This window comes from Panthera pardus, unplaced genomic scaffold (genome assembly GCF_024362965.1).
Source record: "Panthera pardus isolate Hobbes unplaced genomic scaffold, ASM2436296v1 HiC_scaffold_26, whole genome shotgun sequence".
NCBI lineage: Eukaryota > Metazoa > Chordata > Mammalia > Carnivora > Felidae > Panthera > Panthera pardus.
In genome coordinates, this window is record NW_026526832.1 from 13,380,302 (window position 1) to 13,452,390 (window position 72,089).

Genomic DNA, 72,089 nt, shown 5'->3' on the forward strand with positions numbered 1-72,089 from the left:
AGTGACAAAGGGAAGGGCCATTGTCAGAGGCATCCAATAACTGACCTTTAATTTGGAAAGGAAATGAAAGGTGGTCAGGTGGGGAGGAAGCAATTTCTTTTATGGTTTGAGACTGACTTAGGATTTTTTGTTTGCCTTTTTAAAGACTTATTTATAAAAATCTTTGCAAAAAATATCCATTATGCCATTGACATAGCTTGAATTAATCACAGAACCGCAATTTATTATCGAGCATCATTTAGCAACTATGTTGAAATAACTGCCAGTCAGCTTCCCATAATATCATCCCAAAGAATTGATTATATCCTTTAGTTTTTGATCTAATAGTTGTATACGAATGGTGAAATAGTTACTAATCTAAACAATAGGCATTCATAAAGGTATTGTAAATCATAGTCGCAGGCTATAGTCGTATTCTGTATTTCACAGATATTTTCCAGCATGCCTTAAAGAATGGTGTGAAAATCTTTCTTTAGATAGCTACATTTTGTACAGCTTTCCTTGGACTTCAAGACCCAATTCAGGCAACTGGCTTGGGAATGTAAGTGTATGTAGTCTTATTTTCATTACATTATTCATTTATATAGCATCTCTCTTCCTCAAAGATCTCAAGGCGATTTACAAACATTAATTGCCAAATACTTGTAGTGTTCCTTTGAGATATGTAAACCTGAAGTTGAACTAATTAAAAATTATAATCAAATCCTCCTTTACACACACACACACACACACACACACACACACACACACTTTACTTACTTATAGAATAACCCTTTCTAGGCTGTGGAACTGTAATTGTTCAAAAGTGAGTACAGGGAACAACAGCAACAAGCTGATTAGGCCAGCATGGCCTCAGGACTCATGAGAATCTGGACCTTCACTTTGAAGTGATTTGTCTATGTGGAAAACCAAAACAATGAAAGGATATGAAGCTAAGTCCATGAAAAATTTGATTTTTACCAAGATAAATTACCAAAAAAAAAAAAAATGAGATAGTATAGAGCTAAGTCAATGAAAAGTTAGATTATACCAACAAAATTCGCACACCAAGCTTGCACTTCTGGGATGGAAGAGGAAAATTCCATCTCAGTCATTATTAAAGCTCTTTCTCCATTCTAGTATTGCATTAGATTCTTAAAGACCCATGTGATATTCAGAGAAAGGATTTCTAATATTCAGCCTCTCTGAATGACGCCTGACATCCTCACTGATGCTGGTTCCTTGTGGATAGTGACTCTCTCCTTCCATGTCACATGCCTAGCACAGGGTTTCTTTGACCACACTATGAAGCCAGTGCCTCTGAGTTCTGGCCACCTCACCAGGGTACTGCTGTAGAGAATAGCAACAAAACAAAAAATTGCTTTTTGAAAAAAAAAAATTGATGAACTCCCAATGACATTGGATCAAGATTTAAGAAAAAAAAAAGCAAACCAAATAATCAGTCTGAAGAACAAAAAGGGGACATCGCTATAAACTAGACATTAAAATGAGTATCATACAAGCCAACCTGTTGATAAATTAAATATTAGATGAAATAAACCAACTCCTAGAAAATACAATTCATAAAACTGAAAAAGTAAAATCTATATATTCCCGTGACTATTAAAGAAAATGTCACTAATTTCAGGTATATGAGGTAAGCGAAGCAGCCCGTGCTGTCCGTACTATGTCATTCTGCTCCTGGCTTTATTTTTCCCTGCTGTAAGTAAGGGGGTTGAACTGCATTCTCATTCCACGAAGGAAACTCTAGACAAATAAGGTTTAACCAGCAAACTCTACCAAATACATAAGGAAGGAATAACACTAATATTACATATACTTTCCAGATTGCAGAAAAAGTGGGTCACTCTCCAAGTTTTTATGGGGCCATCATAACCTTGATACCAAACCACAAAAAGAACAGCACAAGAAAAGAAAAACATAAGCCAACCTTATTTATGAACATAGATACAGAAAAATTTTAAACAAATAGTAGCAAAACTATTACAGTAAAACATGCAATATACCATGATGAAGTAGCATTTACTTCAGAAATACGTGTTAATTTAACATCAGAGAAGCACTGCACTGTGCCCTTTTAACACAGTAAAGAAGAGTCATATGACCACCCTAGAAAAGAATAATTAAATTTAATATTGATACACTATCAATACTTCTACTATTTGAATTCAGTACTTTTAAAAGCTAGACACCAACCACACACACACACACGCGCACACACACACACACACACACACACACACACACACACCAAAAGTGAGAACAATAGTTGCCTTCGGAAAGATAGAAAGATAACAAGTTAAAAAAAAGATGCTTGGTTATGTTTATTCAAAACTATGTCTACATGAATGTACCAGCAGTAAGAACAGCTTCATATAGATCAACACATAATAATGAGTTTAGAAGAAAAGAGGACAGCAACCCAGGAAACCTGAATTTCAGGCAAAAGGGATGGAAACAAGGAAAAGGTGCCACAAAAATCTTACCTGACAGAATTCTAATCAGATGTACATGAATTCTAGGTAGTGTGTGTGTATGGCTGGCCCTTACACTGATGGGCTGCTCTCATGAATTTTTCAGTTCCCTATGCCTGATGGGAAGCCCACTGTGAGAGAGGCCTTCTTAAGTGTTATCATAACTAATTACCTTCCTTGGTAACCCAGAAAAAACCCAACGTGCAACCCGGCTTCACAGACCGAGATGTAGTTCCTTCCCAAATTATAGCCTTCTCTCTCTGGAGCCATGAGAAAGTTATCTCTGTAAGCCTCAGTTTCCTTGTCTATAAAATGGAGATAAGTTCTTCCCAACTAGGAGTCTTGTTATTGGGGCAATAGTTGACATAGCTGAAGCATTTAGAAAAAAAGTTTTTTGGACGGGGCGCCTGGGTGGCTCAGTTGGTTAAGTGTCCAACTTCTGCTCAGCTCACGATCTTGCGGTCCGTGAGTTTGAGCCCCACGTCAGGCTCTGTGCTGACAGCTCAGAGCCCGGGGCCTGCTTCGGATTCTCTCTCTCTCTCTCTCTCTCTCTCTCTCTCTCTCTCTCTCTCTGCCCCTCCCCCACTCATGTCCTGTCTCTGTCTCTCAAAAATGAATAAATGTTTAAATAAAATAAAGAAATATTTTTCGTATAAAGTAAGTTCTCAGTAGGTATTAGCTATTACTATTTTGATAATTAATACCCACCAGAAGGTGGACTTACCATTTGGTCCCAAAACAATTATATCAGAATATAACCATTATATTGAATTACTTGTTCTTGTGTAGAAGGGTGAGTAGAATATCAGCTGACCAATCCACACTGAACTAATAAGCCAAGCAGAAGCTGGTCCTTTCTTACAGTCTTGCATACCCACAGATGAACATCAAGCCTGAAAGCCCTTCATGCTGATTTCCCATCTCATGCCCTCCTATTTCAAGCGAAGAGCTGTTCAAACAAAAGTTCTCCACCCACCTCTGTTTCTCTCTCACATTCTCACTTCCACAGACATATGCATCTACACAAGAATTGCGAGGCAACATTTACAGACATAAGCTGTTTGTATCAAGAAAAGGAAATCTCCCCCACACTCCAAAAAAAGTCTTTGAGCCACAGTTCTGCATCAGTCTTCCGTAAGATTCGCCTTACCCATTTTCATTCAGAATCTCAGGCTACAAAAGCTGCATTTAAAAACTAGTTTTTCTGGGGGCGCCTGGGTGGCTCAGTCGGTTGAGCGACTGACCTCAGCTCAGGTCATGATCTCAGGGTTTGTGAGTTCAAGCCCCACATTGGGCTCTGTGCTGACAGCTCAGTGCCTGGAACCTGCTTTGGATTCTGTGTCTCCCTCTCTTTCTGCCCCTCCCCGACTTATGCCCTGTCTCTCTCTGTCTCAGAAATAAATAAACATTAAAAAAATAAAATAAAAAATAAAAAAATAAAAACTAGTTTTTCTAAAGGAAAGTTGAGAGGTAACTCTGCATTCTAAAATGGGTTCTTAATGGATACATTCAAGTGGGGTTTTTTTCACCTAAAACAAAGGGACAGCTTGCTCCAAACGTGAATTCATGTGTCAACTGCTTGTAAAAAAGAAAATGCTTTCAGCTTATAAATGATAATTAAAAAAAAACAAAACAAAAACACTTTAGCACTAAGTTTCAGACAGGACTGTAAAAGGAGAAAGCTCAATAATATTCATCAGGACAGTTGTATGATTCCTTGTTTCAAATATTTCCACCAAAGTGTTAAACATGAAAAATAAACCTTAGACTTTGGAGGTTGGTCTTATTTTGAGCTTCTGTTCTTGGGATTCTTACTAATTGTAAATCTCTGAGGACACGGACAGGAGTGGTTACCTGGGAAGCCCAGTGTGACAGCCACTGGAAGCAGAATCTGGAAGCAAGTCCCTTCTGCTGCACCAATGGCCACGGCACTACTCACGTCAGTGACATCAAGCATTGTGCTGAGGCTTTGGGCAAGAAGTAACAATTAAAGATGCAAGGTTACACAAAACCAGCATCCTACAGTAAATGCCCAGGTTTGGTGCAAATGGAGAAAAACGGTGGATTTACGTTAGCAGTTTTCTCCAGGTGAATTAGATTTTTCACTGAGCACGCAGCTGTTACCTCTTGTTGCTCACTAACCACTTCAGTAAGTTCTAGAGAATTTGAGGCAAGTGGTCCTATTGGTTCCTTGGCCCTAACATACTTTGCAGAGGACATAAGTCAAACTGGCATATGATTATGTGGGTCCTAATTAGAATGCAGTGGTCATGTGCATATGCCTTTCATTGTTATTCCCTACATTTTTAAAAGGTGAATTTGTTAACCCCAGAAAAAAAAAATCAAGTTCATTCACCATAGATGGGAAAAAGAATTTGCAAAAACAAAAAAGGATTCTCTTTAATTTTCTTGCTTATATATTCTAGACTGACTCCCAGAGTATATTTACTTCCAAACTGTGTTCTCCACTACCCACCCCCATCTTTTTGTATCTTACTGTCACAGCATTCTGTATAGATAATTCATGGAACTATAAATACTCTTCCAGGTGCAAGACTTTTAAAAAGTAATTATTCTCATGCCACTGCAGTTTTGTAATGAAATTGCTGATAAAAATATCCATATGAATATAAATCATATAAATGCTATAAAAACATATAAATGTATACCACATCTATGTCTATATAATCCTCTCATGCAACACAGGATAGCTGATATGTATCTTGAAGGCTATATTTGGCTCAGGCTGGAGACAAAATCCAATCAGTAGGGAAGTGTCCCCAAGGTACTGCCAAGCCTCATTTGGCAACAATAGCAACGTGTGACAGCATTTAATGAAATATCATATCTTTTCAATTAAAATTTTATATACTAGAGGTTTACTTAAATTACACCAAACAATTTTCAAATCTAGAGCTTAGTGAGGCAACAGAGAATGAACTGTGTGCTATTTTGGGGCATTCATGTGAACACCATCATTATTTTTCATCATTAAAAAAACACTTCCCCCAAATAATAAATATTGAGAGAAATGAGCATCCTATAATACAACATCTATTTTTATTTTAAATGATTTATCCATTTCTGGAGAGCCAAAAAAAAATTAAACTTCATCAAAAGTCCTATTCAGGCTTTCCAAACCAGAATTAATAGCCTGTCATTTTACGTATGCAGTTCTTTCAATTCTGTGATTATGGAACAGTGGTTTTCTGATTTGTGTCTTCCAATGTGGGCAGCTGATTGTACACTGTGGTTAGCTGATATCTGTCTGGGAGGAAAGTTATCACCAGTGCATTGTGGGATGTTGTGGTCCAGAATGCTTGCCAGTTGCAAAGTCTGACAATCAGAAAAAGAGCATAATACATTCAGCACCTCCTTTGTTTAGTCCCAATTACAAAAGCTGCAGACATACATTTTATAAAAGATTGATTAAACATTTCAAACAATCACTGTAGATGGAACTGGTAGATGCCAGATTCTCAGCACCCAACTATCCAGATAAGGAAAGGCAATTTTAGATGAAAGGAGTGATTTTTTTTTCATTTATTATTATTATGTGTGTGCGTGTGTATATATGACAAGCTAATGGCCCTAGGAATTATCAAATTAGTGGATTTTGTGTCTGCTGATTTCTCAATTTCTCAATCTCATAGTTAATTTATTTAACTGCCTTCTAATTAGTAATTCTCAGCAAATAATATCACCATTTAATTGGGTAGGCTTTGCATGCTTGGCAAATCCTTCAACATCTATACCTTATTATTTGATATTCATAACACTTTTGGTTAAATTGGGCTGATGTAATATTACCAATAAAAAAAAAAACTTGAAACTCAGAGAAGGTATATGACTTACCTCAGGTTTACACTGCTTTTTTAAAGGCTGTAACTAAACAGAATATCCTCATTCCTAGTAGGATGATCTTTCTACTATCATTATAGCCACTCATAATGATGTTTTTTCATGCATTGTGCAACTGGTCCTGAAAACAAAAGTAAAGATAAGAGCAATCATATGATATAGATTGTTCTGTGTACCAACAGTTCCAGATAACAGAGTCCCCATAAAATACAAGGATTATTATAATTTTTGGAAGTGTCAAAAATAATTAGATGGTTGTTGCTAGACACTGGCCAGCTGATGGACTGGTTGAGATACCTTCACAAATAGGATTTCAGAGAAGTCAAAGCTGAAATTCTACTGATGACTCTTCCCTTTTGGTTGGTTCCCCATCTTCCTATCATCCTAAGACCCATAACTGTTCCAAACACTGAAGAGGGGCAGACAAGGTACCTTCCTACTCCACTACAAAATCTGTTTTGTCCCTACTAAGAAGTAACATGTATCAGTAACAACTTAAATCAGTACACATTTCCTCATGTCAATATATTGCAACATATCTTAACTCATTTGATCCTAAGATCTTTGTGCAATAAGCAAATATTAAAAACCACATTTGAAAGAGAGAGAGACACCACTGAGACTCAGCAAAGTGAAGTGATATCTGTGAGGTCCCGCAGCTCATAAGAGGTAGGTCAGGAATAATAATTCAAATCTTTTGACTCCAAATTCAGCACCTTTCAATCACATCTATGAGACCAGAGAACTCAGGAACTTTCCCTGGAAAGTTTATATATATATATTTTGCTTCTTCTGTTCTCTCACTAGGGGTAACTAGGTGCTCATTGCCCAGAGATTCTGCATAAAGTGTTTCTTGCCACTTCCAGGTAGATATAAGAGGAATGCTGAGACCTTTTTTCTATTTTCTTTTCCCATCAACTAAAATGGTGATATGTAGACTCCCTCTGTTAGTGAAACGCAAGCACAACTGGTATAGGAAACAAATGTGTGCTGCCGGAAGCTTATATAATTTTGGTGGCCCTTTTCAAGAAAAATAATACAAAATTATAACACAAAATTAGATATTAAAGCAAATTTTACTTAAAATGAATATAATCTCAAACCAATTACAAATTTTTAAAAACTGACAAACTGAGGGGCACCTGGTGGCTCAGTTGGTTAAGCACTGACTCCTGACTCTGGCTCAGGTCATGATCTCACAGTTCATGGGATGGAGCCTCATGTCAGGCTCTGCACTGACAGCACAGACCCTGCTTGGGATTCTCTCTCTCCCTCTCTCTCTCTCTCTCTCCCCCTCCCTGCTCATGCACACATGTGCTCTCTCTGAAAATAAATAAACAGAACTTAAAAAAAACACTGACAAATGGCAATATGCAAAAAACTAATATCATTATTTATTTATAAACTAATACATGTCTAAAATACTATTTTCATATATTTTCTTGCTGAATATAATTTGCTTCTTGAAATGATGAGGATTTTGTCATATAATTTTCTTTTAAGTTTATTTATTTATTTTGATAGAGAGAGAGAGAGATCTCAAGTCAGGGAGGGGCAGAGAGAGAGAGGAAAAGTCAGAATCCCAAGCAGGCTCTGCACTCAGCACAGAGCCCAATGAGGGGCTCAAACCCACAAACGGAGGGATCGTGATCTGAGCCAAAGTCAGATACTTAACCAACTGAGCCACCCAGATGCCCCTGTCATATAATTTTGAATTAAAAAAAAAAAGCAAAAAAGATGACTTTCATTCTCCTGGCATGTTTTTATTTTCTTTCCACTCACAATTTGGGAGCCAAACCTCATAGGGCCCATTCATATTGAAATATGACCTCAGGGATTCATCCTGTTTGAGTTGGCATAATGCATAAGAAAAGTATTATGGGAAGACATTTCTGCCCCAAGAGGGTTTAAATCTAGCTGAGAAAGAGCTCAGCAACACAAGCTTAGGAACCCTTCCAGCTAACCATCTAACCTGAACTGTTAGTGCAGAAGACACATGTAGAAACCTTGGAAAATACCCATGATGTTTAATCATAACAGAAGGACTAGACTATATGGTTCCTTCCTAGCTTGAGAAAAGTGTGGCAGAAAGAATGTCTTTCTTAGAGACACAGAACAAAAAGTAGTCTGCTCTTAGGAGCGATCCTAATGACACTGACTGACTCTTTTAATTCACCCATTCAAAACACACACACACACGACCTTCAGTGTACCAGGCACTGTGCTAAGCACTGGAGACTTGACACTGAACAAAGCAGCATTCCATGTATGTGCTACCTTAGAGCTCACCTTCCACTGCTGAACAGATTGGCAGATTTAGGCAATTTCTACTCCCAGGTAGATATAATCTACTTGGATGGAAAAAGTAAGTTCCCTAGGAAATCTTGAACAATTGTTTTCTCAGTAATTGCATGGAATTCTTGACTCTCCACTGTGTGTTGAAGTAACTGGAACACTGCTTACCTCTGGTGATGATCAGGAATTAGTATCATGGAGGCACATTTCACTTGCTGACGTTTGGCATCCCAGGTCCTTGGAATCCAAATGAAGTCTCTGTAGCAATAATGGTGATAGGCACATAAAATTACACAGGCAATTTAAGCCAGAAAAGAAATATCTCCTCACGTGAACTCTCTATGACAGGGCTGGGCTGAACTACCCTATTGTTTTTAAATCCATACCACAGCAGAAAAGTTTTAAAGATGCCAGAAAGCCCTTCAGCAGGATTTAGACACTTATCCACATGACATGTCACATTTTAGGGCACATTTTCATCATGACTCATTGTGTTTGTCACAAATGCTTGATATTATAAACAAGACCCTCATTTTAAGAACCTCATTTTCTAGCATCTAATTATCCTCCCAAAGCTATAATCCTTTGTTTGTGAAATCATAATTTATTCCCATAGAAATATGATTATGACTTCAGGTAAAGGAATAAACAGGAGAAACAGATGAAACTTTTAAAACGATATTCTTCTTTCATGCAAATCTCTCTAGCAATAAAGTGAGAATCAAGAAAATAGGAAATGCATGATGAGCTGGTAAGATTGTGGCTAAATATACTCTTTCTAAAATTTTCTCAGCACCAGGTGCTTGAAAGTACACAACTTATTTAGAACTGCAAGAGCTGTCTCTTCTTTTTTTCCATTCTGATTTAGGGGTACTTTCAATATTTTACAAAATTTTTACGTTACTTAATTCTTAAATTTCACTCTTCCTATAAATCTTTTTAACTTTCTGAAGTCCAATTTCATCCACATGGGTAAAATTTCTAAAGGTCATATTTATGTCCATAGCTTTCAGTACGAATTCTACAAATTGTTTTGTAGGTCCTTGACTTTCTAACATTGTATATTTAAAATAGCAAAAAATGCTAATATGTTCAATGTTAAAGTGAACCCCATGCACATACACTGTACATGTATTATAAATGTTATACATATACATATTATAAATGGTAATATGTTAAATGTTAAATGGACCTTACATACAATAACTTACTTACTGATATTGGTAGATAAAATGTGATTAACTTATTCAGTCTGAATTATTTCCCCCAAATTCCACTGGTTACATTATCATATCCAATGGTATATTTCTTCTAAATTCTTATTGTTGACTCTTTTTTTTACACTATCGACCTACTCGACTTCTTGACTCTTCTTCTCTAAGGCCATTGACATGCCTCTCTCCTGATTCTCTTTCTGCATCTCTAGTTATTACTTCTGGGTCTTTCTTCTATGCTTCCATGCATCTTCTAGCACCTTATTGAGACAATTCTACAAGCCTCGAACATTGAACCTCTGCATTTATTTCTCTCACTCATGCCTCTGTGTTAACTCAAAATCTGATGGCATGAAATGCTATGGCTTATCAATGTCTCTCAGACCAAACTCATTCTACCTTGCTTTCTCACTGGCCCATAAGATTTCTCCTCATAGATGTCCTCCCCAGGGATAATGTCATGTCATACTCAATGCACTAAGGGAAACCTTTTTCTAAAATACTCCCTTTTTGTTTTTAAGTAAGCTTTACGCCCAGTGTGGAGCCCAGCATAGGGCTTGAACTCATGACCTTGAGATCAAGACCTGAGCTGAGATTCAGAGTCAGATGCTTAACTGACTGAGCCACCCAGGCATCCTTGTACTTCCTTTCTTTAGCATTGTTTTGGTGTTAGCTGCAACATTCTTTTTACCTCCAAGACTAGGAACCTTGGAGTCATCTTTAAATATCCCTTTTGGCTCATCCTCTGCATCCAGTCTGTCACTATATCAATACACTTCCTTATTTAAAATGTTGCATTTCCCTCCATTTCTACACTAATCCCACAATTGGGGCCTTCATCAACATCAACTAAACACTTCCCAGCTGATCTCCTTGCGTCAACATTACTCACCTGCCAATAGGAATGGATCAATCACTCCCAAACAGTCCATTAACATGCTAGTCCCTATTTCAAGAACATGATACAGGTCCCACTTTTGTATCTCCTGCTTCCAATCTAATTATCTTCTCCCCATCTTATTTATCCAACCTGATTTCTGACTAATCCCCATCGTATGGTTTGTAATATATATATGGTTTGTAATATATCCCCTCCTTCCAAATATTTTCCTATGATATTTTTCCTACTATCTTGTGTGTGCAGCCCCTCTGTCTGGTAAAATATAAATTTTGTCTCCACCTATTCAAATTCTACTTCTCCTTCAAAGGCCACCAAAATTCCCTGCCTCTGACTAAATCTCTCCCATCTCTAAAGTGCTACCTCACTGAAGTTCTAACCCACTTGGCACAATTCTAATAAATGACTACAACAGCCTGCATGATGCTTTTTGGCCAGATCTCACAGGGCTGCTGCCCTAGTGAATTCACCATCATTCTATCTGTGATTGCCGTCTTTACACTTTTAAGAACTCAAATTCTTCTCATCACTCAGATATGATCAAGCCCTAATGAGTGGGGGAGGGGGGAGAAAAGTGGGGGAGAGAGAGAGACAGAGAGACAGAGAGAGAGAAAGACTGGATTAGTCCTAAACCCAGGTCAACAATCCATAGCTATATGAACTCAAGAAAGTGACTTAAACTTTCCTAAGTCCTTGATTCCTCATGGTGAAAATTGGGGTATTAATATCAACTTTCTCTAGCACACTACACTGCTATGAAAATTAAATAAGATAATTTATGTGGAAGAACATTGTAAAGCATTATATAAATGTACAGAATTATTATTAATTCATGATAACAAGATTCATGAGGTACTTAGTTCTAAGCCATAAAGTTAATTTAATAATTTATAAGGAGGAATAAATATTTCTGCTGACTGGAAGATGTGTGTGCTCTTGAGGTAAAACCATACTTGGATTAAAGGATTGAAGGAACTGAGTAAATAATTATCAGATTTGGGGAAAATAAATCCTAACAGATTTGAATGGTCTTGAGTGAGAGTTTGCAATAATTCTTGATATTTTAGGGGATGGTAGATAAGTAGTAAAAATAAGAATCATGGACTCTTTTCTGCAGATATCCAGCTCCACCTTGGCATGGAGATGTGTGTTAGCTTTGAAATCAGAAGATGGGTGTACTTTCTGAATTTATGTTTTCCTCATGCAGTTGGAGACTAGTTGTACCTTATCACTGATAATTAACTCCTATGATAATATGACTTATGTTTTCACATCCCTTAGCAGCCTATTATCTCTAAGAATAATTTGCTTTCCCCTGTGCATTCCATTATTGATTTTTTTTGACGAATGTGCAAATAACACAGTCTAAGATCATACCCTAGCTCTGTCCCTTACTAGTTATGTTATCTTGAGCAAGTGACTTCACACGCCTCTCTTCTCAGTTTTCCCATCTGTAAAATGGGAATAATGATGTACTTACATCATAGATTGTATTGAGGATCAAATGAGTTAGTACATGACATATAGTAAGATCCGAATACATTTTGTATGTTGCTTTAACACCTATTTCATTATGTTTGTATCATAACCATCTCTGCATATCTGTCCACTTTGCCAGACTGTAAGCATCTTCAGGAGCTCTCTGCTATATTTCTCTTTGTGAACTTCTCAGTACTCTCAGTACTTTGGTCACCAAAAATTGTTAAATATATTTGGGAAATAAATCCAGGACTCTTTCATGTAGGTGTCTTGCCTTCCCAACTAATATATAATATTGGAAGCTTTGTAAGCCCTCATTCAAGGTTAAAGTTATGTCAGATACTCCTCTTATTTCCCCCCGAACAACAGGCACTTAATAAATATTGATGATTTTTTGACTTTCTGTGACGTGTGTTCTACCTAAGATTCTCGTGAAACCTAAGTAATGAAGCATGTTGGTCCAGGACTTTTATCCCATATTCTCCTTTATCTTCCCTTTTCCTATATGCCTTCAGTTCCTACAGCATCAATCAGTGATGGCAATGACTACAACAGTGCCCAGTAGGTGCAAAGCCAGCTGTAGAGGAATCACCACTCTGATCACAGAAACAAGCATTTCAGAGATAATAAAATATTAATTGGTACTTTACTAAGACTTGGAAGAAGCTGAGAAGCACAGAAGAGAATTAATAACTAGCCAATGTTTTCAATAAGACAGAAAACAAATCTATGAGAACAAGGCCCTTTATGCATTGCAGAGAGAGACTAAGAATTTGATGCTATTTATGGATTCACTTTCTTCACAGACATAAAATAATTCCTTTCCTTCCCAAAAGCATGGGTAATTATTGGTGGTACCATCTTGCAATGAGTAGCACTGTCACAAGATTATTCTTTTCCTTATTTTACATAAATTTATTTTGATGCCACTTGATTTTTTAGAGAATAACTTCTATTCATATACTGTAAAATTCAATTAAATTACAATTTTTAATCACCAACAAGACAGTGTACCCTCTGGCTCCCCAAGAGAAATGCATTTCTCTAATTTCCTCCCTTGTAGTTTGGAGATACAAACTATATTGTTTTTTAAAAATTCATTTATGTGTCTATTCCACAAAATACAGCACATCTCTAATTAGGCTATGAGCTAATACAAGCAGATGTCCTACGTTAATTATTCTTGCAAGTACCTAACACAGTGGCTAGTACTTGACAGGTATCCAGTAAAAATCTGTGGAATAAATTAATGAATTAACAATGGGACAGATGTATGCCCACCAAATTCTAACAGTTTGGGAGTTTCAAATGAGAGAACTGAGGCTTGCCTGTAAGAGATTTACAACAAAGTTGTGGAAAAAATATATACTCAAAAGATAATAATATAGTATTAAACTTCAGCTTCCAGTTATAATAGTCTCTGAGCTGGAGTAGTCCTTGTACAGCAAACAATTATAAAACTGGACAAAACCATGGAGAGAAGGAAGTCCCATGTTTTCTCTAGCTCTATGGAGACAACTGCCCCAAACCAGTACAGATAAACAGAACCCACACAGGACACAATGGTTCTGCTGTGATAAAGAGATGGATATCAATATTTGAAGTGGCAGAAGCTACAGAAATCTTCAGGGACAAACACCAGAAACAACTGACTTGGGCTCAGGGTGGATTCTAGAAGTCTGTGTCAAGTCCTCACAAGTCCTCAGCCAGAGTGTGGGACATCCACATAAGGTTGACACTACATGGGATTGTACAGTAAGTGGCTGTTATGAGGACTAAGGTATGACAGACAGAATAGGGCTCCAACAGTTATGAGAGGCTTTGGAGTTCTGTCCCAGCCAGAGTAAACAGATCTGGTTCACACTATGGGCATTAAGGTGAAACACAAAAAGTGCAGGTATTTGAAATTAAAACTACACTAAAGAGTAAAATTTACTCTAGATCCACCATAACAATGCTTAAAAGTGAACAATGCCTCTCAAGATCCTGAAGACAGGACAATGTTTGGAGTTTAATGTGCAGCATATTTAGAAGAACTTTTTAAACACTTTGAGGGTTTCAGTGACCCACCCTAACAAAGAAAGATTTACATAACTTCAGGGTGATCATCTAGTAAAAGACTTCCTATTAGAAAAGGAATCAACAGGGGCGCCTGGGTGGCTTGGTCGGTTAAGCGTCCGACTTCAGCTCAGGTCATGATCTCACGGTCCGTGAGTTCGAGCCCCGCGTCGGGCTCTGTGCTGACCGCTCAGAGCCTGGAGCCTGTTTCGGATTCTGTGTCTCCCTCTCTCTCTGCCCCTCCCCTGTTCATGCTCTGTCTCTCTCTGTCTCAAAAATAAATAAACGTTAAAAAAAATTAAAAAAAAAAAAAAAGAAAAGAAAAGGAATCAACAGAGGCACCAGGGTGGATTAACTCTTGATTTTGGCTCAGGTCATGATCTCACAGCTCCTGAGATTGAGCCCCATATCCCACTCCACACAGACAGCTTGGAGTCTGCTTGGAACTCTCTCTCTCCCTCTCTCTCTGACTCTCCCCCACACATTCTCTCTCAATCTCTCTCTCTCTCTCTCTCTCTCAGTAAATAAAATAAACGTTAAAAAAAGGAAATCAACATTCTTCAGAGGAATATAATAGAGCACAGGGTCCCTTTAATGTGCCATTAAAAGTGTCCAGTAAGCAATAAAAATATTACCAGATGTACAAACAGGAAAATTAGAACCATAGTCACATAAAAAAGTAAACAAACAAAAAGCTGACCTGACATACTGCAGATGTCAGATTTAGCAGATACATTCTTCAAGATATGTATATAGGGGTGTATGGGTGGCTCAGTCAGCTAAGTGTCTGACTCTCGGTTTCAGGTCAGGTCAGGACCTCACAGTTTTGTGAGATCGAGCCCCATGTTGTGCTCTGTGCTGGCAGTACAGAGCCTGCTTGGAATTCTCTCTCTCTTCCTTTCTCTCTGCCCCTCCCCAACTCATGCTGTCTCTGTGTCTCTAAAATAAACTTTTAAAAATGTGTATACATATTTTAAAGATACATATTTATTTTTAAGATATATATGTACATGTAGGCCAGGAGATATGGACCTAATATCTTTATAGACTTGAATAAACAAAGAAAAACATCAAGCAGAATTCTATACTCAACCAAGTATTTTTTAAATAAATATGAAATAAAGACATTTTGGGTGGCTCAGTTAAGTGTCTGACTCTTGGTTTCTGCTCAGGTCATGATCTCACCGTTTCATGACTTCAAGCCCTGTGTCCTGCATCAGGCTTTGTGCTGACAGCACTGAGCCTGCTTGGGAGTCTCTCTGTTCCTCTCTCTCTGCCCCTCCCCTGCTCATGCTCTCTCTCTCTCCCAAAATAAATAAATTGTAAAAAAAAAAAAAAAAGAAAGAAAAATATTTGCAAATGAATAAAGAAATTGTTAGCAACAGATAAAACAGTATTAGAAATATTAAAGGATGATCTTCTATTTTTAATTTTTTTTATAATTTAATTTAATTTTATTTTTATTTTTTAAGATTTACATCCAAATTAGTTAGTATATAGTGAAGCAATGATTTCAGGAGTAAATTCCTTAATGCCCCTTACCCATTTATCCCATCCCCCTCCCATGACCCCTCCAGCAACCCTCAGTTTGTTCTCCATATTTATGAGTCTCTTTTGTTTTGTCCCCCTCCCTGTTTTTATATTATTTTTGTTTCCCTTCCCTTATGTTCATCTGTTTTGTCTCTTAAAGTCCTCATACGAATGAAGTAATATGATTTTTGTCTTTCTCTGACTAATTTCATTTAGCATAATACCCTCCAGTTCCATCCATGTAGTTGCAAATGGCAAGATTTCATTCTTTTTGATTGCTGAGCAATACTCCATTTTATATATATATATATATATATATATATATATATATATATATATACCACATCTTCTTTATCCATTCATCCATCGATGGACATTTGGGCTCTTTCCATACTTTGTCTATTGTTGATAGTGCTGCTATAAACATGGGGTGCATTTGTCCCTTCGAAACAGCACACCTATATCCCGTGGATAAATGCCTAGTAGTGCAATTGCTGGGTCATAGGGTAGTTCTATTTTTAGTTTTTTGAGGAACCTCCATACTGTTTTCCAGAGTGGCTGCACCAGCTTGCATTCTCACCAACAATGCAGAAGAGATCCTCTTTCTCTGCATCCTTGCCAACATCTGTTGTTGCCTGAGTTGTTAATGTTAGCCATTCTGAAAGGTGTAAGGTGGTATCTCATTGTGGTTTTGATTTGTATTTCCCTGATGATGAGTGATGTTCAGCATTTTTTCATGTGTCAGTTGGCCATCTGGATGTCTTCTTTGGAGAAGTGTCTATTCATGTCTTTTGCCCATTTCTTCACTGGATTGTTTTTTGGGTATTGAGTTTGATAAGTTCTTTATACATTTTAGATACTAACCCTTTATCTGATATGTCATTTACAAATATCTTCTCCCATTCTGTCAGTTGCCTTTTAGTTTTGCTGATTGTTTCCTTCGCTGTGCAGAAGCTTTTTATTTTGATGAGGTCCCAGTAGTTCATTTTTGCTTTTGTATCCCTTGCCTCTGGAGACACGTTGAGTAAGAAATTGCTGAGGGCAAGATTAAAGAGGTTTTTGCCTGCTTTCTCCTCAAGGATTTTGATGGCTTCCTGTCTTACATTGAGATCTTTCATCCACTTTGAGTTTATTTTTGTGTATGGTGTAAGAAAGTGGTCCAGGTTCATTCTTCTGCATGTCGCTGTCCAGTTTTCCCAGCACCACTTGCTGAAGAGACTGTCTTTATTCCATTGGATATTCTTTCCTGGTTTGTCAAAGATTAGTTGGCCATATGTTTGTGGGTCCATTTCTGGATTCTCTATTCTGTTCCATTGATCTGAGTGTCTGTTCTTGTGCCAGTACCATACTGTCTTGATGATTACAGCTTTGTAGTATAGCTTGAAGTCTGGGATTGTGATGCCTCCTGCTTTGATTTTCTTTTTCAAGATTGCTTTGGCTATTCGGGGTCTTTTCTGGTTCCATACAAATTTTAGGATCATTTGTTCTAGCTTGGTGAAGAATGCTGGTGTTACTTTGATAGGGATCATGTTGAATATGTAGATTGCTTTGGATAGTATCAACATTTTAACAATATTTGTTTTTCCTATCCAGGAGCATGGAATCTTTTTCCATTTCTTTGTGTCTTCTTCAATTTCTTTCATAAGCTTTCTATAGTTTCCAGCATACAGATCTTTTTTTACATACAGATTCTCTCTCTTCATCTCTCTCTGCCCCTCCCCTGCTCATGCTCTCTCTCTCCCAAAATAAATAAATTATAAAAAAAAGAAAAATCTTTGCAAATGAATAAAAAAATGAAATTGTTAGCAGCAGATAAAATAGTATTAGAAATATTAAAGGTGTTCTTCTAGATGAAGGAAAATTATAATAAATGGAAAATTAGATCTATTTCCCATGATGGGTGATGTTGAGCATCTTTTCATGTGTCTGTTAGTCGTCTGGATGTCTTCTTTGGAAAAATGTCTATTCATGTCATCTGCCCATTTCTTAACTAGATTATTTGTTTTTTTAGTGTTGAGTTTCATAAGTTCTTTATAGATACTGGATACTAACCCTTTATCTGATATGTCATTTGCAAATATCTTCTCCCATTCTGTAGGCTGCCTTTTGGTTTTGTTGATTGTTTCTTTTGTTTTGCAGAAGTCCCAATAGTTGATAAAGTCCCAATAGTTCATTTTTGCTTTTGTTTCCCTTGCATAAAAGCATGATGAGATACCACCTCACACCTGTCATAATGGTTAAAATTAACAACACAGAAAACACCAGAGGCTGGCGAGGCTATGGAGAAAGAGGAACCCTCTTACACTGTTGGTGGGAAAGTAAACTGGTGCAGTCACTCTGGAAAAGAGTATGGAGGTTCCTCAAAATATTTAAAATAGAACTATCCTATGACCCAGCAACTACACTACTAGGTATTTACTCAAAGGATGCAAAAGTACTGATTCAAAGGGCATATGCACCCAATGTTTATAGCAGCATTATCAACTATAGCCAAATTATAGAAAAGGCCCAAATATCCATCCACTGATGAATGGATAAAGAAGATATGGTATGTATATGTACACACACACACACACACACACACGAATATTAATTACTCAGCCATAAAAAAAATGAAATCTTACCATTTTCAATGATGTGGATGGAGCTCAAGTGTATTATGCTAGGTAAAATAAATCAGTCAGAGAAAGACAAACACATACGATTTCACTCATATGTGGAATTTAAGAAACAAAAGAGATGAACATAGGGGAAGGGGAAAAAAAAAGAGGGAGGCAAACCATAAGAGACTCTTAATTACAGAGAACAAACTGAAGGTTTCTGGAGAGGAGGTGAGTGGAGAATGGGTTAAATGAGTGATGGATACTAAGGGGGCAATGTTGTGATGAGCATTGGGTGTAATATATAAGTGATGAGTCACTAAATTCTACTCTTGAAACCAATATTACACTATATGCTAACTAAAATGTAAAGTAAAACTTAAGAAAAAAATTAGATCTAGAGGTAGAAACTTATTCCTAAGGCAAACCTAAAACATAACAAAACTTAAAATGAAATTTTAAAGTAACAATTTTTAAAAAATGAGAGACGCCTGAATGTCTCAGTCGGTTGGGCGTCTGACTTTGGCTCGGGTCATGATCTCGCAGTCTGTGAGTTTGAGCCCCATGTCAGGCTCTGTGCTGACAGCTCGGAATCTGGAGCCCGCTTTGAATTCTGTGTCTCCCTCTCTCTCTGCCCCTCCCCCACTCATACTCTGTCTCTGTCTCTCTCTCAAAAATAAATTATTACAAAAATACAAAAAAATGAATACAGGGCAGTACAAAGAATTCCCATATTTCCTCTACCTGAATCAAGCAGGTTCTCCTATTATTAACATCTTGCATTAGTGTGGTACAGTATTTATTATAGTTAACATTATTACTTTTGGACAATTCTCAGCCATTATTGCTTTAAATATTTCTTCTGCTCCTTTCTCTCTTCTCCTTCTAGTTTCCCAATTACTAGTATCTTACATATTTTGTATTTGTCTTAGATATCTTGGATATACTGGGATGTTTTGGCTTTTCATTTTTGTTTCTCTTTGCATTTCAGTTTGATAGGCTTCTATTGACCTATCTTCATTTTCACTGATTCTTTCCTTGGCTATATCCAATCTGCTAATAACCTGTCAAAGGCATTCTTCATTTCTGTTACAGTGTTATGATTTCTAGCATTTCCTTTTGAATTGTACCTGGAGTTTTCCTACCTCTGTTTATATTACGCATCTATTCTTGCATATTATCTACTGTTTCCATTAGAGCCTTTAACATATTAATCATGGTTATTTTAAATTCTCTGATAATTTTATTAAAATGTATCACATCTGAGTCTAATTTTGATGTTTATGTCTTCATTTTCTTCACCTTGAATTAAAAAAAATTAATGTTTATTTATTTTGAGAGTGAGAGAAAGCAAGTGGGACAAAGAGAGAGGGGAGTGAGAGGGGGGAGAGAAAGAATCCCAAGCAGGCTTTGTATTGTCAGCACAGAGCCCAAAATGGGGCTTGATCTCACTAACCTTGAGATCATGACCTAAGCCAGTATAAGAGTCAGGCATTTAACTGACTGAGCCACCTAGGTGCCCCTTTTACCTTGTAATTTTTTTGTGTTGTTGGTAAATGCATTAATAGGAACTTAGGCTTTTACTATGAGGGTTTTTCTTTTAAATCTGGTTAGGAGCTGAGCTGTGTTTAATGTTTGCTTTTGGTATAGGTGTCAGAGGTCTTAATTTCTTCTAATCTTCTAGTTGTTTTTTTGTTTTTTCTCCCTCAATTGTTTTTGGGTTTCCCTGAGAATTTCTTTTCAAGTAGAATCTGTATCTTAAAGTGTCTTGGTTGTAATCCATTATTATCCTGAAGTCCTGTTGATGTGGTTCTAGTGTTAAGGAAGGGAAGCATTCTGTAATCTTATGATTGACTCTCAACTTTTTAGCAAGCTTGAGTTCCTGGGCTGTGATCTTCAGAAGAATTCATTAGCCTTTTTCACCCTTCCCCTACCTGAGACAGGGAGGCTAGACAAGGCTGTGGGTGTCTAATTTCCCTTCCTCCATGTCAGATAAGAATCAAGATGAAGTAGCTTCCTTTGGAGAGCAAGGATTTGTTACAAAGAACTCTCTGAGCATATTTAGAAAGAAATTTTTGCAGATTGTTTGGACATATAACATTCCTTAAGATGTACAGTGTTATAATTTGATATACTTATATATTGCAAAAAGATTACCCAGCTGTATTTAAAACTATTTAATTTTCTTCTTTTCTTGCCTGAAGCAGGAGGAATTTTTTTTCCCTCTGATCTTTGCTATGAGAATGTGGTGGAGCTCTTGGAGATAATACCCATGCATGTGTGGGGACCTCCCTAAAACTGGGCCCCCAGAAGTTTTACTTCTCAAGTTAGTTCACATTCAGACTCTAGTAATTCTTCCGAGTTACCATATAAGCGTTCCTACCTGTTTCTGGCTTCAGGGGTTTCTGCTTCACCTTAGCTGATCTCAGCGGTGGCTCACCGTATTCAATTTACTGTCTTTCTAACGTTCAGAGTGGTGGTTTGCCCTGTAACCTCAATCCTCTGATAGAGCTAAGAAAAGTCATTAATTTTATTTTTTAGGCTTTTTCTTTTATTGTAAGGACAAGAGTGATCATTTCCAAGCTCTTTACACATCAAAGCTTAAACCAGAAGTCATTTATTTTTTTCTATTCTCTTAGCATATTTCCTGTGTTCGATATAGTATTAGTAAGTATAGTTATCATGCTCACATGTTAGGTCTCTAGACTTATTTATCCCATATAATGTAACTTTCTACCCTCTGACCATCATCTCCTGATTTCCTACACCTCCATTCCCCTGGTAATCACTATTCTACTTTCCACTCCTATGAGTTCAGCTTTATTTATTTATTTTTTTGAGATTCCACATATACATGAGATCATACAATATTTTGAAAATGGTGCCAAGTTAATTCAATAGGTATGCCTGTAATTTGAACAAATAACTAAATAACCACATAGAAAAAGTAATGAATGTGAAACAGTACCTTTTAAAATACAGAAAAATTAAATTATTCAAGTGGATCCAGACTAAAACATAAAAGCTAAAATGTGACAATATTTACAAGAAATACAAAATAAAATCTTCACCAAGTGGGGCAGGCAGTGATTTATTAACACACGGATGCCTGGGTGGCTCAGTCAGTCAAGCATCTGATTCTTATTTCAGCTCAGGTCATGATCTCATAGTTCATGGGATCCAGCCCTGAGTTGAGTTCTGCACTGACAGGGAGAAGCCCACTTGGGATTCTCTCTCTCCCTCTCTCTGTGCCCCTTCCCTGTGCTCTCTCTCTCTCAAAATAAATAAACTTTAAAAACAAAAAAGAAAGACATAAAAAGCTCAAGTTGTAAAAAATATATAAAATAATTGGACTTCCTTAAATTAAGAATGTCCTTCAGAAGATACCAATTAATATTTTTTTTAAATGACACAGATTATAAGACATACATTTGTATTTATGTTTGTATGTGAATGTATATACATACATAAAGAACTCCTGTAATTCAGTAATAAGAAAATCCAACAAAAGTAGGTGTGCAAAAGACTGGAACAAGCACTTGATAAAAGAAGATAGGGGAACCTGGGTGGCTTAGTCAGTTGAGTGTCTGACTTTGGCTCAGGTCATGATCTTACAGTTCGTGAGTTTGAGCCCCACATTGGGCTCTGTGCTGACAGCTCACAGCCTGAAGTCAGATTCAGATTCTGTTCTCCCTCTCTCTCTGCCCCTCCCCAGCACTCTCTCTCTCTCTCTCAAAAATAAACGTTAAAAACTTAACAATAAACTTAAAATAAATTAAAAATAAATAAATAAAACTAAAAGAAGATAAAGAAATGGCCAATAAACAAAAAACATTCTCAACATTATTTGCCACCAAAGCAATGCACCTTAAAACTAGAATGAGATGTAACTTCACACATGCTATAATAACAAAATTTTATAATTTTATACTTTTTTTAATTTAAAAAAATTTAAAGATTGACAATACCTAGTGTTAGTGAAGATTTTGAACAATTGGAACTATCACATGTTGCTACTAGGAGTGAAAAAAATGCTACAACTGGGCAGGGAAATTTCTTACATATTCAAATATACACCTTTCCTGAGATTTTGCAATTCCATTCATCAGTTTAATCAAGAGAAATGTAAACATCCTTCCAGAGAAATATCTGTACATAAATGTTTATAGCAGGCTTTATGCACAATAGCCAGAAACTAAACACAACCCAAATATCAATAAACCGGTGATTTTTAAAAGATGTATGGATATACATGCAATGGAACACTGCTTATCATTAAAAAATATACAATCTACTAAAAATGCAACCTATAATGCATTATATATAACCTATAGTGCAACCAAAAATGCATTATAGGTTCATCTCACAGACATAATGATTAGCAAAGGAACCTAAGTCAAAGGGATCATAATGTATAGCTTCCTTTATTTGAAGTTCTAAAATAGCCTGCTAAACTATGGTGATGGGAAAGAAGACATGTCAGGTAGGAGGGTAGACTGCTAACATGCACAAAGAGACTTTGGTACTTTGGAGATGATGGAAATGTTTCATATATTGAATAAACATTTGTCAAAACTAATGAATTCCTTACTTAAAAGCTATGTATTTTATTAAATGAAAACTAATTTCATTAAAATTGATTAAAATAAATTTGTCTACACAATTCCCTGTGTCTAGAGGAATGCCTAGAAAATAATGGGCTCATGATAAATATTTCTTAAATGAATGAGTGAATTAACTCAACAAAAAAATGTAAAAATGTATAAATAATTAAATAAATGAATATATACATCAATTCTGGGATGAATTGGGAAGGCAATAATTACTATAGAAGGTCAAAAAAGGGAGAGTTTGGTGAGAATTTGGAGAGGAAGAGAAGGTGATTCCAAATGGACCTGGAAATATACATCAATCATAAGTAAGAAATGGCTCTCACTTTGAGAAAAGGAAACCAGCATTTGAGAAAAAACACAAAGACAGGAATGATTATGAGTGTTCTTAAACTAATGAAGAAATGAATCTTCATCTGAAAACTCTCTTTAGAATTATAATGATTTTAATCAGTAAGTAATTATTATAATAAATAATTTGAACCAGGTATAGCAGATAGGTTGAATTTATGAAAGAAAAAATGAAATATGGCCTTTTGTAGCAACATGGATGGAACTGGAGAGTGTTATGCTAAGTGAAATAACTCATGCAGAGAAAGACAGATACCATATGTTTTCACGCTTATGTCAATCCTGAGAAACTTAACAGAAGACCATGGGGGGTGGGAAGGGGGAAAAAAAAGTCAGAGAGGGAGGGAGCCAAAACATAAGAGACTCTTAAAAACTGAGACTAAACTGAGGGTTGACGGGGGGTGGGAGGGAGGGGAAAGTGGGTGATGGGCATTGAGGAGGGCACCTGTTGGGATGAGCACTGGGTGTTGTATGGAAACCAGTTTGACAATAAATTTCATATTAAAAAAAAAGAAAGAAAGAAATCAGGAAAACCTACTGCAATCATCTATCACAATGTAATAATGATTGGTGATATAATAATCTAAGAACCAAGAGGTAACAGCTTAGATTTACGGTACAAGCATGCAACGTAATAAGAAATATATATCTGTTCTCTACCCCTGATTCCTGACGTGGCACTCTTAAAAACCTGGCAATTTTATTAGGGGTAGCCTATTCAAAACCTTCCAGTGGTTTCTCATCACTCTAACAAATTAAATCCAAACTTTCTACTATATCCAACAAGAGCCTTCATGATCTCTACCTAAGTAACTCTCTAGATTCATCCCCTAGGGCTCTGCCTTGGCCCATACTGCTCAGGCCATTCTCTGAGGAACATGCTACCACTTTCTAGCCTCAGGGTCTTTACCTAGAACACTTTTCCCTAAAACATTCATAAAGTTTGATTCATCACTCCACTCAAAGCTCAGTGCAAATGATGTCACTGCCCCATGGAAGACTGACTTCATCACGCTATCAAAAATAGGATCACAAAACTTATCCTTTCATTCTCTGTCCTCTTACTCTGCTTTATTTATCATCATAGACTTCATATTGCTCTGAAAGCATGTTGCTTAGTTACTTATTTGCTAGTTGATCATCCAAATCTTTCTCCACCTCTAAAATACAAACTCCAAGAGGACTCTTACTCATTAGTGATTCTCCAAAGTCTTTTTTGGAGTGAATGAATAGGTCATAAAAGCGTAGTTCCAACACTTACTACCTATATGAACTTGGAGGAGTTAATTAAACTTTCTAACTCTCAGAATCATCATTTCTTCAATGGAAATAAAAATAAGACTACTGCTATCTAGGATTTTATGGGGATTAAATTGGAGAATATATTCAAAGGACCCCATGTAGTACTAGCCCAGAGTTAGCAATAAATAAATTGTAGTCCTCACAGACTGGATGGGTCAAATGATTCCAGCACCTTAAAAAGATGATAAATTATAAGGTTTTTACATTTTTAGTATGGGGCGGGGGGTGGGGGTATTCCCCATAATGTTAAAGGTTTTTCTTCTCAGAGTCCCCCTTTGTGGAGCCACTTGAGGCTCTGGGAAAACCCACATGGGAAGCTATTAACAAAGTTCTAGGGCATAAAGCAACATGCTCTCATTTGTTCAACTTCAAAAACAGACTCAGTGCACATACTCTATCTGTACAACAACCATTTATAGAGTTCACTGATATTGTGATTCCTTGAGGCAAACTGACTATAAACTGGTTTAAGAGAAAATGAAAAAAAAAGTCTCTCTCTCATTTCAGTTCAGGTTATTGGAGTTTTGATTCCGACATGATTCCAAGTACATAAAAATCCAATCTGGAGTGAAGACACTTACAGCATGGTTGTTGGTGAATGCACCATAAAGGTATGAAACATCACATGACTGGGTGTACAGTTACAGCTCACGCAAGGGAGGAAACATGTCCAATACCCACTGCAACAGAAGTGCATGTTTCCAGAACCACAGGACTAGAGAGTGACATACGAACTCTGTGTTCACTCTGTATTATAAAGGCACTGTTTAGCTTTAGGAAACAGCTTAGAAGACTGTGATAAGGAAAGCCCATTCTCTTGAAGATTTATGATTTTTAAATTTCCATCTCAACACCATGAAGTCATGCTCGGTCTCTGAAAACAGATTTTGTGGGGCCACAGTCCTTCCGACGAATTTTATGCAGAAGTCCAGGTAGCTCCCCAACTAGCTTCCCCACCACTGTTCTAATCCATCTCACACTTTGCCAGTAGATGAATGTGCCCCAAATGCACTACTGTCCCTGCCTGTCCTTTCCAAAAGCACTTACTGGATTCCCCATTGTTTGTTTATGGTTTGAATCTCAAATTCCTAAAGTTAACATCCAAAGGTTTAAAGATTTGGATCTTGATTATCTTCCTAATCGTGTCTCTTACTACTCCTTTCAATATGTTCTTACTTCTTAATATAATTTTATAAGAGACTCTTTTTTTAATGTTTATTCATTTTTGAGAGAGAGAGAACAGAGCGTGAGCAGGGGGGAGGACAGAGAGAGATGAAGACACAGAACCTAGAGCAGGATCCAGGCTCTGAGCTGTCAGCACAGAGCCTAACGTGGGGCTCAAATTCACAAAGCATAAGATCATGACCTGAGCCTAAGTCAGATGCTTAACTAACTAAGCCAACCAAGTGCCCCAATGAATATAATTTTATGGTTATTACTTGTCTGTCCCTGGGCCTTTTCTCACCTTATTCTCCCTTCTAGATGGATCATTAGACTACTCTCTTTCTGTTCAAATCCTTGTGATATTCTTACCTAACTTGAAAATTCCTTAGTTTTATTCTTATATTTTACTCCCAGTCTTTGTATTACTATGTATTATAGGACTATTTTTGTCCCTGTGGCATAATTACAGCTCATCCACTTTATTCATTCCATACATTCCTACTAGGCGCTAGGTACCATGCTAAGCACTGGACCTTTGGTACTGAACAAAAACAGACTTGGCTCCTGATTTCATGGTATTGTTTGTTAGTGAGCCTTCAGAAATAAACTAAATAATGGCAGAAACAAATGCACTATTACAATCATAATAATGAGTGAGACGTACAAATGTCATGAGATCCTAAAATAGTAAATGTGACCCAGTCAACAAGATTAGAGAAGGCTTGCCTACAGAAATGACAGTCGAGAGGATGAAATCTGAAGAACTGCTTCGAGTTTATTGGATAAAGAGGGTGGGAAAGAGAGTTTCTGGCAAAGTGCCTGTATTGGAAGGGAAACAGGCAAGAAATAGGAACTGAGAGGCGCCAAGGTTGATGGAGCAGAAAAATAGCAGTGTGCTGTGCAGAAAAATGGATTTGGGAAGTTGGGGAGTGGCCAGGCCATAGATGGCCTTCTAGGACAGTGGTTCTCAAGCAGTTAGTCTCAAGAGCACTTTACTCTCTTAAAAGTTAACCAAAACTTCAAGGAACCTTTGTTCATCTGTGCATTATATCTATCAACAGTTACTGTTTTATAAATTAAATCTGAGAAATTTTTAGTGTTTGTTAAAATAACAAAAACAGGGGCACCTGGGTGGCTCAGTTGGTTAAGTGTCCGACTTCGGCTCAGGTCATGATCTCAGGGCTCATGAGTTCGAGCCCCACATCGGGCTCTGTGCTCATAGCTCAGAGCCTGGGGCCTGCCTCAGATTTTGTGTTTCCCCTCTCTCTCTCTGCCCAACCCCCACTCGTACTCTGTCTCTCTCTGTCTCTCAAAAATGAATGCCATTTTTTTAAATAACAAAAGTAAATGTATTACGCATTAACATGAATAGTATGATATTTATTTAAATAAAACACCTATCTCAAAACAAAAAAGAACTAGAGAGAAAGGAGTGATAGTTTTATATTTTTGAAAGTCCCTGTAATATTTGCCTCCATAGAAGAACTGGATTCTCACATCTGCTTCTGCATTTGTTCTGTTATAATATCATAGGTCAGGTTGCCATGGAAAATTCCAGTCCACTGAGAAAGAATGAGTATAACAAACCATAGTATTATTAAGAAAATAATTTTGACCTTGTGGAACCCCTGAATAGGTCCCTAAAGGACCTGAGAATAGCTGTTCTACATCACGGTAATAGATTTATGTCCTATACCTTGTGAAGAGCATTACAAGGAAGCAAGAAAAGAGGTGGGTGGATGAAAGCAGTAGCATTTTGCAACATTTTAGTGAGACTGGTAGCTCAGACTAGCCTGTTTCACACTTACAGGGAAGGTGGAAAATTCCAGTTAGGAGATTTAATGGACAACACTTGGTGATAGATTTGATAAGGAAAAAGAAAGAAAGAGCTGAAAAGGATGTGTTCTAGCCTTCTGGTTTGTACTACTAGGTAGATAACTGGACTCTTCACTGAAAGAGGAAACAGAGAAATAGAAACAGTCTTGTGCAGCACAGTCACAGATTTAGTTTGGCCAAGTTGAGTCTGAAGTGCTTTTAAGTTATCCCTCCCAAAATGGCAAGTAAACTGTCACCTATATATGCCTAGAGCACAGAGTACTGGCCTTGGGTAAACAGAGACATGTGTGAGCCCTGTCCCTATGATGGCTGATAAAGTATATGTTTGCTTAGGGGAAAATAAAGAGAAACTAAAGTGCAGAACCAAGCGTCAAGGAATTCCTAAATGTAATGATTGAGGTGAGGAAGCCATATTAGTAATGCAAAAAGGCGGCAGTGTAGCCACTGAGCTAGAGGGAAAATCAGGAGAGTATTCTCTTCGGGAATAACCATTGAAGTAAGTCTCCTGAGGAAGATAGGATCCAAGTTAACATTTCATTGTTGTTTTACTCCACTATCACTTTGGAAGCAAAAGTACCATGGACCTAAAGATCCGATTATATGAGAATGGAACTAAATTCATATATAAACAACTGTGCAGAACCTGGCTGGTCAGAAGCTAGAAGGGAGATTTTTTGATTGGGAAGCAGTTTTTCTCGCAGACAGTGCTTGCATTGAGTCACAGGTCAAATGTTACCTAAGAGCTAGTCATTATATCTGGTTACAGAATGCAGGTAAGAGAGATTATGTATGCTATACTCATTTACTCAATTCTTCAAAAAAGCCTTAGGGAGAAAAATCATATGAAGATGTTCCATCTTTGACTAAATGTAGAAAGTTTTTCAGGGCTTTAGAGAATCTGCGTACCTGATCATTGCATTTCTTATTAAAAAATTAATATGTGTTAAGATTTTCTTTCTTTTTTAAGTTTTTTAAAAATTTATTTATTTGAGAGAGAAAGAGAGAGCAAGCAGGGGAGAGGCAGACAGAGGGGGAGAGAGAGAGTATCCCAAGCAGGCTCAGCACTGTCAGCACGGAGCCTGATGAGCGGCTCGAACTCACAAACCATGAGATTGTGACCTGAGCTGAAACCAAGAGTTGGACAGTTAGCCGACCACCCAGGCACCCCAATATGTGTTAAGATTTTCTTAAATTCATTTAGAATTTGGGATCTGATGCAAGCTGGAATGTTCCCCTTCTGAAATTCTTTTAGTAAGAAAAATGTCTCAGAAAACAAATGTATTCGATCCTTTGGGAATAAATGAATTTAATGTAAATTACAGTAAACAATATTGATCAAAAAGAATAGGGTCAAAAGAAAGAAAAGTTGGAGGAGCAAATAGCTGAGAATGTCATTTCTGCATAGCAAAGGAAAATCATAGGGTAACACACTAGCTGACTTAGAGCGCCAATATTTTAGCACATCAGCCATGTGACAAGTAACATGACAGATACCTCAGATAAAAATATGAAAACGAGAACATTTATACTCTGGGGATAGGAATGTGTAAATGCATGACTCCAAAACAACGTGGCTAGTGCCATATTTTTCTTAGTCTTTTTCTTTCTGTTGATGGAAGGGAAAGACACAAGGATTTCAAACTCTCTGAGACATAATGAGGTATTGAAAAGGCAATGGAATGAGAAGAAATGGAGAAGGCTAGCACTCATACTAGATGAAGTTACAGTATGGCTTATTAAGGCCTACCAAAAATAACATCAAAGCTTTAGAGAAACCTAGGTATTTTGACAACAAATTAAGCCAGCAGAAACAGAAAAGTTGGAGGAAATGTTGCCTATAGTTTTGATTTGGGTTAATTGACAACCAATTCAGCAAACCAGACCAAACAGACTATTGGTGGTAGCTGTGACAGAGAAATGAAGGCGGTTATTAAAAGAAGCCAAAGGTATTTGTTACCAACTTGCTTAGAAAGTCATTTCAGACAGCTTCTTCAAATAATAATTCCGCGTCACTGAAGGAAAAAAACAAAGTTAGCAAGGTTTAATTGATGAAACAGAATCTGTACAAACATATCATTTTAGTCCTAGGTATTTTTATTTTCTTATATATTGCCTTAAGTTACTCGGTTAAGCTCTCTTTAAAAAGGATTCACTTTTGCTGAAGATGTATTTTTGTGAAAAATTAATTTATTTAAAGTGTTGTTCAGTCTTTCTATGTGTGATACAATATACTAGCTAATGATGATATTAACAGCAACTCAAACATGTGATAGGTTTATTCACCTTTTTGAGCTGCTAGTAAGGAATGGATGAAGGCAACCCTTTCCTTGGGTTGCAAAATGTCTTAACAGTGATGTATCACCCAGGATATTGTTAATATGTTCAATATCAGAATTTAGGAAGAAATAAAATCAGTGCACATGTCAGAGATACAGCTCTTACGCATACCCTTGGATTATTGCTACAGATCAGGAACAAATGTAACTTTACTGAGTCACCCAGCTGGCCACTTGCACAGACCTCCTCCGCTTCTGTGATATCCTAGTGCAGCGCATTTTACAGAGCCAGGAATATGAGAAGAGGCCACAAATGTGTAGACTTGGTCGCTCAAATAGAACAAGATTTATGAATGTGAACACTTACCTGAGAGTTTCAGTTCAAACTCAGCCCATGACCTAGTCACAATACAGCCATCAAGGGCTCAGCCCACTGTGTGTAGGCAACCAATAATGGGAGGAGATAAATAGGACAATGGCAACATGTGCAAAGTGCTCCTGGGGCAAATGTAAGAGCAGCAAAGTGACCTAGAAAGAGGGTAAATCAAAAAGGAAATGCTTGAGCTATGTTTTAAACACTTAATAGACATTTTCCAAGAAAAGGAAAATGAACAAAGCACACTAGGTAGAGAGACAAAATCATCAAAGGCACAGTCAGGTAGAAGAGAATAGGATATTTGTGAACCGACAATCATTTGACATGGATCAAGTGGACATTTGGAATGGGACTGGAAGAACAAGAGCCTTCAAAGGCTGGGTGAAAACGCCCAAAGATGAAGGTCCTCAGATGTCACACAAAGGCATTTGGCTCTATGCTATATCCACTTGCAAAGGAAAGATTTTAACAGTGAGCCCCTATTTTTAAAAATGGTATCTTTGTGAGAGTTTAATACATAAAAATGAACACAAGTGAATGAAGATTGGGGTTCTGAGACCACATTTATTGCTCTCCTCAACCCCAGAGGGGACAGAGAGGAAAGGGGGGCTGGGGGCCAAGCAATGCTGAGGAGGTAGAATGGAGTTGTCCCATCCTTCAGACACACCCACAACAGCAAAACCACAACCAAAAAACCTGCAACTGCCTTCCTATAGGAGGTGAGGCAAGGCTTCTATGATCATCCGACCTTCCTTCTACTCGTCAACATTACCTACCAGTAGTCACTACAGACGACTCTTCACCTGTCTGTCCTTTACAAGTGGTTTGATAGGAGTCCCACATTAAACTATTTCTTACTCCACACACTTCCTGTGAGATCACATCCCCTCTCATGGTTTAACGAAGACCCAAATGTCAAAGATTCCCCAAAATATGATCTCTAATCATGATATCTCACCTGAGATTCCAACTGGGCTTTTCTACTTGGCTCTCTTATACATCTCCGACCCAGAATGCTAAAATTGTAGCCTTAGAAAGGATTAGAAACATCTGCCCCTCCATGTCTACATTTTACAGATGAAAAATATAACCCAAAGATATTTATTGCTCTGTCAGGTTGTCTTTCTCCTCAGTGTCTGAAACGGGAACAGAACCCAAATGCCCCAACTCATATTTCTTCTTTCTCCCATTACTTAATTCGACTGTATGCACTGAATCCAGGGATGGGCTGTATTATGGGGACAGCACTGAGCTAGGCACATTAGGGAATATAACAATGAGTAACACACTTCAAGCAGCTTATAATCAACTACAGAGAGTAAATATGTACCGTAACACAAGGCAAAATAGAAGTGCTCCATGAACGCTATAGAGAAGAGCTACAGGGTCCAAATGAGGGCCAGTTTGTGTTTGGTTTTGTTTGTATTTTTTAATATGTGTTACACATTCATATGCTTCTTGCATGAATTTAGCTATATTCCTAACCATGTCTGCTTTACACACCAAGCATACAGTTGGCATGCGCATGTTCCCTCCTCAAAGGAAAGCCACAAATTAACTTCAGGATCATAGATGGAGCTTTGTGTATTTTCTTGCCCCAAACGAACACAAAGTCATTAACTTCTCCGAGTCTGGGGAAATCCCGGGGTGAAGACAGATACAGAGAGTCAGTAAAGCAATTTGAGCCCAGAGCGGATGGCGTGTTGCAGAAAGCGCACAGTGGATCATGCGACAAGCTGTCAGGCCTGCTTCCCACACTGCGGCAACACCTCAACACAGCCTTACATTCAGAAAACAACCTGTTTGTTTATTTCAACTGCATTGGCTGTGAGAGAGAGCCTCAGTCTTGGAACTGCAGCATCCACAACAGTTCTTTCTGTCTCCTCTTGGACTTCTCCAGGTTTGGAACTCATTAGGGAGGCAGAGAGAAATGTAGAGCTCAGGAAAGTGAAATGCGTATCACTAGGAACCTTTTCAATTTGAGTTTGTAGAGAGAATACCTATTAGGAAAGATGTTACTGTGTGAAATCCCTGAAGTCTTCTTATGGACTGTGAGCAATGATAATAAGGAACAAGAGTTCAGCACCATCCACTGAGAATCTCAATTTTAATAGGAGTCTGATTGGCATTTTCCTAGGTTATACCCTCTGGCTCAGAAAAGGGAGGAAAATTATGACGGTGAAAAAGCAGCATCCGCCCTCCCAGGGTCCTCCACAACTCTTGTACCTGCAAAATTCAAAGCAGCAGAAAATGATCAGAGGTGCATTTCCAGGTCTGTAGGAGAGCTAGAGGGAGAAATTGCCTCAATTCACAGTGAAAAGACTGGAAAATAAACTTCCGAAGGGACACTATCGGCAAGAACTCTCAACAATTATCCCTCGCAGCATCAATATATGCAATGTATTTATACAGAGACACCACAAAACCAGAGGACTAAGAATTCCAAGAGGCAGCATGGTAGACAGCAGAGAGTTTCAAACCTTAATGAGAATCAGAGTGCCCTGGAGACCTTTTTAAATTGTAGCCCTCATTCAGTAGATCTGGGGTGGCGCCTGGATTTGGCATTTTTAAGGAGCTTCTAGGTGACCATGCAGGACCCGTGGACCCATGGACCACACCATGAATAGCGAAGAGAAGTAAAGTTCATCACATTAAAAACTGGGATTGCCCTCCCTTCCTGTCTGTTTGCCTCCATCACACACACAGCCGGCCACAGTACTTACACACTTCTTAATCTGCACTGGAAACCTTACCTCCCTAGGTCTCTACTCCTCTAAAATGGGATACTAATTATATGCCTAAAATTGAGTCCCATTGAGAAATAATGTATATGAAAATGCTTTAATTATAAAACAGTATAAACAAAATGTATTGTTATTTGAGAAAACAGAACTATGAAATTTCTCACCTTAAAAGAAAAACCACAGAGGATGATAATGGTTAGTATACAAAGGTTTCATTTTCTTTTCATTCTATTATATGCACTTTTTAGAGAGAGACAGAGACAGTGCGAGGGGGTCGGGGGGAGGAGCAGAGAGCGAGGGAGACAGAGAATTCCAAGCAGGCTCTGCACAGAGCGGGACCGCAAACCCACGAAACCATGAGATCATGACCTGAGCCAAAACCAAGAGTTGGAAACTCATCCTACTGAGCTACCCAGGCACCCCTCAAAGATTTCATTTTTAAAATACTGAAATTAAATTGCTCTCCGTCTCTGAAGACAACAGCTGTAAGATTCTATGGCAGTGGTTCTCAAACCTTGCTGCCTATTAAAATCACCCAAGCCTTGAAAAAAATATTTTAAAGCTTAAAAAAAAAATACTGTTGTGTAGGCACTTTCCAAATCTTGCCCTACAATTCTGATGCAATTGGTCTAAAGGGGGACCCAGACACAAAGTGATTTTTTTAAGAACTCGAGTAATTTTAATATGTAGTCAATGTTAAGAACCACTGGACTTTGAGAGGAATGCTCACTGTGCAGAGCCAGCTGGGAAAATCAGGGGAAGTTGACTGGGTGGCAGTAAAAAAGGAAAACGAGAGGTCTGGACAGGCATCTGTGTCAGTATATACCTGCTTACTGAGGGAAAACTGGTTTTTCCATTGAAAAGATATTCAAAGAAAATGGGAGGAGCTGGTGAGGGTGATAATAAGGCTTATCTCACTATTCGTTGTGAGGATCAAATGCGATAATGTCTGTGAAGGCACTTGAATGTCTGTTAAGTACTATAAAAAGTATGATTCATCAAACAACTCTTCATACCAGATTCACCTTACCAGGTCCATCAAACAACTCTTATACATAGAAGAGAGTGAGATGTAACTGTCAAAGAGGGTCCCTTTAAAGGAGTCTCTTAAAGCATTCACCTCCTAACATAATGTGTTGCAACCTGATAAAAATTATGGAGGAATCTGTGTGCTCTAAGCTAAGTAAAATCTCTGATTATTGTCTGCATTTTTGTTGTTGTTGTTCTTGACCTTAAAGATTACTCAGTTCTTTGCTGACTAAGTACTCTTCAAATTTCAGTTTTGAAACAAAAGCAAGTTTTTGTGAGCCTCTTAAAAATAAAGAAATCTTTCAGGGCCTTGCAAACAAAAGTGAGGTGTAGCACATCGACAAATTTACATAACAAGCAGATATTGAAAATAAAAATCCAATAGAAGAGAAAGTACCTATCCAAAGGCACGGTGTGTGGAAGAGGTAAGGCAGTATTCCCTGGTTTCCACTGTGGCACAGAAAGATCACAGCTCTTTGCCCATGGCTATCTAAGAAAACATGACAGGCCCTTGTCATGAAATGATCTTGGATGGAAAGTCTCTCAGGGGTGTCAGAGACTCTGAAGCAAGGAAAATATAATAGTGTTGAGAAACAAACCAGCTAGTAGGGCAAGTCTCATTGGGGAAGAAGAAAAAACTCAAAAAATATAAAAATATGACAATTTTATGAAACTCGAGGTGTGATTGCTTTCTTCTTTGTGGAATTGAAGGGTGTATGCTTGGTAGTGCAGAATAAACTGTGAACATTTAATAGTTATTAAAACATTGTAAGGTGAATGGAAAGTCCACAGCCACCTAAGATAAAAGGCTGTGGCTGAGACATGTAATATATGTACGCACTAAAGCCTGGGAGGAAAAGCCAGGGACAATGTTTCCCTGGGGAATTGGCACTTACAGAACCACCCATGTACACTCAGGAACTTAGGAAGCCATTCCCATGCTTGGGGAAGAATACACACTCATAAAATACCAGAGGAGGACCTAAGCTTTCACCTTCGGCAGATCTTTAGGCTCACTGCAAGCAAGAAGTGAAGGCTAGGACAAAGTTGTACGTGACCTGGCTAAGTGTTAAAGAAGTGCCACAGCACAGAGCCAGTCTGCAAAGACTGGGATAGGGGTGTGTGTGTGTGTGTGTGTGTGTGTGTGTGTGTGTGTGTGTGTTTGAGCACCTGGATTTCGAGAAAATCTGTCACAATACTAGCTAAATAGAGCTAAAGAAACAGAGACCTCAGTGAGCACACACAACAAGGAATAGAGTCATTGCAAAACTAGGTTGGAAAAGTAACTAAACAGATGATCTCAACCTTCAACAATCAAGAAATAGCAAACCCTGAGGAAGAAGACTAATCTTATTTCTAAAACTAACATATCATATTTAACTTTCTAGTTTTCAACCAAGAAAAATCACAAAGAGTACAAAGAAACAGGGAAGTATAACCCATTCAAAGGATGGTTGGATGGGTGGATGAATGGATGGATGGATGGATGGATGGATGGATGGATGGATAATACATATATACAACATACATACATACATACATACATACATACATACATACATACATATAAATAGAAACACTCTCTGACGAAGCCCAGCCATTGGGTATACTAGACAAAGACTATATCAACTGTCAAAGAAGAACAATGCTTGCACCTATAAAAGCAAGTCAGTATTTCAGTATTATTTCTAGAAAAGAGCTTTGAATTGTTTTGAGCCAGGGACTGAGGTTTTCAAGTTCTGCATCATATTCACGTTTAAGTGTCAACTAAGTCCTTAAGAATAAAAATGTTTGAGGCAGGTGTTACCAGATGAATTGACCATCTCTAAAGACTGTCTGGCTAGATAACTTTTGATAAGCAGAAACATCTTTTCTTTTTAATTTTTTAACGTTTATTTTTGCGAGAGAGAGAGAGAGAGAGAGAGAGAGACATAGTGTGAGCAGGGAAGGGCAGAGACAGAGGGAGACACAGAATCCAAAGCAGACTCCAGGCTCCGAGCTGTCAGCACAGAGCCTGACATGGGGCTCAAACTCACAAACCCTGGGATCATGACCTGAGCAGAAGTCAGATGCTTAACCGACTCTGCCACCCAGGCACCCCGATAAGCAGAAACATCTTAAATAACTACCCTCATGTGTCTGCTTTGCTAAGTGATGAATGACTTACAAAATGTTTCCCTAATGTCTTGAATTAATTCAACTGTGGAAAGTTGTGCTACGAAGTACTTCTGACTCTGCCCACAAGAAAAAAATAACTGGAGCCTGGGTGGCTCAGTCAGTAAAGAGTGTAACTCCTGATTTCAGCTCAGGTCATGAACTCATAGCCATGGGACTAAGCCCTGCATCAAGCTCTGCGCTGAGTATGGAGACTGCTTGGGATTCTCTTTCTCTCCCTCCCTCTCCCTCTCTCTCTGTCCCTCCCATGCTCGTTCTCTCTCTCTCTCTCTCACTCTCTCTCTCACTCTCTCTCTCTCTCTCTGAATAAGTAAACATTTACAAAAAATAATTATATTTTTAGGTACTTAGTACATACTAGGCAATGTATTAAATATTCTACATGGATATTTTCATTAGAACTCTCTGAAATATATTTATCATCCTCATTTTACTGATGAGAGAACAGTCTTAAAGCTGAAAATTAACCAAAAAGCTTACAGATAGGTTGTGAGAGACTAGAGATTTGAACCAGACTACAATTTGCCTTCCTCCAGAGTTCACCCACACTTGGCCACCTGCAGTGTCTCCCAGATGCTGTAGATTAGAGCCACCCAGCTAATTCAGAATATTTTTTAAAAATTTATCTGTGCTTTTAAAGAAGGTAAAACTCAGCTTTCTTATATTTGATTATCAAGTAAAAATATATCAAGTCCATAATTCAGGCAATCCTCTGGATTTAACATCTGACATTTAACATAATTAACATCAGACACATTCAATAATAAAGACTATAAAGAACACCATAGATGTCTGCCAACCGGAATATTTTTACCTTACAAATATGTGACTCTCTAACTACTCAAAGTTTACCACGTACATATGTTCTCCACTTCCAGAACTAAAGAAAACCCCAACTGGCTACTATAGTTAATTCCTTGCCTTCCATTTAAAAAGGAAAAGAACAAACCTTTCAATTTTAAACAAACTTCTAGTAGTCCATACCTTTCAGATAGGTTGGTTCAGCTGAAAATTTGAATGACCTTTCAGTAATTGACATCATAAAAGTAAAGTAAAGGATATAAAAATATATGGCACATGTATATACCTGATGCAAAATTATTGAAAAAGTAGAGTAGCACAACGAAGTAATAAAAACGAGCAATTGTTATGCCTAAGTGGCTTGGAAAATCCTTGGCAAGGAATTTAGTGGTAATAGATCTAAGGTTTTCATTCTGAAACTCATTATTCTTGCTTTTTCACCTTGATGATTTAAAAGTCCTAAATGAGAGACTGGATAAGGATAGCTGTGGGGAGAACCAGAGAAGGAAGTGGGTACAAAGAGAGAAAGAATGAGGAACTACTGAGAACAGAAACTAACCTTTACTTTTCAAGGGGAAAGCAAGCCCAACACCGAATGAGGGAAACCTCACTGGAGAAAGCATGCGGCACACAGAAGTGAAGAACGGAGGTGGTTAATGGACAGAATGACTCATGTGATGTTGGATTTTTCTAGCAAACAACATTGCTAAATCAGGCATATTTTGTTCTGTGAGTGTCAAGAAAATACAAAGACAGTCTAAATCCAACAACAAAAATCATTGATTCCAAAAGAACAGATGGAAACCCATTGATAATGAACCCCAGAGCAATTCAGCCTCAAAAATATTTGGGGGTATTCACTGAATGTGGCTCAGCTCCTTAGGGAATAGCATGCCCAAAGATTAGTCTCAAGACTTTATTATCATTAGACATTCTCTTTAATTAGGATGAGTTTTATTTAGTACTGAGGTCACATTTCTAAAACCTTAACCTGCCTGGAAAAATAAAAATAAAACCCAATGTACTGAAGGACTAATCCTAGTATTCAATCACAGCTTTGGACGGTTTTGCTTACATCTCATATTCAACTCAGCAACTTCCAAATGTGTCACATTGCCTTGGTTTTACCTATCCTTGTTACCCAGGGATATTTGGGCAGGCATGAATAATCACCTAATCTCAATCCACTGTGCTATCGAGAAACTAAAGTCTTTATCCTACTGATGAGTTTTCAAGCTAATTTAGGAGAACTTATAATTTTGATGGTTTCAGCTGAACATTACCTCATATTTTCATCTAGACCTTTATAATGCAATGGAGGTTTTCCAGTTTTAAGAAACACGATATATATGAATGCAAGTCACGTCCTTCCCCCTTCCATCATTTTGTCCATCAACCTTGAGCTAAAAAGCCTGAGCTTTACTGCAGAATGATTGAGGGACTGTGTAGAAGAAATCACAAGCAAAAGAACACTTACATAAGGATACTTACTCTATAGCACAAACAGAACGAGAGTTCCAGATTTGTGCAGATCTAGCCATGTTGCCATATTTAAACCCATTGTAAAGTACATATCACCGCATTCTGTAACTCTAGTATGTTGGTGAAGAAGGCAGGCAATCACCAAGGAAGGAAGTAACAAAGGAAATGTTTCTTCATTGCCTTCTAAAAAGAAAGATAAGCAGTCAAGCCAATTGCAGTATTAATTTTCCAACTCCTTTTAGATATTCCAAATTTGAATTCAGGCAAAATAACATTTAAATTTCCCCCAAATTAGGTGACTTCTGTTTACTGTCCCGAATCTTAGAGATATAACATTCTCTCTGAGGAATTCCTTGTTGGAAGATGATGACCAGTGCTCACTCTTGGTTGTCTACACTACAGGCAGATGAGACAAAAGACTCTTCCCTCTTCTAGAAGGGAAGGGCTGCACCCAGATTTAGCTGCCCAAGGCTCCAATGGCCCCCATGAGTGGTGCAGCTGGCTCTCCTGACAATTTCTCTAAATAAATGACACCTAACCCAAATTATCCAGTGACCAATAATCCAATAATCTTCTTACCGACAAAATTGTTCTTGTACCATATAAGACATAATGGGCAAGGTCCCTTCCCTGGAATGATGACTATAATGAAAGATGATTCAGTGTCTATGGAGTATTCAAACCACGCACATTCCAAAGAAAAGTCTGGCCTTTGACTAACTTCTAGAAGGTAACCTTTAAGCCGTTGGGATCTCCTGTCAGATAAGAGTATCTTTGTTCACCTAGGGCCTTGTGTCATGCCAGATGGTCTATACTAACAATGTGGTTTGTGACCAAGGCCTTGGGCCACATGTTATCAGTCTAACCTCTGGAGGGGCCTAGAAACTAAGTAACTAAGGTCAGCCACATGAATGCTCCATGCCTACATGATCAACCCTCAATAAAAACTCTGGACACTACGGATTAAGTGAACTCCTCTAGGTGACAATACTCCAGATGCATTTTCACACATTATTGAGAGAATTAAATACTATACAACTCCCTAGGAAGAGATGACTGGGAGCCCATGCAGAATAAATAAGTAGATTTTGTGTCTTCCATAAAGATCCAATCTCTTTGTATCATATGTATCAAAATAGACTAATCACATAATTTTCACAACAAAAATTTTAAAGAAAGGGTTCTGCTTTTGTCAACTTGGAAGGGGATATTTATTTAGTGAACACGAGTATAATAGCTAATTTGCATCTAACAGAATAAAACCTATTTGTCTTTTACTGTAAGAATTTTTAATGTTTTAAATAAATCCTCTGGGGAAAACAACAGGTTTTATTCTGTTAGGTGCAAATATAACAGTACTTGAAAAATGTTGGGTTACTCAATAAATATTGGTTAAACACACAAGTGAATTATTGGTTCCTAATAGAACCCTGTCCCCTGGTTTTGCTGTGTGTGTGTGTGTGTGTGTGTGTGTGTGTGTGTGTTTTCTTTTCCCCCTGTATAAAAGCTCAGGTTGAATATAACTGAGAATCAAAGCTAAGCTGTGGAAAATGAGTAAGTTCTACCTTATTATTGTTTGTAGATCAAGCAAACCATCATCTCTACCACTCACAACACCAAGCAAGCAGTTACCACTGGCAAGTACAACCAAAGATGGCCTTCTGCAAATGGGTTGCTATCTCCCTCTTGGCCACCTTACAAACACCTTGCATTCTTGACTGATGTCCCAAACTTCTGGATCATAGCCCACCATCTGGACTTCTGTCCTCCTCCAAGGGTACTGCCTGCCCTGGGCCACTACTCAGTTGTTAATTCATTACACTGACTACAGCAAATTTCCTACTCATGATCACTCAAATGTTTTTCCAAAAGCAAGAACTGCCAAACATCCTTCATTACAAACTCCATCCAAATCCTGTTTAACAATATGCTATTTGTGCATTAGGAATAAATTTCGTTAGATATCTGCCCGGAGAAGCACTCCTTTTCTAAAGTTTTAGACATTACAGTTTTTAAAAGGAAATGTTGAAAGAGCAAACAAAATCACCAAATGGTTACGGTCTGGGCTGGAAAGTTCCAGACTTGCCGGCCAGGCCCAGCCAGCTGCCTGTGACTTTCCACACATCAGCAAGTTCCCCTCATAAAAGGTTTACAGCTCAAGCCAGGCTGGCTGCAGACAGAGTTAAACCAACACAGTACAAAAAAGTGAGAGGAAAACAGTGTGAGACCAATTAAAACAAATTGGTAATGAAAGCAACAGCTGGATGTCAACATGTTCTGCTCTGTTAATGGTATGTCGACGGGGTGATTTTTAGAGAACTGGTGCCTTCTGAAGGAAAGGAGAGACCAGCTCCCTAATGGGACAGAGCAGGCCTGTACCTCACCAGAGGCATTCCTGCCCACTCACTTGGGAGGCCACCTGCACAGATGAAAACCTGTGCAAGAAACTTTTGTCTCTTCTAAGGCCTCCCACCAAACTGCTGCCATGGGGGGAAGGGAATAACATGCCGACCATCCCCTGCTGGGCTCATTTGACAAACAATGTTATGACAGCAGAGGAGAGTTAAGGCAGTCTGAAGAGCGCTGGAAAGTCCGAGGAGCTGGGTTCTGAATCCAGCACTGTCATTTTGACCTTTGTCCCTGCTACAAACACCTCATCTATAAAGAGAGGAATGAAACACCCTTTTTTTTTTTTTGGCCTGCTTACAGGAGTATCTCAAAGATGAGATGAGAAATTATATAGGAAGACAGTTCAGAAACTGGAAACATTGCCCTCATTTAAGGAGTTCTTCTTATATACCTGGCTGGCAGTTTTTAAACCAGTTTAAAAACTGGTTTCATAACTGTTCCAGAGCATGTAATGTTGAGTCTCGTATTGAACCACCTGCTCCTTCTCATAGCACAGGGTAAATCCTGGACATCGTTGCTGAGAAATCATCTGTGAGATGTAATGCATGTTGGCTGAGCGTATGTGTGCCAGAACTTTTAATCATCTCATCCTCATAACAAGCCTCTGAATTAGGTATTATCATTACACCTTACAGACAAAAAAACCTGAGGCTCAGAGAGGTTAAGTAAGTTGCTCCAAGTAACATAGCTATTTAGTTAAGGGCCCAGAACGTGAACTACTACAGACTGCACTTCCAACCACTGTGCTACTCTCCTGCCTTCATTGTCCCCATTCTCATGCAGCAGGGTGTTGATACGGGGTTAAGCCCCAAAGGCCAACAGCAAAGCAGTATGAGCCTAGAGTCTAAATATGAACCACTTACCAGGATCAACCCCGGGGTAATTTGAGTTTCTGCCCCAGATGACAGCTTTAACTTAAGTGGCCAAGCCAAGGAGATAGCTCACCCCCTCCTAAGAAGTGGGTCCTTGTGGGGGAAGTGGTGTTTTCTATAAACATGAAAGCATCCCACGAGAGACCATCAGCTGTGAGCAACTATCCAGAAAGGGTAACATGCCTGTTCAAAAGAATATAAGTCAACAGAAATTTTTTCTAACACCTAGTACTCCTCCACGCCCTCCTCCTAACCTTGTTGGAGCCAGGGGCTGCCAAGTGAGAAGGAACAGATGAGGAGAAATACAACACATGGGATGAGAGAAGGAAATAACCTACCATCCACCACGGCAGGTCCCCAGCTGAAGGAAGGGAGGTATGTGGACTCGGATTTAGGTAAGGAATTTTCATTATCCCTGGAGTTTACACTTTAATTACTGTTCTTATGACTGCCTATGACCTGAGCTTTTTTTTTTTTTTTTCTTTCAAATCTACTATATGGGGAAACTAGAAAAACTATGGAAACTTCCCACATTTCATTCAATGTCAGGAAAGAACTAGGCCCTTGAGGGAGTTTGGAGTTCGAAAGGAGAAAAACATTAAGTTGCTTTATGAATTATCACACTCTTTTAAAATACTTACTTACAGTTTCCTGGTCCTAGGAGTGAAAAATGGCAAAGGTTTCAGAAATACTATTGCACATGCAAACACAGAAATCTAGTTCAAAACCTAGGTGTTTGAAGAGGGAGAATACTTAAGGGAGGAAAAGGTAGGAGCAGGAAGAATCCTCTATCATATTAACATATTCCCAGTCCAGGCCAAGTCCTCTGAAGTGTGTGGAACTCATTTATGGCTCTCAGGCCCCAACCTGAGGCTCTGATAAAGCAGCCAGCCTGTCTAGTGCTTCCTTAAAAGCCAAGTACCCTTCAAGGTCTCTGATTTGTTCCTCTTTCCCCTTCTTCCTCCCTCTTTTGGACAAGTGTACTTACTTCTGTGAGATGTCAAGTGTAAAATGGACCATGCAATCATTTCCCCAGCTAAGAATATGTTCTCACAGACCCATATAGTCATGCATCAAGTATCACAACAACTACAGATTACTGAATAAAAAGATAACTAAGCACAAATAAACCCTGTACCAGTTTAGTGGAGGGTAATAGGGGATTTAAGTAGGAGACTGGCCAACATTTTCTGGTTCCCTTAGTCTTCCAAGAAATGAGAAATGAATGCAACAATAACAAAACAGGAGAAAATTGAATAAAATGACCTTTCATAAGGTGAAACAATACGTGTATAAGTATACACATACCCTAGGTAACTTCAGCCGTAGGTTATAACAGTAGTCCCAAGGTATAAGTTATGCACACAACTGTTCATTTCCTCCCATATAGGCAATTCCATAACTAGGTAATTGGTTATTACCAAAAATATAATTTTAATAATTTAATAAATCATGAAGATTATAAAACCTAATGAATATCAAGAAACATAATCTGCCTGAACGCTACTATCCTTGGAATCAAGGGTCTGTAGCCAAGTGGCAGAAGACTTAACTCTCCTTCCATATTTTCTTCAGAACATGTTTTTCTATTGATTTAGTGTTCTGGTAGTAGAGAATCAACAAATCTCTAAAGTGAGAATAAAAACTACATTTATTACCATCTATTATGCACATATGTCACCCACTATTTACTTCTCACAGCATCCATATAAGGTAGTCAATATTATCTCCACTTTGAGATACAGGCTACCAGTGATTGAATGAATAAGTTGCTAGGATAAAAGGTACAACACAGGGAATATAGTCATTGGTACTGCTGTGTGGTGACAGATAGGAGCTGCACTTGAGGTGAGCATAACATATAGACTTGTCAAATCATTGCTTGTGCACTTGAAACTAATGTAACATTGTGTCAACTGTAATTAAAAATAAAATTATATATCTATCTCTATAATATATAATAAAATATATAATATATAAATATATTATAATGTATAAATATATAATAAAAATGTATATAATAAAATTCCCTCTCCCTCTCTATATATACATATATATGTATATGTATGTGTGTACATATATATGTGTATATACACATATATGTACATATATATATGTGTATATATATAACAGATGAGAATATTGACACTCAGGTTGTGTCATGTTAGTGATGCCAAAGCTGGAACCAGAGCCCAGGGCTTCTGAATACCATTGCAGAACAACTAGTAGCAACTTTACTGAATTAGCTCACTAGTTCTAACAGTTTTTTGTGACATCTTTAGGGTTTTCTCTATATAAGATTATATCATCCACAAACAGAGAAATTTTACTTCCTCTTTTCATATTTGGTTGCCTTCTATTTCTTTTTCTTATCTAATTGCTCTTGCTAGGACATCCATAATGATGTTGTGTGGAAGTGGTAAATGCAGACACCCTTGTCTTATCCCTGATCTTAGTGAAGATAGCTTTTCACTATTGAGTATGAGGTGAGCTGTGGTCTTGCTATACATAGCCTGTATTATGTTGAGGTACATTCTTCCAAACTTAATTTGTTGAGAATTTTTATCATGGAAATATGTTTGATTTTGTCAAAGGTTTTTTCTGCATGTATTGAGATGATCATATGATTTTTATTCTTCAATCTGTAAATGTGGTATAGCATATTAATTGATTTGCTAATTTTGAAACATTCTTGCATTCTAGGGATAAATCCCACATGCATGATCATGGTGTATGATCCTTTTAATGTGCTGTTCAATTCAGGATGCTACTATTTTATGGAGGATTTTGGCATCTATGTTTATCAGGTGTATTGGTCTATAAGTTTCTTGTAGTCTGGTATTATTTTGTTGAGGATTTTTGCATTATGTTGATCAGGTATATTGGCCTGTAATTTTCTTTTCTTGTGGTGTCTTTGTCTTGCTTTGATATCAGGACATGCTGAAGAAGACAATGCTGGTCTCATACAAAGAGTCTAAAAATGTTCCCTTCCTTTCCATTTGTTTTTGAAAGAACTGGAAAAGGATTGGTATTAATTCTTCTTTAAATCTTGGTAGAATTCATCAGTGAAGCCATTTGATTCTGGGCTGTTCTTTGTCAGGATGTTTTTATTCTGCTTTTATCTCCTTATTCTTTATGGTATTGTCAGACTTTCTATTTCTTCTCAATTCAATGATAGTAAGTTGTATGTTTCTAGGAATTCATCTATTTTGTAGGTTATCCTATTTATTGGTGTGTAATTATTCATACTAGTCTTTTATGATCCTTTGTGTTTCTGTGGTATCAGTTGTAATGTCTCATTTTCCTTCTATAATTTTTTAAGTAAATCTTCTCTGTTTTTCTCTTAAGTAGTTTAGCTAGAGGCTTGTCAGGTTTATTTACCTTTTCAAAAACACCAGCTCTTAGTTTCATTATCTTTTCTACATTTTTCTAATCTCTAATGTATTTCTGCTCTAATCTTTATTATTTCCTTCCTCCTGCTCACTTTGGGCTGTTTGTTCTTGTGTTCGCTTTGGCAGCACATATACTAAAATTGGGCTTAGTTTGTTCTTTCGCTAATTCCTTGAGTTGTAAAGTCAAGTTACTTATTTGAGATCTTTCTTTTTTCTTAATGTAGGTGTTTGTCAGTATAAATGTCCCTCTTAAGAACCGGCTTTCCAAGTTAAGCTCTTTTGTTGGTTTTTTGCTTATTTGAAGAAGCATGTTAGTAAGAAATCCTCTCCTGAGCAACCTCGGGATCTCTATTTCAAGTATCTCTCCCTCTTTCCCTCCTTTGGTAACTCCATTCACATCTGCCTCTCCTCCTAGGAGTTCCTGCCCAAGCTTCCAGCTGGTTCTCCTCTGATGCCAAGAGGAGACAAGTTCAAATTTTAAAGTAAATTTTAGGATTGCATGCTTCCTCTCAATCCCCAAAAGCCAGGCCAGATGCTGAGAGCCTCCTGTTTATTTTCCTTAGGGCAGCGGCCTGAAGTATTCAAAGTTAAGCGCCTTCCCCTGAAAGAGCAGAGCTGAGGTGGCTGCCAGTGTGAGCTCACACAAGATCTGCAGAGGCTCCTGAGAGCCCTCACTGAGGCACACAAAGAGCTGGGGGGAGGGTGGGGGAGAACTAAGACACACAGAGTGTTAGGAGTACACCTGGGTGAGCTGGTTGGGAGTAGGGAAGTCAAAGGGTAATGCATCCTGGCTAGTTTGTGAGAAGGCTTCTGGGTGAATTTTGCCAGATAATTAGTGGAAAGCATTGCCTTTGTTGAGTTCTGTGCACTGGTTACTATGAACCCCTTTTCCCTGCTCCTGGCACCTTGTAGACTTTTCAACCATTCCCATGCTCTCAGTGTTCTGGATGGGGTGAGGAAGTAGTGAGCCTCTCAGGCAATGCCCTGCATGGAAGCCAGGTACTCACTACCTCTCATTTTGTCCTGTGGGAGAAACAGTGGGACAAAGGGGTCTCTTGCAGGGAGGAGTGATACAAGTAAAGTGAAACTGTTCTTCTTACCCAATGCAATGGATCTGTTCTGAGAAATCTTGCTCTAAGGGGATGCTGAGACCTCTCTATTGGACTCCCAGGTTCCCACAAATATGTTCTTCTGTATGAATGGGTGTCAAAATCAAAGTTTCTTGAGGAAGTCGGAGGAGGGAATGAGAACTGAAAACCGCTATTCTGCCTTCTTACTGATGTCACATCCCTCAACATCCATTTTTAGTTTTTCAAAATTTCCTTAAATAGTATTTCATGTATAGTAATCAATAGCATTCATTGCATATTTTGTAATTGTATGAATATATATAACTGATTTACTAATTTGTATATTATTATAATACTAGTATGTATATATATGTATATATATATATATAAACTGACATATTTATATATAAAACTGATACATATTTCATTTATTTATGAAATGTAATGTTGGAAAACTTCCATATTACTGACATTTATATATAAAACTATTAGGTATATTTATATATACTTACATGTATATATACTTACATGTATATATAAGAACACATATATAATTAAATATACTAATGGAGAAATACTCGATTATATTGGAAAGAGGTCATTTTAATTAAGACTCAAAATCCAGAAGCCATATAAGAAAAGACTGTTAACTTAAACTACTTAAAAAGAAAAATCTTCAACATCACACAAAACAGTATAAGGAAAGTCAAAAAATAACAAGAGAAATATCTGTAAATCATTTTGTAGATATAGGACTAATTTCCTAAATATTATATAAGCACCTAGAAATTGAAAGAAGGTCTCAAGAGATAGTTTACGTGAAAGGATATTCATACAAAAAAAGTTGCTCAAATATACACATGATAAAAGAAATGCAAATTATAATTGCAAGACACCATTTTTTACTTATTAGAATAGCAGAAAAACTGAAAGTTTTCTCAACAGCAAGACTGTATTGAGACAAACCCTTTTAGACACTTCAGGTAGGAGTATAAAGTGATACAGCCCCTATAGAAGCCAATTCAAAAATGTCAATCAAACTTACAAATTCATTTACCCTCGCTCCAGGAATTCCACTTCAGGAAATTTATCCATAAATACACTTGCATCATTTTTAAAATGATATATTTACAAAGTTATTTATTAGAGGGAAAGCCAAAAATTGTATCTACTCAAGTCACTGTCTACTGGGACATAGTCAAATATGGTATAGCTCTATAATAGAATACTATAAAGTTGCAAAAGAAAAAAGAAAAAAGATGCAGAAGCTCTGTTCTAGTTACTACCGCCACATAACAAACCATACCAAATTCTGTGGTGTAAAACAACAATCATTTTATTATGCTCACGGATTATCTGAGTCAATAACTCAGAAAGGGCACAGTAGGAACACCTTATCTCTTTTCCACCAGGTATGATGGCCTTCAACTGGGAAGGCTTGAAGGCTAGGAGCTGACTCCACTGCTGGAGGCTGAACTACGGGGTGGGTCTGCTCACTTTTAACAATGGTGCCTAGGGCCAGCTTTGGAACTCAGCTGTAGCTGAAGCTATAATACCTACCCATGGCCTCTCCATGTGATTTTTAAGCTCCTTACAGCATGGTGGCGGGCTTTCAAGAGGAGCATCCTAAAAAGAAAGCCAGGAGGAGGCTGTATTGCTTTCTTTGTCCTAGCTTTGTCACACAGTGTCATTTCCTTCATGGTCACAAGCCCATTCAGATTTGACTCCTGTCTTGATAGGAGGAATGTCAAAGTCATATCGGAAAAAGAACAGGCAGGATGGGAAGCTCTCACTATGCCAATTTTGGAAAATACAATCTGTTCCACTTTTATGGAAAGACAGGATACAAAATTAAGTCAAAAAGCAAGGTACTGAAAGGCACAGAATATGCTATCTTTTATGAAAACAAAAGGGAAGAGTTAAGTAGGGATAAAGAAACCATGATAAAATACACAAGAAACTAATAAAAATAGCTAAATGTTATGGGAGAAGTTTAACAAAATTGTAAAAAAAAAGGGGGGGGGAATGAGGTCAGGAGAGAAAAAAATATTATTTCATTTCTCTTGTTTTTTCAAACTTGAGAATATGCAACCTCTGGGGGGAAAAAGTGTTAAAAATAATAACTGACAAACACACTGACAAACACACACATTTACACACACATGTAGATAATTCTCCCTCTAAAATAATTATGTGGAGAGGCGCCTCGGTGACTCAGTTGGTTAAGGCATCCGACTTTGGCTCAGGTCATGATCTCTCAGTTTGGGAGTTCAAGCCCCGTGTCAGGCTCTGTGCTGACAGCTGGGAGTCTGGAACCTGCTTCGGATTCTGTGTCTCTATTTCTCTCTGCCCCCCGCGCCCCACCTTGTGCTCCGTCTCTAAGTCTCTCTCAAAAATAAATAAACATTAATTAAAAAAAAAATAAAACAAAATAATTATGTGGATTTATGAGCTTTTTAAGTTTAAAGAAGTGTTTACATATTCAAGCCTTCCCTGGAACCCCCAAGCAAAGAACGTGTTCCTTGAGCCAACGAAACATCACCTCCAAAGATTCTGTACACTTAGAAATAGAAAAGTGACTTTTCCACATTCACACTTTGTATGGAGGCCAATGATACTCACCTGCAACAAAAGGCTTGACCCAATTCTTTTTCATCGCATTTCACTTCTCACCGAAGGTTAAGGTGTCAATTGATTTTGAATGTTTGATAATAATTTCTCTCTTCTCTTTTTATTTCCCTCTCTCCTAATAAGCAATAGCAATTCACTGTTACCCTGATCCTGGCTATTTGCTAACCATTTCAAATGTAACCTATAATTTAATCCTTATAATAACATTACGAGGAAGGAACTATTATTTTGCCAATTTTACAGATGAGTTTGCAAAATACCAAAACGTACAAGTGTACGCAGTGGAGACAGTGCCTATAAGGTTTGGTTGGCTCCAAAATGTAAATCTCTAAACTCGATTTCAAGACCTCCTTAACCTGAAGTTAACACTCATCTAGGAAATCCTTTAACAGACCATGAGGCCATTTAGTTGGAGGTAACTCTTAAGAGTACTTCAAGCAACCTTTTCAATTATAGAAAAGGAAATTAAGGTTGGAGAAACAAGCCACACTGCAAACCCCAGGCAGTTTCGTGGAGTAGAATCTAGGTCTCCTGACTCCCTGTGCCGCGTGCTTCTCACTACAGCAACTGTCCTCCTGCACAGGGGAATTCACTTGTCACCTAGTAACCCTGCCACAATGGCCTGTGACAGGTTGTGTTCAAATAGAATCCATTTTGAGGTACCCTCACAATACAGCTGCAATAGCTGAGTGGGAGGCTGATCAGCATCACAAAAGGAGAGAAATGGCCTACTTTCCCTGGGCCATAAAAAGAGGTCTAATTATGCTAATGCATTTGGAAAATTTTATTTATAGATGGACTAGAAGGCTGCTAACAAACAACCATGGAATTTGAACAGTCCCTAACCCAAGAATTCCCGTCAGTTTTGCAGATGAAAGACATTCCCACAGGAAGGTATTTCAGGTGCTGCCACTGCTTCTGGGACAGCAAGCAGGAGCCATTTTGACTTACTAAGGCTAACTTTCAATGTTCCCACTACCCAGTTTATCCTGTGTGTGAAATGAAGGGTGTGCTCCAGGAGGCACAGGGACATTAATATCCATTTACACGTGCAGCAATCACTTAGTGAACACCTTCTCTGTGCCCAGCATCCTCTCCAGGCCAGGATGTGGTGAAGCAGAGATGAAACAGTTCAGTTATTGACAGCTGCTAACCACCAGCACAGTATGAATCAACTCACTTCCTTTGTCAATGCCAAATGTTAGCTACTTCATAATCCCTCAATTCTTCAATCAATCAATCCAAAATAAATTGGATTTTTTTCAGTTTTAAAAATCGAGACATAACTGACAATAATTTTCTTTAAGTTTATTTTTGAGAGAGAGAGAGAGAGAGAGAGAGGGAATCTCAAGCAGGATTTGCGCTGTCAGCACCAAGCCAGATGCAGGGCTCGAACCCACAAACCGTGAGATTATGGCCTAAGCTGAAATCAAGAGTCGGACACTTAACCAACTGAGCCACCAAGGTGCCCCGACAATGAGTGTTTTAAAACCTCCAGTTGTGAGCCTAATATTCCACATACATTTTTGCTTCTATACACTAATCAATGCTATTACTGAACAGGTAAGAGGCAGACTTCCAAACACACATTAAATCCCTAGTATTCCACCTATAGTCAAAGCCAAGTTTAGGGTTGTAGTGGAAGGCGTTTTTAAAAAGCACCACAAGAGAAGGCAATAGGAACTGGAAGCAACTTTAGTGGAAATTAGCTTCTGATAAAACAATCTATGGTGTTTAAATGATTTCTGCCTTTCTTATTTTATTTTCTCGTGTCAAATTTTCACCAAGCCAAGATTAAGTCTGTGACTTTTTCAAGGACGGCTGCCTTAAAAGAAGTGTACCCAAAGTGCTAGTCTCTGATGTTAACGATCAACACCTGGCTGAGCTATGTGGCCAATAAAAGGGCCTGGTATTCTAAATATATCTAACAAAGTAATGCTTATTTTTCCTGATTTCCAAGATTTTAAAATAGTGCTATGTTTTATTCTCTGTTTCTAACAGAGAGCATAAAGCTCAAATGCAGGGGAAAAAAAACAAAAACAAAAACAAAAACAAAAACAAAAACAAAAACAAAAACAAAAACCATCCACTCCTGCCTAAACCAATACAAGAAAGTACCCAGGGCTGTCCCGTTGGGGGCAATAGAAGTAGACTGTTCTCTGAGCTTGAACTGACATTCACCTATATAATTTGTAGTTTTTAATGTTTTTTTTTCTTCCAAAGTCTATACATTTTTTCCAGTATGCATTATTCTGATATAACACTGCTTAATATATACATTGCTTCTGCCATGACTTAACATTCTCATATACTCAAAGATGCAGCAACCTGTCATGAAAAGATTACTACACTGCGAAAAAGGAAATCTGAGTACTAAAGCAAGTGTTATTGGGGCACCTAGGTGTCTCAGTTGGTTAAGTGTCTGACTCTTGATTTCTGTGCTGAGAGCATAGAGACTGCTTGGGATTCTCTCTCCCTTTCTATGCCCCTTCCTTACACTCTGTCTTTCTCTCTCTCTCTCAAAATAAATAAATAAACTTAAAAAAATAAATAAAGTAAGTGTTATCACTTCACAGCTGATTTTTAATCAGTAATAAACTCTCTGGACAGTACTTTTCAAATCAATAAAGTGGGGTTAATTGTACTCTGTCCTAATCTTTTTGTCAAAACTTTTATAAACTGCAAACAGGAAAATTCATGTGAAATTCCTTTGAAAACCATAAATTGTAATAACTTTGTAAAGCATTATCTAAAATCAAGATTAAAGTTGTCTAAAAGTGATTAAAACAAGCTATCACTTTGTTAGTGATATTTCCAACATATCTCATAGACAGTAAATTAAGGATCTCCAGAGAAACAGACCAACAGGATGTGTATAAATATATTTATCTATACGTATGTTTAAATATATGTACGTGTGTGTGTGTGTGTGTGTGTGTGTGTGTGTGTATACATACATAGAGCAATTTCTTTTAAGGAAAGGGCTTACATGATTGTGGAGGCTGGCAAGGCCAAAATCTGAAGACTAAGCCAGCAAGCTGGAAACCCAATGAAGATTTGCAGTTCAAGTCCAAAGGCAGCTTGCTGTCAGAATTCCTTCCTCTTCTGGAAGGTCAACTGTTCCCTATCAAGGCCTTCAGCTCACAGGATAAGGCCCATCCACATTCCAGAGGGTAAACAGCTTTACTCAAAGTCCACTAATTTAAATGTTAATCTCATCTTTAAAAACCTTCACAGGAAAATTCAGACCAGTGTTTGGCCAAATATTTGGGTATTGTGGCCTAGCCAGTTTGACACATAAAATTACCACCATAGAGAGTTACCAGTTCAGGACTCGTATATAGAAAGTTCATTGAAAAATCATGACTGTTTCATTTCCCCCAAACCACATCTACAGTACATGGTATGAATAAATGCATAAAAAATGTTTGTTGAATAACTAGATGAACTAGAAACAGGTGTAGGGTAATATGGTTTCATGGTACCTTTCATCTTCCTTAACCTGTAAATATCAAAACTAAGAGGAAACATCCAAAAGGCAAAACTGTGTATATTCAAAGGGTTGCCATACAAAATAGTCAAGACTGGCCATTGAGAACACCTGACACCCTTTTCTTTGTTTCTCAGGCTCTGATGGTATCATCTAACCCAACCCTGGCCCTCTTTTGTGTCCCCTTTTACTGATTTTTAAAGTTCATACAGAATTTCCCTAATTTACTGACCTCCCCTTACTTTCAGCACTCTATCCAAAACTCAAATGAACTGTGTGCACACCATAACCCTACAAAAGATAACCTACTTCAGGTTGGAACTTCAAGGAATTACAATCTTTAAAAAGCCCAGTAAAATCTCATGTGTTTTATAATATTTCGATAAGTAGCACTAGCTTGAAAGAAAGAAAATAGAATGTTGTGATATCCAATCCCTCTATTGCTACACCTTTCTATCTAATACAACAGCGCTGGTTAAGCTGTGTACCATACCAAGATTTCTGACCCAACTAGGTTTGGAAAATTGTAATTTATTAGGCATGATTAATAAACATTTCATGCTAGCTGTAAATGGTTGTAAAACCAAGTATTGCCATATGTTGTTTTGAAAGTGCAGAATGTAAAAGGGAATTATTACCTGAAAAATAGTCAGGCATCCATTGCACTTCATGCTCTGACAGGTAAATTGATAAAGAAGTGTTTGGAATTGGCAAGTCTCTCCTTGCAGCTGTGCTGAAATGGCCATCACAGTTAGTCATCCCCAAGGTAAGGGGTTGTAAATTTGTCCTTTGATAATGCCATGCCCAGGCAGGGTTAAAAAAGGGGAAAAAAAGGGGAAAAAAAACTCCCAAGGAAAAACTAGACCCTTCTTTCCTTGCTATGGTTGCTGTGCTGAGACCAAATAAGAATCATATTTAGACTCATATCTGACTATAAGTTTCTCTACAGTCATATACTAGCAGAGTGGCTTGGCCATTAAACAAATGCTTATATGCTGTGTTTTACCTATGGCTAATGGAGATATAAGAAATGTCAGTGTCCATTGTGGAGGAACATACCATATGAGGTATTCCTAAGAGATAATTGCCTGTCATAAATATATATGATTATTAATTATTCTCAGGTACTACAATGGTTCAGAACTTAACTACTGAAAACCTCACAAGACAAATACATTCTTGTCATATCATTAAGGGAAACTATTCAAACTTTCTGAGCCTTTTTGACCAATGATTTTTTTGATACTCTAATTTGAAGAAAAAAGAATATGAATTAAGTGTACAAACAACATTCAATAATAAAACTTTATAATTTTAGTTTCATTCTAAACTGTATATATTAATCACTCCAACTTTCCCCTATAGAGAAAAATGGACTTTTAAATTGACAAATGATATTTAAATCTCATAGACAACCCAAATATTAACTATACATATTATATATGTATATATATATATCTCAAGATACACTAGATATATCAAGATACTATACTATGTATATCAGGATGAACTAGATAGACTCTGTTTTCACTGAGCTTACGTTCTAAGATGTTATCTAGAGTAGAGGGACACCTGGGTGACTCAGCTGGTTGAGCATCCAACTCTTGATTTCTGCTCAGGTCATGATCTCATGGTTTGTGGGATGGAGCCCCGCAGCAGACTCCATGCTGAGAGTGTGGAGCCTGTTTGGGATTCTCTCTCTCCCCCTGTCTCTGTCTCTCCCCTGCTCATGCTCGCTATCTGTCTCTCTCAAAGTAAATAAATAAACTTAAAAAACAAAAAAACCTGCAGAGTATAGAGTGCTATGGAACATATGGTAAATGTGTATTGAGTGCCTTTCATCACCATGTTCACAGAAATAAATCAAACTTATCCTTTAAGACCTGGTTTAAATGCTACCTTCTCCATGAATCCTCTCCTGATATCTGACAATTGGAAGTGACTTTTTCCTCCTTTCAACATCCATAGCAGTTCATTACTCATGTTTCCATCTCCTCACTCAACATATATTTGATGAATCCTTACCCTGTGCACAGAGTAACCACTCAAAAGAAAGATGCTCAGTGAATGAACCAATGAGTTCTTGGATGTGAGACAACAAAGTAACATTTATCACCCACTTGGTAGAAACCAGGATTGATGCTAAGTGCCCCTACATGCACTTTTTCGTTCCATAATAGTTCAAAGTGGTAGAGATTATTCAAAAGTCTGGGGTTTCATAGTAAAACAAAGAAAGCTCCTTTGAACCTTATATTCCAGTAGGGAAGTCAGACGAGTTAAATAAAAAATAGCTACATAACACTTAGGTGTGATAGCATGATTTAGTGTTTAGCATCATTGGGAAAAGTAAAGTGTGAAACTGGCACAGGTGGTGATAATGGTGTCATTTGATAGGGACTTGAATTTGAGTGCAATTCTGAATGAAGTGAAGGAGCAGACAAAGGACATACCTGAAGGAAGAGCATTCCAGGCAGAGGGAAAAGCACATGTAAAATCCCTGAGGCCAGAACATGTGAATGTGGCTGAAGGGGAGTGGGTGGGAGAAAAAGAGGAAAGGAAGTCAGAAAGAAAGCCAAGAAGCAGAGTTGTACTATCCTGTAGGTTAAGTGAAGGAGTTTGGTAGGAAATTGATTTGACGTTGCCTTAAAATTATAAAGTGTTCAAATTTGGGGGCACCTGGGTGGCTCAGTCGGTTAAGCTTCCCACTCGGTTTTGGCGCAGGTCATGATCTCACGGTTCATGAGTTGGAGCCCCCCATCGGACTCTACACTGACAGCTGCAGAGCCTGCTTGGGATTCCCTCTCTCTCTTCCTCTCTCCTGTCCCTCCCCCACTCACTCTCACTCTCTCTCTCTCTCAAAATAAATAAACATTAAGAAAAAGTGTTTAAATTTCAAGAAGGCAGATGTAGTATAGTATAATATAGCAGGAAGAAGATTATACTTGTATCCAGACAAACAAGCCCTGAAGAGAAGTAAATAAGTGGATTCCTTCCACAGACCATTATTAAAATTCCCTGAGACTGTTTTCAGTTTTGTAAAAACGAAGACAGTATTGTCTGAAGGCAGGGGTGAGAACAATACAATCCTAAAATCTAAGAGTTAAACCTTAAGACTGGCACCAGTTATATGCAATCCCTTTTATATGAAAAGTGCCTTAAGGAAGAAAAAGTATTCCCTATGCTGGAAGCAAGAAAGGAAAAGATCTGGCTGTTACTATATTGATAAAAAATCACATATCTCAAGAAAGAATGAGTCCATCAGAAAACGAATCAGTCAGCAAGGAGCATGACAGAAAGGAAGGCATGAATTATCAGTACGCCTCTAGCACTGACTGGGGAACAAAATGTCCTAGGAAGATAAAATGATGCAAACGTGCCCAATTCTCCTTATTGTCAAGACAGATCTATCAGACTATTGGAGTCTGATACCGTTAAACATATGAGTTATCCAGCCAACTCTCCTTGTTCTGATTCCATGCTCACAAGCTACCTTCTGATAATCTCGCCTCCCAGGATGATTTTCTACAGGGAGAGAATGTTCTGGTGTGCTGGAAAGTTACATTTCTCTCTACAAATTACAGCATCGGCATTCTGTGTTCTATACCTTATTCTCCTGTGGACTTAGTTGATGTGAATCAGCATGCCTAAGTCCAATAAAGCTTTGAGAAACTGACACTGTCTGTTTTCTGAATCTGTAAGACTGAGGGGTCAGACTTTGGGTTTTGATGAGCTCAGCAGGTGATGCCCCTCCAGGGGCTGTTGGTAACCAAACACATTATTTTTTAACTTCTCCACTGCTTAATTCAAAAAGGTTGTGGGGTTTAGGTGAAATAATGTATTTGAAAGTGTTTAGAAAGCTGTAAGGTTCTTTTAAGGATCACTAAAAAGTGCCCAAGAGATGGAGAAAGAAACAAATTGTGTCCTATGGACCTTGACTAATCTGGATACTTGGGACCAGCCACAGAATAGAAAAACTTCCATTCGAGGAGTAATAGCTGTATCAACCCCATGAAGAATGTAAAACTCATTGAATAGGCTCAGATACTGAGTACACCATCTTTCCCTGTTTAAGTAATTTTCTTCATGGATAGAAATTTTGGATTTTCCATTTAAGAATACAACATTTCAGTACAAAAGTCTAGAACCAACACTAAATCTTTTGTGAGATGTATATAGATATAATACACACATATAGATATAAATATATAGTACTTATGACACCCCAGGCAACAGCCCCAACTACATAATTTATAAGGATCTGTGCAGAATTAAAATGTAGAAACCTTTGTTCAAAAATCAAGGAAAAAAGTACTGTAAAATATATTAAAATATAAAGCATTTTCTTTTCTTTCATGGTGCCTCTCCTCACTTGTCATGGTGTTTTTCACTTGTTAATGTCACGCCAAGTAAAGAAAATTAATTTTAAAAAAATGTAGCCTGAATTTTATTGTCCATCTTAATATTGTGCAATGCCAGCTTTAAATAAATACATAAGAGCTTCTCATCTCATAGACACAATAATCAAAATTACACAGTTCACATTTCACATTACACAGGTCACTGTGCATATGTATTTCCTTCTTGCTAGGACACAGGAAACACTGCACAAAAAATAATTCAGCTGTTTTTATATCACATCTTGATACATGCATATTCTCCCAACACTCTGTACCCTCAGCTTAGTAATGAATAAGGACATACTAACAGGAAAAAGAACTACGAGTTATTTCCCTTTCCTTCTATGTCATTTTTAGCATCAGTGGTTACCTAATACAAGGAAGTAACATGAGTAAGAAAGAATATCATAGGGTTTTGGGTCACTAAGTTTCTTTGAATGTTATTGCCTTCTTTCTGTCTTTGAACAAAGTCTTGATTTCAACAGAAACTGTGGTCTCTTGGGGCTGTCAGCATCCTCTCTTGTCCAGTCATATACGTTAGACACTACCTTGTACTTGCTTTGAGTCTCATTGAATCCCCACACATTGGGCCCACTAGAATTCTATGCTCACAGGGCATTGCAAATGTTATGTGTGAAGGTCACAGTACAGAACAGAGTAGTCCTGCCTATTACACATATCCCGCCTATGCACATGCATTCTTAAAATTATTAGGAATAATGGGGCACCTGGGTGGCTTGGTCGGTTAAGCGTCCAACTTCGGCTCAGGTCATGATCTCACGGTCCGTGAGTTCGAGCCCCATGTCGGGCTCTGTGCTGACAGCTCAGAGCCTGGAGCCTGTTTCAGATTCTGTGTCTCCCTCTCTCTCTGCTCCTCCCCTGTTCATGCTCTGTCTCTCTCTGTCTCAAAAATAAATAAATGTTAAAAAAATTAAAAAAAATTATTAGGAATAATAAGAAATTAAGGATTTTAAGACAGAGGTTGTGCCTAGGTGGCTCAGTCAGTTAAGGACCAACTCTTGATTTCGGCTCAGGTCATGATATCTAGGTTGTAGGTTTGAGCCCCACATCAGGCTCTGCACTCAAAGCATGGAGCCTGCTTCAGATCCTGTCTCCCTCTCTCTGCCCCTACCCTCCGCCCTGCTCTCTCTCTCTCTCTCTCAAAAATAAATAAATGTTTAAAAATTTTTTTTTAAGTTTTAAAAAGAGAATTTTAAGACAGCAAAAGCAGAACATTAAACCAAACATGAGTTTGTTCTGAGCACGGTGACTTACGCAGTCGCACAGTTCCATCAACCAAACCAGCCCTGCCATGCACTACTTAAGAACAAAGAGTTAAACTCTCATAACAACTATATGAGGTTGAAACAATAATTATCTTTCACTTCTGAATGAGGAAACAGACACAGAGAAGTTAAGTAGCTCATTCAAGTGCCAATAAGAGCTAATAAATGACAGAGCTGTGATTTGAACCCAGGCTTTTAAGCTTACCAATATATAGTGTTTCTTCTCCTAAAGCACTGATCTTAAAGTCAATCCCAAGCTTCTTTGGCTCTTCCTTACTTCCTTACCTTCTAAAAATCTAAAAAACAATTCATATTCATCATAAAGAAAACCACAGATATTATGGGCATTTATTGTAATTGACATTAGCAAGTATAATGAATAATAATAGTTATCACAGAGTGCTTCCTCTGGGCCTAGCAATTTGATGAGATAGTTGTAGTTATTACCTGTGCTTACAGATGTGGGCATAGAAGTTTAGAGAAATTAAGTAACCTTTGTCAGACTAATTAGGTAATAAGTGCAGGAGTCAGGATTTGGCCACAGACAATTTGACATTAACATGCATGGGCTTACACTTTGTCACAGTGCTATAATTTTCCCAATGTCCATTTTAATGGTGCCAAGAGTGAGTGACTGGGATCAAACCTACATACATAGAGTTTATTTCTGCCAGATTTCTGTTCAATCTCACAGGCTCAAAATGAGAGGTATAATTCAATTGCAAGAATAAAGCGTTTGACATTCAAATGTGTACCCTGGTACAAATTTGCTAAAAAGTTTCTTCTTCTGTTTAAAGTTCAAATAAATGAAACCTAGAATGAAATGCAAGAAATATAAAGAAGCCTCAAAAGTATAGGATGCTGCCCTTGAAGAAACTGTTATTCCTAGCAGATAACCTCCGAGCAAATACAGGAAGTAATTGGATGATCTCTCCTAACTGAATCCAATAGACAGAGGAAGCTCAAGTCCTGTTCTTGCTTCTGATGTCCATTAATGCCACATAATTGTTTGGACAACCTTGAGATCAAGAGAGATGGGCATAAAACTGGAAAGCTCCCAGATCAGTCTCGAAAAGAATTTTCTATTCAGAAGTTGCTTTCAGAAGATCACATAATCAAATAAGCATAATCAGAATAGCCATCTCCAAAATTAGGTGACATAAAAAAGAAAAGAAAGCCTAAAGAAATAATTTTGGCTTAGGACATAAAATTAACCAGGGAGCTAAGGGACTGTTAAAGTCCAGAGCCATGTGTAATGATGGAAGACTTTTAAATTCCTGGCAAATTTTCAAGGCACATAAAGGAAAATTAGGACTGTTCTTCCTAACAGATTTTTAATTATAAGAGCATTTTACTCAAAGTAGCTGAATTCTTTTACCCTCCATTGTATATTCTGCAATTAATTGAAGATCCATCACAGAACACTTGGTTCTTCTACTGCTGTTCACCTAAGGAAATCAACATTTCAGAGGCATTTTTAAAATAACTGAAGACCTAAACTCATTTTAGAAAGCAAGAAATAAAGGAACACACTCATACTTTCTAGTGAAAAAAAATCATCCCATTCCCTATTCCTTTTGGACCACACAACTCCAACATTTTCTGTTTTTTTAAACAGAAGCTGTCTTAACTTGAGTTGCTCCAGAAAATAGAGCCGAGCCAGAGACAAAGGATTACATGTAATAATTTAGTGGGAAAAATGGTGCTCTACTTGAAAAGATCAAACAAGAAGTCAATGAAATACATCTTCGTATATGTGTCTGAGACAAAGAAAGGGAGGCATTTATCCACTGGTCCTTATTCATTGGTCAAAGGATCCCCTACCAACATGAATATACTCACTCACACACTCTAGTATTCCACATATGTGAGTGCCAAGTGGGTTCCTGTGAATGTCATACATCCTTGTGAAACAGAAGCTATAGGACAGGCAGCCAAAGGCATGCACTGGGCGAAACTGACATGGTTGATGCATGCAGCTGGGTGAAGCCAGCATGGAGCAGATCACTGCAGCTGCAGCTGGACAGAGAGGTGTGTTGAAGACGATGTGAGTGGCTCTCAACACAGAAGCCGGATAGAGTCACCATGTTCACCTTGAACCCATTTCCACTCTTGAGCTCTGAGCAGCTGTTTTACATTTTAGTGGCACAGGTAAATTTTACTACTATTTTCTTAAGGTAATAATAATAATGTTTCAAAGGATTCACAAACATCTTGAAGTGGATTTAAAATGTCTCCATTCCCAAATCCCACGTCATCTTGAACTCCTCTCTGCTTCTAAAGAAGAGAGAACCCCAACAAGTGTCTACATTAGCTCCCAATGTTTGCTGCTCAAGACTGGGGTTACCTTCCTTAGTTGCCAAATACAGCAGTCTGCTCTCTGCCTGCATTCTATCCATTCCATTGCACTGGCATGGTTAGGTAGCCTCTCCACAAGGAAGAGTATTTTTTGCTTCCACTGGTATTTTTCTTTAGCTTATTCTCCTTCTCTGCATTGACCTTCATCATTCCCTCTAGTTGCACTTACTCTTCCTTCTCTCTAAAATTATGATTTCCCCAAGACTCTGAACTTCATGTGCAAAATTTCCTCAGTGATTTCATGAATGTCTGTCTCCCAAACACAGGGGGTCCTTATCCCCACTCCCTACCTTCTAACCACTCCTTCAGCCGTTTCCTCTAAAGCCCAATTATAAGTGTGGAAAGCAGTGTCTCAAATGCAATCTGTTCTAAGGAAACTTGTGACCTTGTCTCTGAAGCTCTGGGTCCCTTTGTGTTTCCAATTTCACATTCATTCTTTGCATTCTCCTGGGTCCTAAGTCTTGTTTATCAGTGCCCAGTACACTGATTGTATACATTTCTCAAGAAGAAACAGGATATGATGCACCTCCTTTTAAAAAATTCAGTGGAAAATACACCCAAACTGTAAATCCCCTAGAGTTCATTTCCATCTTCACTTTAAGAGTTTCCAACATGACAACATGGTAAACTCTTGATATTAGAGAAGTTTGGGGATTAAAAAAAAAAAAAAGGTTAATTTCTGGAAGAAATTTATCCACTTAACATTAGCCAAGGGTTTGGCTCAAACCCTGCTTGAAACTTTTTTATATACAAAGTCATATAATCCTGATTTTACATACATGAATAAATATGATCATATGCATTTCTTTTAATTCATTTTTAATTTGTACTTTACTTTTTTTGCTTCACTCCCAATTCCCCACCCCACCCACATAATTGCTCTCCTGCCTCCTCCCCACTAGGCAACCCAAACTAACACCTAAAATGTATTCTTTCATATAATTTCTCTATGCACACATAGATGATATAGATATATAGATAGATATAGATATAGATATAGATATAGATATAGATATAGATATATATAGATATTCTATCCATTAGATAGAATATATCCATATTCTATCATCTATCTATCTATCTATCTATCTATCATCTATCTATCTATAAAACATATCGATGTACAAATGAATACATACATGTAACCATATACAGGCTTTAGCAATATATTACAAAACTGAAATAGTACATGATATTTTAGCTATTGCTTTTTCCATGCCATTTCACAGAAATCTTTTGCAAGTTCTCATTCATTGTTCTCATTCATTCTTTTTAGTGGTTTGGAAGCTTAAAACTCACTTATGGATTTTTCACCCATTCTGAACAATGTTGATGTAAACAATCTTGTAGCTAATCCTTATGGAACTAAAGTTTTCTTTATATAGAATAGATTATCAGGAAAGATATTACTGGGTATACTCGGTTACACATGCTTTTTTACAGATGGTGGGAGACTGTTTTCATATTTCTTTTATAAGCATGCCACTTTTCCCACCCCGGGGGGGTGGGGGGGGGGGAAGAGATTTTATGTTCATTTTAATATGTGCCAATCCAAAGAGTAAAAAGTGAAATCTATTACTTTATCTTTTCCTGACTACTGTTTTTGTGCATTTTTTATGTGTTGTTGACCATGCAGATTTTCACTGTTATATTTTCTCCATATTGACTGCTACTTTTCTATCACTTACATCCTTATTATCAATTTTTGAATCCTTTGTATGGCAGTTACTAGCTTTTTCCTCTGTTTTACAAGTTGTTCCCCCAAATATAATGTTGGTTTATTCATTTCATTTAAGCTATCTTTGTCATAATAATTTTTTAATTATATATACTCAATTGTTTTTCATTTTTCTTTTATAGGTTCTGAGTGTTAGAATTAGAGCCTCTGTTTGCCTCTAGAGTATTCACATAGTCTTCTAAATTTTTCTCACAAGATTTTTATTTTATTTTTTACATTTAAATATCTAAACCAACTGGAGATTATTTTAGATGAAGCAAGAAAGAGGCCATTTTTACTTTTTTTATGCACAGCTAGCTGTGCTTTATCAAATTATACATTGCTTTAGATTTACAGGTATTAAATAATCCATTTTCTTCTATACTAAAAATATTGCCATTGTCATATATTAAATCCTCATCTATATCAGGATATACTTTTGGATTCTCTCAACCTTCCCTGTTTTCTACTTTATCTATTCTTATAGTTATACCATAATGATTTATGAGCAGAAGCTTTCTATTTAGTAATATTTTCTAAATCTCTAAGGCAAGTCACTTCTCATTATCCTTCCCTAGGGTATCCTTGAAGATTTACTCTTATAGATAAACTTAAAGGTCATTTTATTAAACAAAAAACTATTGAGATGCCAACTGTTTATGTTTTAAATATATATATTAAGTTTGGGAGAATTTATATTTTTATACTATTTAATCTATAAGACAAGACCAAATCTTATTTAATATCCTTAGATTTTATAATTCCCCTCATACAGGTCTTATGCCATTATGGTTAAATTTATTACTAGATAATATGTTGGGCACCTGAGTGGCTCAGTCAGTTAAGCATCAAACTTCGGCTAAGGTCATGATCTCACAGTTAATGGGTTCAAGCTTCGCGTGGGGCTCTGTGCTGACAGCTTAAAGCCTGGAGCCTACTTCAGATTCTCTGTCTTCCTCTCTCTCTCTGCCCCTCCCCTACTTGCACTCTGTCTCTGTCTCTCAAAAATAAACATAATTTAAAAAAAAAACTAAACAATGTGTTGATATTTTGGTATTAAGAGTAGAATACTTACTCATTTCCTTTTTGAGGTATTAAGCTCAATTGCTCTATTTTAGACTTGGCTCTTCTGGGCACTATGTTTCCCCAAACTACCTTCCTTGTATAGTTACAGGCTGGAGTTGGCCAAGTGTGAAGTTGCATGAAAATTTGGAGGCAGAAATGAGGCAGTAGTCATTAGGCTGTAAATAGAGACATAAGCAGTTTCCAGTTTGCACTGGCTTTTCCCCAGTTCTCCCTCCTGGTCACTGGTCCTACTGAAAGACAGTGACCTGACACCAGCACTTCACTATGAACTCACAGAGTTAGTGACCATGAAGAGCCAACAATCATCCACTGGCATCTATGCAATCTTCTATGAATTTCTTTTTTTTTTTTAATTTTTTTTAACGTTTATTTATTTTTGAGACAGAGAGACACAGAGCATGAACAGGGGAGGGGCACAGAGAGAGGGAGACACAGAATCTGAAACAGGCCCCAGGCTCCGAGCTGTCAGCACAGAGCCCAACGCGGGGCTCGAACTCACGGACCGTGAGATCATGACCTGAGCCGAAGTCAGACGCTCAACCGACTGAGCCACCCAGACGCCCCTATGAATTTCTACACCAGCTGCCTTCATGGTTCCAACAAGGGAGACCAGGCACACCTATATTCTAGGTGTGCAAGCGAGTTACTCCCTGTACCTTGGCTAGTTAGTTATTTTTCTCTACTCTTTTGAGTCTTCCTTTGGGACTTTTATTTTCCAAACTCTTCCCACACTAAATTAATGTTTAGTTCCTGTAATAAATTTCCTCTCACATAATGCTCTTGGTAGTTCCATTTCCCTGAATGAATCACAACACTATAGGGAAAGTATGGTTTTGTATGTTTATATTGTGCCCAACCACTTTACCAAATTAACTTATCAGTTATCTTAGATTTGGGGAAAATATCTTATGTTTTCTGGTATACAGCACTATTATCAGGAAAAAGAGTTTTACTTTTTTTCAATGGTTACACCAGTCTTCTCTTCCTTTATTTTTGTTTTTTTCCTTTTCTCTGTTATAACCTCTAGGTCAATGTCAAATAAGATGAAGAAACCAAACCCAGTAGGCTGGTGGTACAGTACCACACAGGCTGCCAGTCCCTGATACCATCTTAAGCCTCACTGCTCCTCAGTCTTCTCATGCTCCCTCCACTTCAAGGTTAGGAGGCCTCAGCCCATCAGTTCAGCTTCTTGATTTCTTGGGCCAGACAGTCTAACATAATCACACAACTTTGATGTTTACATCTTCCTTTCCTTAAAACCTCCCCTCTACCAGGAGCAGCTGTAGGGTGGGTGATCTGTGTGATTACACAGAGCTCTGAACCCAGAAAGGTCTCATGCACAAAAAAAAGGGGGTCGGGGGAGGCTTATGCTTGGTTTAATATTCTGCTATCACCATCTAAAATTCTTAATTTTTTAACAAGAGTTCCTACACTTCTGTTTTTCACTGAGTCCCCACATATCATTCAGCCAAGTTCTCACAGGGACTTTCTGAGTTCTAATCATTGTCCCCGAGCTATTAGGTGTTAATATTTAATCCCTGTCCTGATCCCCAGCAGCTCTCACTAGCTAGATTCCCATAGTACCCTATGCATTGTGTGCATCCAAGAGTGTGTTGCCCCAGCAGCTATGTGATCCATAAGAGACAGATGCCCAGCATTGGAAGGAGAAGGGTAAAATAAATATGGACAGGATGCCATTTTCCTAGAATTAGTTGCTGAATTTTTAATGTGTGGACCTTAGGTTTCAAAATGAGTGTACTAATACATTTGTATCCAAAAAAGGAACAGAACGATTCTAATAAAAGTGAGGGCAAAATCCACTGACACGATGAAGGAAGAAAATAGGTCCCCTGGAAGTGAGTGAGTAGAGAAAATATCAGGACAGAACCAAAGAACTAAAGGGTTGACAGTAGATAAGACTGATAGATTAATATTGACCAAGAAAATTGATATTTTTCCTGGTTGTACAGGAAATAGATAGACTTATCTATCTATCTATTTTTCCTGATTTACAGGAAATCAATAGTTTATTGAAGAGAACTAAAGGGTGATAGCAAAGTTCAGTAATAAGACTCCCACAGTTATTGAAAACCTTTAGTTTTTTACCTACCTGCCCTTGGTCAAACAAGTATGTTCAATAAATTTTACACCTTCCTCAAAAATTAAGTATTTTTAGGGTTTTATTTAGCTCTTCATTCTGAAACTCCAAGAATCTTTATAGAACAGTATAGATGTAGAATATATACAATATTGAAATTAGTGTTATTGAACACAAGACCACATCCTGGGAGTTGTACATATAACATAGAAACTACCACGTCAACAAATATCTTGAGGGTTCACAACTTGCCAGGCAATGTGTGCTCTTCAACCCTCAAAAGAATTCTATAAATTGAGTAAGTTATTCTCTTTATAAGTAAGCCAAAACTCAAAGAAATTGAATGATTAGTGTAAGGTCACATAGGAACCAGAATACAAATCCAGAAAGTGCCTAACAATGGTCTCTCTTATAAAGATGTACTACTTACATAAAGTCCCTTTGATCTATCTGATAACAATCTAGCTCTTTCTCCTTTCACTCAATAACTCAGATTATCACGAAAATGTAGAAATCTAGATGTAGAGATCCTTGATATTGATCCTGATCTGGAGGAAGCTACCATTTTCTTAACTATACAGATGAAAATGATTTACTGGTGTGTGTTTCCCCATGTGTGTGTATGTGTGTTTGTAGGTTAGCGTGTCTGTATAAGAATGGGAGGTCATTCTTTAGGAATGAAGGATCAGGCCGTATGATCCTTAACTACCTTGTACTGTTACCAAAATAAAGATATTTCTATTAATGGGTAAAGATGGCAGTTTACCAAGGAGCCCTATCTACTAGTCAGTATGGCTCACAGATCTAGGATAAATCACAGCCTGGAAATTAGGAGTCTCCATTACAGGACACTCACACTCTTTTGAGAATCCCTCCAGGAAGGCCTGTTCTCAGAGAAGTATCTAATTTTCTCTAGACAAAGGAATTCTTATTTCCTTGGAAACCATATCTCTGCTGTCTAATCTCACCAATTCTTATCACTTTATGCTTCACAGCATGTTGCCTTCTGCTCCTAAATGACACAAGATTCTCATGAATAAAGCAGCATATGGGCTTCCCATCTTTCTTATTCCATCTACATAATCATCATATGATTCTGATTCAATACTTTGTAATCAGTCTTCTGCATCTTATTTTTAAATGGTCACGGACGATAATTATAACCATCAAAAAAAATCCTTTCAGTCAATTAACAATTTCCTCTAACAGGGAAGTTTAATCCCAAGAGTGGGATAGGATAGGAGGAGGCTTCACACTTGGGTGCACTGGTAACCTGAAATAGATTTTAAGTTTTGTCTCTTAAATTGAGAAGCTCCTTCACTGCAAAAGTAAGGAGGAGGAGGTAGAAAAAGAGGAGAAAGAAGAAGAGGAGGAGATGAAGGGGAAGGGAAAGAGGGAAGGGAAGAAACATGAGAGTAGTGAGGTATAACTTTGAGGTTTTAGTAAGAAACACAGAAACCATTCCAAGTATTTATATCAGAGGGAATTTAATTCAGGGAACTGGTTACATGGGTGATGGAGGAGCTGAAAAGTCAAAGTAATCCCAAGATTAGCAACAGCAAAAAGCCACTCCACCATAGAGCTGGAGAGACAAAGGGAGAAAGTGGTTTATTGTTACTAAACCCCAGGAGCAGCAGAAACTAGAATATGACAGACCTATCAGGAGGGATCTGGAGTCGCTGAAGGTCCCAGCCTAGTGTGCGATGCCCATGGAACTAAAATGGGAAGAGGAGTTCTTTCTCGCTGATGTTCAATATTGCCACCAAAGCTTATTTTGGGTGAACAGAGTTGGAAGTCAGTTGACATGGAAGCTGTGATATGTAACCTACAGGTGTCAGCCTCCCTGCAATACAGAGAAGTACATGAGACCAAAATTTGCATCTGAGGAATATATCTGACCAGCTCAGTCACAGTAGGTAAAATCAGACTCCCAGTCATATTTGAGCCAACCACATTACCCTTAAGGTTGGGGTACATGATTGACAGTCATGGTCCATATAGGAAACTAGAAGAAAGATGGCAAAGGGGCGAGTGATGAGAAAATTCTACTTATAAATGTATGTGCACAAAATAGAGAGGAAGCGAAAAGATTCCGTAGTGCCCACTGAGTGGAGTTATTACAGCAAGAATAAAGTGCCCATAAATAATTGAACACAAGTATCTAGGAAACTGTTAACACATGTGGATGATGAAAAGGTTAGTGTACAAGGGCTAAATTGGCAATGACCCCTGGGAAGTGAAGGGGATAAGGTAAAAACTCATTGTTTGGGAAGAATTAGCTGCCTTTTGAGTTGTCTGAATTGTCCTGGGGACAAGAAAAGGTTGAGCTCCCTAAAGAAGATAAAAAATAAAGGTGTTTTCTGTTTTGCTTTATTTAGTCTTAAATTCTCAGGGGCGCCATGATCATGAATATGCCCCATGATGTCAAGTCTGAAAGAGCAATGAGTAAAAAGATCTAACCAGTCATGACCCCTAATGGCACCACTAAAGCCTCCCTCCATATTAACCTATAATTGCTTCACACTTAGTGCCTTTTATAATTCCATCCACCCAGATTCTTAAGCTTCCTGTCAGGCTGCAAACACAAAAGGCAATTTATCTTCATACTACTGGTTTCAAAACATGTGGAGCCCTGACAGTATTTAAATAGGCATCACCTGAGATACTTGTGTTCTGTTTTGTTTTGTTTGTAATGAGAATCTCTGATGGTGAGACATAAGATTATTCTTCATTTTTTAAATGTTTATTTATTTTTAAGAGAGAGAGAGAGAGAAAGCATGAGTGGGGGAGGGGCAGAAAGAGAGGGGGACAGAGGATCTGACAGCAGTGAGCTCAATATGTGACTCGAACTCAGGAACCATGAGATCCTCACCTGAGCTGAAGTCTGATGCTCAACCAACTGAGCCACCCAGGCACCCCAAAGATTATTCATTTTTAACTAAACACCTCACTTGAAAGCCATTTATACTTCAATCTCAGAATGACTATTTTGGGGGCTTTTAGGAAGTCCCTTTGGGATCACCATAGAAGGAAGGAGCAAGAAATAAGACAGTAATATGAAGCTCTAACCCTTTCCCTACAGCAGTTTATATGTTAGTCTTCCACTAAGAGTTCATTTGAAGAATTTATTGTATTGGAAAGAAAGAAAGAAAGAAAGAAAGAAAGAAAGAAAGAAAGAAAGAAAGAAAGAAAGAAAGAAAGAAAGAAAGAAAGAAAGAAAGAAATGTATATATGTAAATATGTATATATGAAAAGATATGAAAAACAATGGCTTTATAGAAAATCCTCCTTTAATATGGGCTCATTTCAATGACTCTATACTTTTATCTTGTTACTTGCCTGAGGTCCCCTTCTAGGTCAGACTCAGTGCTTCATTCCCTGAAGACTCTCAATCCATCCTAGCAAGCTGCTAGGTATCTTCAGTAAACTCATTATTTTGTAGTTTTGAGAAGACACATTTTCCCTGCTTTAGTTCTGGCACTTTTCATGATTCCTCAAAGATGGCTGACATTGATGACATTATTCAGTATGTTCACATCAGAGAGCCACTGCATGAGGGCAGGCACCAGGCTAGGCATTGTCTAGGCAGTAGATATCTGAAAATAAATTAGTCAGGAATGTGACATATTGTTTAATACCTATGATAACCTATGCACAATTGAAAAGTTGAATACAAAGCTTCTTTTGCCTTCGGCTTATAACTCCTCAAAGCCATTATGGCAAGTATCTTTGGGAAAGAAATCAGAAGAACAGAAGTTGAAATTGAATAACTGACCTTTCTCAGAGTCAGTTGTAAACATTATATCATTTCTCTACACAGTAGGTCTAGACTGTTCTTACTTATCTTATTGCAAAAATACCTTTAAAGTTTTATACTGTTTTTTATATTATTTTGTATTTTAAACTTCTTAAAATAGTTCTTCCATTCTTTGGTCCTAGCTTTGTTATATGCCACTCTGTCACAGCCTATGAATCTGGAGTTCTCTCTTGTCCAGTAAGAGAGTGGACACAGAATTGAATACGAAAGAGGCTAATGTCCAGGAGGACACAAGAGCCCCAAACAGGGGTTTCATCTCCACATTTATTGAGCTCACAAGATATTACCTGCATGGTGAATGCAAAGTAAATAAGATTTTACACACATAGTGCATATAGAGAAAACAATCAGTAATCATTAATTTGTGTGTTTAGGAAGCAAAGGGTGTGGGGGGTAAGTGATCAATGAGGAGTTTTTGGTCAAGGAGTTTGTGATCAATGTACACTGATGTCAGATGGAAAGTAATTTTACTCATGATCCCATTACAATATCTCTCTAGCTAACCTGGGTGCTTTCACCCTGTGGTGGCAGCTTTCCACCCCTAACCTTTTTTCTAACCCATTTATGTAGGTAGAATCTATTTCCCCACACCCACTCATTCTTCTGTGTATGGCCTATGAGTATATGTGTGCATTTGTGTATGAATAAATGTTTAGTTGTGCCAAATTATCACATGTAAGCACTGACAATTCAGTAATAAAAAGAAAGCATCATTTCCCAACTTTCTATAATAAATATATGATAGTTCTGTCAAAAATATACACCTTATATATTTTCTAAGCTTAAAAACACATCAGAAAATAGTGAGATACTTTTAAAAGATTTTTCTAATCCTCCAAGGAGAAAGAGAAGTCTTGGGCTTTCAAAAACAAAAAAAGAGGCTTCCATTTTCATAAGTGAGAACATAAATGGAAAGAAACAAAGGGAATTGGAACAGAATTAAAGAAAGGAAAAAACAAAGGAAAGGAATCTATATAGATTGTGTTACAGATAAGGGGAAAAAAGGAGGTCAGTAGTGGGTTTAAGAGAAAAAGATTAGTGAATATGCTATCTCCTAATTAAAAAGAAGGAATTAAAAAATAAACATTTCTTAGACCTATTACAGGAGGAAAGTAAGTCATCCTTTTTCTAAAGGATAAGATTGTAAACTAATGCCAGGAAGCCAATTCAAGAATAAAGAGAGAATTGTGGTATCAAGTCAGAAGGTGTGGGTTTGATCCAAGCTTCACTACTTAGATGTATGGCCTTAGGCCAGTTGTTTAACTTTTCCTAAGAATTTCAACCTCTTAATTTGTACAGTGGAAATTATACCTGCTTTACAGTGTGTGGTAAGGATTATGTAAGGGTAAAAAGTATAAGCTGCTTTATAAACCTTAAAGATGTTCCCAAAGGTGCAGGCCCACAACTCATATAAACAATTATTTTAAAATTAAAACTTGAAGCACCAAAAGCATATTGTACATGAAATGTAATTTATGAAGTATGATTCAAACAACATTAATTAAGTACACTCTATATATCTATAAATGTGCCAAGAGCTGGGTATATGAAGATGAGCCATATGTAGGTATACATTATGATAAATAAAACCTTTGAGTAAAGAGCAAAGTAGCACAAAGTAGAATCAGGCTAGTTTTAGGGGAAAAGTGGCACTTAAAACTGGGTTGTTGAAGCCCCTCTAAATGGATTTTGATTACTGTTATCAATGCAGTTTGTAAAAAGCTAAAATAACTCAGGTAGAAGAGGTAAAGTAATGCTAACAGTGGTAAAAAATGTGTGAAGAATAGTATTTTAAAAGTAGATATGGGGTTTAAACCACTGACATTTCTAAACATAAATTAGTTTTGTTTGTTTATTTGTTTTAATGATGCCCCAAAGCCTGTTAAGAATTGCATAGAACATATGCATATACAAAAATGGCTGGTCATATAATTGGCCACTTAATGAATTTAAGAGAAACTATACATTGACTGAGGGAAAGCAGGTACACATTGTTCTTAAAGCACATTTTTATAAAGCAAACTATGGTATTTTCTTTAAAACCAGATAGACACTGAAAGAAAGACAAACATTACTTAAACATGAGAAATATAATATCCCATCATGCTAATAATGAGAAGGTTGGGAGTGAAATTAAGTTGACAAAGGGAACGAATCAAAACTGTTCATTTATCCCCTTAAGGCATCTAATCTATAGAAAACACAAAAATGCAGGACCTGTCTCAGGTTATGATGGAAAAAGATTAGGGATGGGCAGGCCAAGCTCAGACATAGTTTATGCAATCTATATTACACAGATCTCAGTAAGAAAGACCCTTAATACCTCAAGTGTACCTTCAAATAAACCAACCAAAGTCAAAACATCAAAACAAAGAGGGAAGACAGAACTGTATTTACAATATTAATATAGAGGGTGAACCAGTGAGAATTGTTACTACACACTTTAAAGGAAATGGTTGCTCCTTAAAAACAATAAGAAGCAATAAAAGAAATAAACTTGCATTAAATTTGAAGTTACCCTTCCTAGAATCCTATTGTTTTAATCTACCCTTGTCTATCTCCCATCTGATAATTGCATGTTGATTTTCCTTGAGAACTCTCCTTTTCCAACCCTGATCCCATGTTTGTTTGGACTGCTGCACTCACAGATATTTTCTTAGAACAGGTTCTTTGAGAAGCCCATCCAGAGCAATGGATTTGAATGCAAATGACTCATTAAGGAAGTGCCCCCCAGATAAATCCATAAGAAAGTGAATGAAGCAATAGGAAAGAGGAGTAAGTCAGACAAGTATATGATTTCAGGTAAAGTTCCAGCTTTAATCCAATGCCAGAGAGAGATCTGGAGCATAAATTGCAAATTACAGTTTGTTTTGCCTCTTGGCAAAGAGCTGAGCTTTTATATACCATACCA

The 72,089-nt window shown here is 37.6% G+C and overlaps 1 long non-coding RNA gene across 2 annotated transcripts; it reads right to left on the bottom strand.

The window, feature by feature from the left end:
• Nucleotides 1–5,605: 5,605 nt before the first annotated feature.
• Nucleotides 5,606–38,732, bottom strand: LOC109266014 (uncharacterized). Of its 2 annotated transcripts, none has more exons than XR_002079484.2 (4): nt 38,565–38,732; nt 8,799–8,888; nt 6,330–6,456; nt 5,606–5,810 (listed from the first exon to the last, which is right to left on the bottom strand). It is a non-coding gene; the product is annotated as an uncharacterized LOC109266014 (long non-coding RNA). The 2 variants fall into 2 exon arrangements; XR_002079483.2 differs by lacking the exon at nt 38,565–38,732 and adding an exon at nt 29,634–29,973.
• Nucleotides 38,733–72,089: the final 33,357 nt, after the last annotated feature.